At 34.3% G+C, this 71620-nt stretch overlaps 5 protein-coding genes across 13 annotated transcripts; 2 read left to right on the forward strand and 3 right to left on the reverse strand.

The window, feature by feature from the left end:
* The first annotated feature begins 32671 nt into the window (after window positions 1-32671).
* On the forward strand, window positions 32672-34554 carry LOC120075712 (glycolipid transfer protein 3-like). The gene is made up of 6 exons (XM_039029336.2): window positions 32672-32828; window positions 32927-32982; window positions 33074-33204; window positions 33706-33841; window positions 34000-34143; window positions 34230-34554. Exons 1-6 carry the CDS (start codon window positions 32672-32674, stop codon window positions 34263-34265), a joined length of 660 nt encoding a protein of 219 aa, XP_038885264.1. The 3' UTR covers window positions 34266-34554.
* On the reverse strand, window positions 32729-39660 carry LOC120075713 (pathogen-related protein-like). 5 transcript variants are annotated; one of them, XR_016529191.1, is made up of 7 exons: window positions 39281-39613; window positions 39014-39146; window positions 38817-38901; window positions 38352-38565; window positions 37899-38123; window positions 37006-37155; window positions 32729-32868 (listed from the first exon to the last, which is right to left on the reverse strand). XR_016529191.1 is itself a non-coding variant. In XM_039029337.2 (5 exons), exons 1-5 carry the CDS (start codon window positions 39407-39409, stop codon window positions 37980-37982), a joined length of 705 nt encoding a protein of 234 aa, XP_038885265.1. In that variant the 5' UTR covers window positions 39410-39660; the 3' UTR covers window positions 37846-37979. The 5 variants fall into 5 exon arrangements, 2 of the variants coding, with proteins under 2 accessions (XP_038885265.1, XP_038885266.1); XR_016529193.1 differs by lacking the exon at window positions 32729-32868 and adding an exon at window positions 34280-34526 and having other exon boundaries at window positions 37984-38123; window positions 39281-39461; XR_016529192.1 differs by lacking the exon at window positions 32729-32868 and adding an exon at window positions 34978-35433 and having other exon boundaries at window positions 37984-38123; window positions 39281-39461.
* A 2962-nt stretch (window positions 39661-42622) lies between these two features.
* LOC120075948 (organic solute transporter ostalpha protein (DUF300)) lies at window positions 42623-49219 on the reverse strand. Of its 4 annotated transcripts, none has more exons than XM_039029705.2 (10): window positions 48904-49094; window positions 47950-48026; window positions 47579-47803; window positions 47073-47129; window positions 45662-45770; window positions 44785-44969; window positions 44602-44690; window positions 44152-44407; window positions 43408-43653; window positions 42623-43319 (listed from the first exon to the last, which is right to left on the reverse strand). In XM_039029705.2, the coding sequence occupies exons 3-10, from the start codon at window positions 47792-47794 to the stop codon at window positions 43020-43022; spliced, it is 1458 nt and encodes a 485-aa protein (XP_038885633.1). In that variant the 5' UTR covers window positions 47795-47803; window positions 47950-48026; window positions 48904-49094; the 3' UTR covers window positions 42623-43019. The 4 variants fall into 4 exon arrangements, with proteins under 4 accessions (XP_038885633.1, XP_090169037.1, XP_038885631.1 ...); XM_090312911.1 differs by lacking the exon at window positions 47950-48026 and adding an exon at window positions 47210-47263 and having other exon boundaries at window positions 48904-49068; XM_039029703.2 differs by lacking the exon at window positions 47950-48026 and having other exon boundaries at window positions 48904-49219.
* Window positions 49220-51403: 2184 nt separating this feature from the next.
* VPS45 (vacuolar protein sorting 45) lies at window positions 51404-57872 on the reverse strand. Its single transcript, XM_039029454.2, has 13 exons — window positions 57485-57872; window positions 56623-56824; window positions 56455-56534; window positions 55802-56029; window positions 55446-55571; window positions 55288-55368; window positions 55055-55196; window positions 54784-54962; window positions 54147-54302; window positions 53741-53848; window positions 53533-53654; window positions 52423-52554; window positions 51404-51925 (listed from the first exon to the last, which is right to left on the reverse strand). Exons 1-13 carry the CDS (start codon window positions 57572-57574, stop codon window positions 51865-51867), a joined length of 1707 nt encoding a protein of 568 aa, XP_038885382.1. The 5' UTR covers window positions 57575-57872; the 3' UTR covers window positions 51404-51864.
* Window positions 57873-61678: 3806 nt separating this feature from the next.
* Window positions 61679-65735, forward strand: PGSIP2 (plant glycogenin-like starch initiation protein 2). Of its 2 annotated transcripts, none has more exons than XM_039030226.2 (4): window positions 61679-62041; window positions 62780-62983; window positions 63490-64097; window positions 64428-65735. In XM_039030226.2, the coding sequence occupies exons 1-4, from the start codon at window positions 61983-61985 to the stop codon at window positions 65459-65461; spliced, it is 1905 nt and encodes a 634-aa protein (XP_038886154.1). In that variant the 5' UTR covers window positions 61679-61982; the 3' UTR covers window positions 65462-65735. The 2 variants fall into 2 exon arrangements, with proteins under 2 accessions (XP_038886154.1, XP_038886153.1); XM_039030225.2 differs by having other exon boundaries at window positions 61698-62041; window positions 62777-62983.
* Window positions 65736-71620: the final 5885 nt, after the last annotated feature.

A 71620-nucleotide genomic window follows, 5' to 3' on the forward strand; every position in this document is an offset into this window, starting at 1 on the left:
CTTCATCGCTTAGTAACTGACTAAACGATCGTGGAATAACGCACCGTAAATCGTTTACCTTTCGCCGCATTAAACGATAGCCTAAACGATCAGGCTTTGTAGCCTCGTTATCGCCTAGGCGATCGTTTAGCTTTTGCGCTATCGTCTAGTGTGCGCTGAGCGATCGTTTACCTACGCTGTTTACTAAACGATGGAGGTTCTCTTGGCGGTTCAAGACCCGGTTCATCTGTGAACCGGTTTGCTCGATGGAAAATGTAATAGATAGAGTTATTTCATTCTGGTTTTTTATATGTCATATGGTATGCACATATAGTAAATCCCACCTTAGGTTATGCATTGGTCATGCATCATCTATTTATTGTAAATGTTATAATTTAGAGAAGCATGATTTAATTATGTAAGAGTATGCTCATGCATCATATAATATAAGAGTTATATTTATGCATGCATAAAAAGCATTGACATGCATCATCTTTATATTATAATTGTTATAGTATAAAGGTGTATGGAAAGCATGTTTGCTTGGTTATTACGCTTATATATAAAAGTTATGTATAGTAATGATCAGACATTGCATAAAGCATGACACATAGGTTTCTTTATAAGCATTATAAACACCTTGTTATGTGCAATGTGTTTTAATTGTTTCTTTTTAATGGTTAAAGAGAAATTAAAACTAAAAGCAATAAGAAAGACATGCATGCTCACTTAGGTTTAATTCTTTGTTTTAAAATGTTTAAAACTTGGATAATATAGACCTAAGATCATGGTTCTAATATGATTAGCAACCATTAGGCTTTAATCATTTAATCAGTTTAATAGGATTAAATTGACTAATAAAAAAGTTAAAGTGTAGCAAATCTATCTATAAGGGACCTTTTATCTAAGGAGGGTTCTGTCTAGGCTGGGGTATTTAAGTTGACGGAAACATAACACCTCTATCTGGGAACTTACTTGGAAAGGTAAATTAGATAGATTTGATGTATGCATGCAAGTTAAGGACAATCCATTAAAGTGTTTAAATGTGACTACTTGAACTTGTTCATAATTCATAGACAAAGGTTGTTTATGAGCGAACTTAAAAAGATGACTTAGACTAAAATCAGTAGCCGGATTGTCAAGGTTAATGAACCCCTAGGTAGAACATTCCGTGGGAGGTATTTGAGGTATATGATACTTCACTTAAACCTTTCACGTTTCTCCTATATAGTCCACACCGTGAGATCCACCCTCGGCCTCGTGGCACCTTGGGAGTGTCCCCCTAAAGGATGGTGTTTGGGTAGGTCAATATCAAAATGGATGGAGAGAGTGTTTATAGTAAGTGGGAGCGGGAGGCGAAAGCATATCCCTCAATCTCCCTCGTTGGATTGAATAAAGTTTTTGCACATCGCTTCGAGGCACCCTAAGAATGTCCCCCCTATAAGATGGCAGTTTTGCGCGTTTCTTTATTTGATCTCCTGTAAGAGGATAAGGTTACTTAGTCTCTTGTCCTAATCTACTTTTTTCCTACGGTGGGCTCATTAGGGCAAGACTCTGACACCGAAAGCGAGGGGTCACACTTACGCAAAATTGTTAAAGGTTAACAGTTCTGGACCAAATAAATGGTGGCTGTTAGGTTTAGTTCCAAGAGTTGGTTCTGCCTAATGGTTGAGAATGTCTCATCCCAGTGAAGGGGCATTTGATCACCTCACCGGTGACGTTTGTCCTGCCTCACTGGGGCATCATTGCAAAATAGAAGTCTTTCACTTAAGGTACTTGAAACTTTTTTGCAAAACTAATTGGTTAAAATGTGGTTTAGCAAAATCTAATAAAAGTTTTGTTCATTTTTCAGCAACAATCTTTTGAAAAATGGCCATAACCACTTTAGCTTTGTCAACCAGGTCCTAATAGGGATGTTTGCTCTGCCACCTCTGCCTGCCCATCTGATGAACCCTTTGCACTTCATGGATGAAGACCCTGCAGATGAACGCAGGGATGACGCACCAGCACAGTGAATTTGAGGGGTGTTGGTTATTTTATTCTGTCAATTGATCTTTTGTAATAGTATGTTTTGTTTTTGTTATTCCATGGTTGGCCTATCAAAGAAATGAATGAAATTTCTATCATTTTTCATCTTGCGTTTGTCTTAAGCATACCTCTTTTTATTCTTTGGCTATTTTCTTGTCTTGTGCTCTGATTTACCTTAATGATATTACTAATATGCAAAAATTTGTAAGTATAGGGTAGGCGTTAAGAAAATCAACCAAGTCTAAACTTCTTTAAAAATCAAGTACATGCTTTCTTTCTGACGCATGCAAGCCCTAAATCAAACCTCCTTTTGAAATTCTCAAAGCCTTTTCGGAATTTGTTTCTCTTTTAGCAATGAAGATTTTGTTGATCTCCAAAATTTGGGGGTGAGAGAAGTCTGAGTTAAGATGCATTAGTCGAATAACTTCAACAAACGAAAATATTAAAAAGAAGAAGAAACAAAATAGAAGGATGTAATACGCAAACTCCTCTGCCAATACTTTATAAAAGAAAACCTCAAACTGGCAAGAGTTAGAGTGGAACAGGTACTTAGCAGTAGTTGGATGCTTGCATGACACCCGTGGAGGCAAGTCAAAACGAAGTTAAGTCTCCTAGACCAACGCATCCAAAATTCCACTATCTAGCTTAAAAAAAACTGTATCCTGAAATGCATATATGCTTAGATATAAGTTTAGCTGTGAAGAGCTCTCACCCGTAATTGGATGCTCGCATGACACCCATGGGGGCAAGCCAAAACGAAAGTGGGACATCTGGAACAACGCATGGGTGGTCCAGAATTTATATTTTCTTACCTACATCTTGTTTAAAAAGAAAGCATCTAACGCATTTTTGGTTTAGAAAAACGAGAATGTTTTGAGAAGCGAAAGGAGTTGTTGACAAAAGGCTTGTTGCACTAGAAATAAAACAATCTTCCTTTTAGAAAAGAATCAAACCTGCTTTAAATTTTCAAGACGCCAATCTCAAAAACTTATAAGTTAAATATAATGAGAGGTGAAACCTGCACACTTAAGACAATGGAGATAACAAGGAATTATTTTTGGAATGCTCGAGGACGAGCATTGTTCAAAATTTGGGGGTGTGATAACTTGTAGAAACACAAGTTATTGTCTCTCAAAAGTTGTAACAATTAGGGTTTTTAATGATAAAATCTCATCATTCTTAGAGAAAATGCATGGAATTACTCGAACACTACTAAATTTGTACAAAAGAATGTTTTTCGCTAAAAGTTGCATCACTAACATATATTATTGCAGGATTTCAACAAAGATTCTAAGTGTTACAGGTGAAGCTAACGCATGGACATGCGTCGAAGAGATTTCAACGCAACAAAGGTTCATTAATTTAGGCTGTTTGTGTCAAATCACCACTTGTAAGCATGGGCAACTGACTGGCGACATCTGAAAAGTGTCTGAATGTTAGGCGGCTGACCAGGGTATGGAAATTAATGTTGCCTCATCATTAAGCTGGTGAAGTGCAATGCCTATAAATAGATAAAATCCCACCAGCAGAAGGGCAATCAGCTCATTATGTATAATTCCAAAAACTAGAAAGACTTAGAGCTTTGCTGCTACTACAAGAAGAACATAAAGGGAAAAGATCCATCTCCACCGTTGATCAAGGAATGAAGGAGACATAGCTCAATAGAGAATTCTCCTCCATTTCTTCCACAAGTTGGTTGTACACGAATTTAAATTAAGCCAAAGAGGACAAGAGATTGTACTCTTCGGCTTGGTTCTTTTCTTTTCATCTCAATTCCATTCAACTCATCTCATTCCATTAAGTATTGATATTGTAAAGACAATCTAGTTCTTTATGAATTCACATATTTGATCGATTACACTTTGCCACTGTTATTTCTTGTTATATGTTAGATGCATCTATGACTTCGTGCAAGTTCAATTTCTAAATGCTTAAGCCAATATAATTACTTGGTTAAAGTTATTTTAGCTTGAATTATTCGAGAGAATAAGCAAGTAAGCATTAAGTCAAAACGCTTGGTACATCTAGAAATAGAGACACTAGTGTTTCATTGCTTTTTGTGATTAACGCATGCATCCTAGAGATAGGAATTTGTGTGGCATTCGCATTGAGAAGTGCTGAATAAAACTTACGCAGAAACCTAACGCATCTACACATTTTTTAATTATAAGCAAGCAAAGTTTATTTCCATCCATACCACATTCTCGTACGTGTACATTTCACTTAGATCAACGCATACCATCTTCACTGAGCACCATTTTTACATGAACCCCTGTCTTCCACTTGACCTTTTGCATCTTCTTGTACGCACGCAGTAAACTTAGTGTAAATATAACTCATTCAGCATTTACTTAGGATCCTTCTACATTAGCTTCAATACAAACCCTGCGTTAGCTTTGATCTAAATCTCTGAGTTCGAACTTGGACTTACCAGGAACCTGAATTAGATTTATACTTGGATCTGATTCAGGAAAACTTAAACGCATAAGGAGAAGTGTCACGCATCCTTGCACGCGTCACTAATGCAACATCAACGCATCACTCATACTTTCACTTGCACCCTATTTTTCCACTTTCCTTACACAATACACTCCTAAGTTCGCGTCACGAGGAACACGAACAATCAGAAGTAGGAGCAAAGTTGTCAAACAAGGGATTTTCTCTTATGATAATCCTGCCTTTAAGAGATTCTATCAGTTGTTCCCATATTTTCTCCACAATGACAGAGCCTTATTCTTGATCATGAATGATCCTCTTTGAGTGACTCCGGGTGACAGGTCCTATGTAAGCATGGTTTGCAATGATAGCTTTGGATACAGTTTCCTTGGTGCTATTTGTTGATTTAGATGACGCGAGAGAGATGAGAGGTAGAGAAGTCCCATTGAACGTACCAATTTGTTCATACGAGGTTTCTAGAGAAACATGTTTCATGGAGTTAAACTTGTGTTGATGTAGATTTAATGCGGATGTGGTTCGGTCTCAAATATTTGATTCTCTTATTCTCTCTCAGTTGAATGTATACGCTTGATTTAGAGAAGCAGAGTGTGTGATATTTTTTAATTTGAAGTCTTGGAAGAATCTTTGTATCTTTAAAAGGCTTGTGTCTTTAAGAAGTGTGTAGCTTTAAGAGTCTTAAAGTCTTCTGATTGTTGGGAGAATTCTCTCTGGGCTCTCTAGAGTGCAGAATTTTCTGTGTCCCCTATAAATGAAGAGAACTTCACTATTTATAAAGTTCTCAGGTGGGCTTTATAGGCTTGGGCTTGGTTGGTCCATGAACTCAACTAATTGGACTTAGACCTTAATCAATATTTGGGTCAAGCATATTCTTGGACCCAATTTGACTTTAGCCTAAATAAAGTGTCAAATTGGGCTGAATTAATTTTATTCAATCTAATGGTCATGATGAAAACACGTGGCATCATCAAATTTGTCAATTTATGTCTTCAATTTGATTTGGGACACACGTCAACTTTTAATGCATCCCAAATCCAGTTATTTGTAATTTCATCATTAATTTAGTAAATGACGTGACAATTTGTGATTGGTCCAAAATTTCTCCATCAACAATAATTTTTTAGATTTTTGGATAAACTTTCTTACTTGGGTAGGTTTTGAAAGGAATATTGTATTGAAATTTCATAACCGCGAGAAACTTCCCTTACATGCATCTTTTGATATGTGTGTGTATATATATAGTAATAAGGATTGAAAAAATAAATTGGATCACACTTCTTTATAAAATAATAGTTCATTAGGCTATTCATGTACAAAATAAAAAAGTTTAGACAATGATGGAATTAGACCTATTGGGTTCTGATTCTTGTATTCTGATGTTGCGTTCAATGGGTTTCTAGAAATGCTCTCGTAGATTTAGATAAAATATTCCTTATTTTTCTCTCTTTAATCAAATTTGAATTTTCATCTTAGAATATCTCTTCCTCATTGTTTTCAAATTTTTTAGTCGGTCATGAGATATTCTAGATATGAAGCCCAATAGCTCTTACGGCCCAAACCCAATTGTTAAGACACAAGTCACTTTAAAGCCCAACCTAAAAAGAATGCTCTAGAGAGAGAACCAAAAAAAAAAAAAAACAAAAAAGGTCATATAAATAAATAAATAAGTGGACAACTAACAAAATAGATTACTAAATATGAATAAAACGACTTATTATCATTTAAAGGAGTATTCAGATATTATAAATGGCTTACTACCAATTTTTTTAATATTCAAACAAGAGTTAAAAGCCGATTTAGATGTTAAAAAGAAAATATATGAATATTTCATTCTTGAAACATGGCTAGCTTGTGGCCTTTCTCTAAATTGACAGTATTTTATCATGTTTAAACAATGCTTATAAAGCATAGGAGATATCACTTTCATTTCATAAATCTAACATCAATTTCAAGTGAGTATTAATTGTGTTCACGCTTCCAAAACATTTTTATACATGTTTAAATTAGTTGAGAACAGCCCAATTAATTAGATTTAGTAAAAGTTATTTGCTGCTGCCTAATTTGGTAGGGCTTGTGAAAGCAACATTAGTATCATCATTAAAATTAAAATAAAATAAATATAAAAAGATAACAACACGTAACTCCATAATAAAGACCTTATATTTCAATTATGTCGACTTTTTCTATTATTTTCACAAATGTCTAAGTGGGTTGGTTAATTACACAAAAATTAGGATCCAATTATCTTTTAGTCTCTAACCTACAATTATACTCTTTGTGATAATATTATTAAATGATATACTTTTATGATCCAACATTATACTCTTCGTAAATATGGAAAAGTATATCATAAATGTATTTATTATACTCTATTAATTATTTGAGATTTCTTCTCATTTTCAGTTAGAGAGAGAAAATGTATTTAATATGATGACAGATTCGTAGTTATTTTAAATATACTTTAGAACATTTAGTAATCATCCACAAAAAACTTGTTTATTCTTTGAATTTCTTCTTGTTGATACCAACTCAATTGAAATCACTCATAACAAAAACAAAGGCGACCCCAACAAAATTGCCTTTTCAAAAGTTGGGATTCTTCGTGTCCTAACTCCTATTAAATGAAAATATTTATAACAAAAAAAGATTTTCTCATCAATTTCTTCCACAAACTTTTTCATACATCAATTATCAAAATGCTTGGTAATATATGTTTTGGTTAAACAATTTTAATCATTCTTGGTTCATCATATTTGACAAAACATGTATTAAAAATTTTTCATTATGCTTTAATGATTGGTGGGATATATTTGTCCTTAATGAGGCTATTCTATCATACTAAATTCTTGAAAGTTTTAAATACTTTTCAAAAAAAAAAAATTCAAATTCTTTTTCCTTAACTCTACGTTTTTTAAATTATTTTCATTTGGCATGGATCTTTTGTTGAAATTACTCAATCACATAATCGAATGAAATCTCCCATCTTTTCTGAACATACAGAAATAAGTGGTGGGACAAATTCAATACAACTGTTGCTTCAAAAAATGTGGTGAAAAAATGGATTTCCATCTATCCCCACAACATGAAGCCAAACCTACAAAAAAGTCAACAATTCCTTACTCAAAAATCAAGACTGATGGCTGCAATGGCACAAGTATCAAATGAAGAAAAACTCAATGTTATCCTTCAACAAATTTCATCTTAGTCCACTAATAGTCAAGACAAAAATACATCCAACATTTAAGAAGAAGGGGATGAAAACGAATTTGCAGATTTTGTGCATCACATTTACACCAAAACCCAATCCACCAATCCAAATCAGTAGAAGACCAAATTCTCAAATTGTAAATGAAGACAAAGTGTTCTCAAATTGCAAATGAAGACAAAGCTCCATGGTTATTGTATGTAAACTTAAGCATGTATATGAGATATACAAGTGGATCATGCCTTAAGTGATAACCTAAAAAGGTCTGTAGTATAAGAATTAAGGAGGGATACCTGATCCTAGTGACACTACGGATACGGTCCGCTTTGTAGAGGTTTACAAGTGTTGTGAACTACTACAGATGGTAAAACCTGACTATTCATATGGACATGCGAGCGAGGGTGTCCTATACAAATTGTATAAGACCAAACCACGAGATGACTAGTCTCTTTATATAACGTTGTTTATACTTGAGACTTGCATCTCACCTAAACGATCATAGGTGACATGACCTCAATCCTGAATGTTTTAGGAATTCCTGTCTTTGAGGGCGGTCCTTTGATTAGTATGGCTGAGAGTGGCCAAATTGCCAACTCAACTTGTCTACCTTTTTGAGGATTTGTCTGATTTAGGAGCTGGAAACTCAATTACACAAGATGGAATTCACTCCTTCTCCAAAGCAGGGGTAAGTAGATAGATTGCTCCTTAAGGACTGATTTCAGGTCTTGAACATAGTGGTCACAACTTCTCTTTGGAGAGAGGACTCAGTTATAGTAGGACTCTGACTTATGTTCATTAGACGAATCAGTGGTACTTAATGAGTTAGATGTAATGAATCTGGCAGAAATGTCAGTTATTATAAGTCTTTTATTTAGAATCATGAGGGCTAACAAGTACTGATAATACTTAGAATTTGCAAAAAATTGAGTTTTGCGTCGATTAATACCTAAATCCTCACTAACCCCAATATTATGCATTACTCCATGCCAAAGTGTCTATTTTTGTAGCTATCGCATAGATGAAACGCATGTGCTGAAGCTAAGCAATCGTAAACAAACGCATGCGCTGAAGCCAGGCAATCGCAAAGACAAATGCATGTGCTAAAAGTTGGATCGCATGCGTCTATCGCATGGAAGTTGCGGTGATCGAATGCGTCCATCGCATGGAAGTTGCAGTGATCGAATGCGCCCATCGCATGAAAGTTGCGGTGATCAATTGAAAATTGCAGCCATGGAGTAACAACCATAATAGAAGGACGATTGCAAGATGGGTAGAACGCGTTGATACTTCAGCTGAATCAAGCTCGGACGCATACCTTGGGAGTAGCAACAAGATAAAAATATGTGACATTGCCCATATCGCAACAAAAGCAGCAATGAGCCATAACGCAATCATGATAGTTGTCGGCGTTTAAACTCTATAAATAGCCTTTTAACCTTCATTTCAAGACATCTGAACTTCTGCCTCAAGGCAGAGGTTTGCGATCACAAATGAGAGCTTGAGCAAGATTTTCAGTGAGAATTCTTCACCTCCACAAACAAGACCGAGTGATAACCGGAGCTTTCGCCGGAGATAGAGCTCGAGAGAGACATCTCCACCATTCATCCATGGCACCACCGACAGCCTTGATGCAGAGTCCTTCATTTCTCTTCTAACCTCTGTATTGTATTACATTTTAGCTTAAGATATTAAGATAATTTGAAATCAATGCATCTCTTGATTCCTTCAATGTCTTCTTCTTCATTATCTTTATCTCTATTATTGTTTATCTTCAGTGTTTATTTATCAAAGGCGATCGCATACTTAATCGTGTAGCCTAGAGATAGGGCGCATGTAGCAATCCACCGAGAAGTGTGCGTTGTGCGAGTATAGTGAGTTAATCCTCTTTGCTTGGTGAAAGGCTGTAGCAATGCTTGTCTATGGGATGTTGCAATGCTTTTCTATAAGTTAAATAGCCGCGTAAAACTTCCTGGGAAGGTAAGAGATGGAACGCACTAAAGCAAAGTATGCATTGTTCCTAGAGATAGGCACAATCTTATGTTCAACGCAACCATGCACTATAGACATATAGTCATGTGGCTGACCACCGAGAGGTGTGCGATGCGTTAGTGTGACGAGTTGGGATTACTCAAGCGATTTAAGATAATAAACATTATTATGCGTTAATTGTTATTATGTATCTACCTATTCTCATCGCAAGTCTTCTATTGCTCAATCTGTTTAGATAGGAGTAGGAGTAGTGTTTAAATCCATTAAACTTCTTCTTTTTATTTTTCTTTTCATCGCCTCAAACGCATTGCTTCACAAGCATTAATGAGTGACAAGTCCCTATGTTCGACCTCGAATTACCCGAGAAACGTGTAGTTGTGTTATACTTGGCGCGACCATAAGAAAACTTGTGATAGGAACGCGTGGTCATTGCATACTAGATTAACGCATTTTCATTCTAACGCATAGACGCATGCGCGTAAACACATAGCTTAAGCCATGTCTAATGCATGATTGCGTGCAACCCCATCCTTAATTCTCCTTTCAACATGTAACTACAGAGGCATAACGGTTATTGGCTCAACTGTACTTACGAGTGATCTGTGAAGGGTTATCACACTATTGATTGGTTGATATGGACACAAAATATATTTATAGTAAGGAGGGTGCAGTTGTCGGTCTTTAGTGGAGTGTCTGGCAGTTAATGGATGGTGGATCCCGTGACTAAAGAGTTTAGTCAGTTATTCATGTACCGTTGGAGCTTCAAACTATAGGTTCATAAGGTCCCCTTGGTAGCTCAATGGATTCAAGTTGAGAATCAGTTCTTGGTGTTGATTTGAAATGTTCAAATTGACTAGAGGAAATTCGATTATATATGATATGATCGGTGTGATGTATGAGATACATCAAGTGGAGGATTAATGTAAATAAGATTTACATTAAGTACCATGAAATAGAAAAAAGAACTATGGTTTATATATTTCATGAGATGAAATATTAAAACTATAGGTTATAAATATAATATGGTATTTTGATTATCAGATATATTTATAATAATATTAATTATTGGATAATTATATCTTTTTCTCTAATAACCAATTGAGTGGGAGGTTATTGGTGGTTTTCATGGTAACCGTGAGATAAAAGGAAAAATATTTTCCTAAATTTAGTTGATTTGAGATTTTCCAATCTCAGAAAAAAAATCACGAAGTTGCTATTAAGTGAATTGGATTCACTAACAATAGCTGAAGAGAGACTAAATGATCGTGGAGTGATACTACACGATAGTTCACTCAGTTGCTCATCTTCTAAACGATCGTGGGGCTTCTCCTATACGATAGCTTGCCATCTTCTATACGATTGAGCATTCATCTACACGATAGACTCATCTCATCTCCCACTTGCTCAATCGTATACATGATTGTTATTCCTCAGGTCTCTTCCTCTAACCAAGTCCACACAGAGCCCACACTTCTGGATTCTCACACTGAAAATACCAAATTATTCATTGTGGTTGTGTCTTACTCAACTCGACAGACGTCGAAGCTTTTGGAGGCCATTCACTGGGTTCATGAACTTGGAGATTGTTGAGTTCGAGTTTGTTGTTGATCGTGTTGTGTTGTGATCGCTGTGTTTGAGCATTCGTGTGTTGCAGTCTTGGAGATTGAATGAGTGCTCGTAATCAAGGGAGTTTGAAGCATGAGACTTTAAAGGCATGTATAATCTTTCCCTTAATCATATTGTAAAACATGCTGTAATTTCGTATTGTGCATAACCTGTTAGTTTCCGTTTCTTAACTTAATTGTGTATGTTCAATTTCGAATGGAATTTGGAATGATCATTCCACTGCTCATGGAAATTCTCAATCGTATCAGAGCCAGGTTGCTCTAATATTCCAAAATTCATTTTTGTTTTGAACTTCTTTTACAGTATGGTGGGTTTTCTACATTTGCATTTAAGTGCTAAATGCGTTTATGGATGGCATTGATGAATGTTTACGGGTTAATTGCCTCTATTTAAAGCTTTCTTTTGATTACAAAGTGTTAATTTGTAAGGGCCCCTGTGTTTTTTGGCATAATTAACATGCAATTGAGTCTGTAATTCAAAGTATTTGAGTTTATCGAGTCGTTCGTGATGAAGTTTCGAAGTATGGAGATGTGGTTCTCAGCGAAGAAAAAGACCAATAGTTGGTTATATCGTGTAGCCTCAGGTAAACGATCGTTGGGATTTTACTAAACGATCGTGTAGATTTTTCTATGTGATTGTGTAGTATTTACTAAACGATCGTTTAGCATTATAAAGTGTTTGCTCTATTGCGTAGCGTTGGTTGCCCAATCGCGTAGACGCTGGAGGTAAACAATCGAGTGGGAACATTTCATGCTCATCGTTTAATAAAAGACACGCGCACTAAACGATCGTGTAGTTAGCATGCCTCATCGCATAGTCACTAACTATACGATCACGTGGTATACAATACTTAGGCACTCGCTCAGCGAACGTTTAGACGATTATGCTTCACCGCATCGTTATCGTTTAGACGATCATTTAAGGTTTGTGTTATGCGTTGTGCACTGCACGATCACATACCTCATGCTTCATCGTATAGTAAAAGACTTCCGACAACACAGGTTACGCCTTTAAGCACTCCAACATCAAAATCGGTGGGATCACTAGGCAACACTCGGACTCTTTTCTTTATGGGGGATCTTGCTTAAGGAGCGGACAAAGGGAAAGCTAAGCTCCGTCTCGAGTCTCGTCTAGATCGATTCATAGATCGATTTCTATCCATATGTATCGGTATCTCCGTGGTACACGATCGTTTAGCTCTGGAAGGCTAATTATCCTGGTTCATCAACTTTTGCTTATGTACATGAGATGTATGTGGTTTATATGGCATAGTGTATGACATATAGATTTGAAACCCACCTTAGGTTGTGTAATTATTCATGCATCATATATTATAAATGTTATAATATGGCATGATGAAATTACAAGAAAGCATGCGCATGTATCATGAAATATAAGAGTTATATTTATACATGCAATAAGCATATTCATGTATCATCTTTATATTATAAGCGATAGTATAAGGGTGTATGGAAGCATGTTTTGCTTGGTTCGTTGTTGTTTTGTATAAGAGTTATATAAAAAGGTAGCAATGAATGAACAATGCATGGTGCATGACACTTAGGTTGTTTGTAAAAAATTATGAATGCCTTGTATGTGTTTGCTTTGCATTGTGGATGGTTTTGGTTGTTTCTGTTATAAGCGTTAAAATAGAAACTAGAACTAAAGTCGTTAAGAAATAGTTGCATACGGACTTAGGCAAACACATGTTTTAAAATGGTTTTAAAATTGGATTGAGATAGACCTAAGTTCAAGGTTCTAATGGGATTAGCAACCTAATTTAATCTTTTTAAATCGGTTTAATAGGATTAAATTGATTGGCATAAAAGATTAAAATTGTATTAAATCTATCTATAAGGACCTTTTGTCTAAGGCGGGTTCTATCTAGGTTTGGGTACTTAAGCTGACGGAAACAAAACACTCATACCTGGGAACCTACCTGAAAAGGTGAATTAGATAGATATTTTGCAAGCATTCCCTAGTTGGTCAAAGGCTCTGTTAAAGAGTTTAGTGGATGATGAGCAAAAGTTGTTAAACTATCCAAGGTAAATGTTACTCTTGGGAAAACCTAAAAAGTCACTTAGTTAAAATTCTTAACTGTGTTTTTTCTAAGGAAACTAAACCCTAGGTTATAAAATACTCAATGGGAGGAAGAGATGTATCTGATATATCAATGATTCCACTCATGTTTCTCCCTGAATGTTCAAACCGTGAGATTCATGCTTGGCCTCATCGTGCCCTGGGAGCATCCCCCTTTGGATGGTATTTGCATGAGACAATATCAAGGTGGATGGAGAGAGTGTTTATAGTAAGCGGGTGAAGGGTGTATGTCAACACGTCCTATGGTCTCTATCATTGGTTCGCACCGTGAGATCATTCTGTACTCCCTCGTGGCACCTTGGGAGCATCCCCCTTCGGATGGATTTTGTGCAGTTGATCAATATAAGGGTGAACTCTAGAAATGGATAGGGTCACTTTAGTTTTTGCCCCAATCAAATTTTTTCCCTTCGGATTGGCTGCTTGGGGCGGAACTCTAAGGCCTAAAATGGTGGGTCAAACTTATGAAAAATTGTTAAGTAAGTTAATGATTTCTTGACCAAATCAATTATGGCTAGTCGTTATAAGAGCAAAAGTTGTTCTAGTATAATGACTAGTTGAGAATGTCTCAATTCAGAGGAGGGATAAATTGACCACCCTTCGGCGGCTTTTGTCCTAAACCTTTGGAGCGTCATTGCGAAACTAGATGTCGCACGGGGTTCATGTTAGTTTTGTTAAACTATATTGGATGTTGTATGTTTTTCAACGGGTGTTTGCTTAAAACCTAATGTAGGTTCATGTGTTTTTGTTTTCAGCAACATGATTGTTTTTCCGTTAAATGCCTCTAATTTGACTAATTACATACAATGGAAAGGGTCTTGTAAAATGTATTTCATGGCAAATGACCTCGAGTTCATCATGGTTGAGAAGTGTCTTCAAGTCCCGACCCTTGATGATCACGAAGTGTTTGTAATGCATATAAGGTGTAGATGAAGGCTAATTTATTTGCCCGACTTCACATATTGGCTAGCATACCTGATGCTTTGGCCAAAAGGGTTGAGAACATGGTCATTACACGTGAGATCATGGACTCGTTGCAAGATTTGTTTGAACTTCGGTTCTTACTTTTCGAGCAAAGGGGGGTAGATGACAATACCAGTAATGTCAGTTCCCAAGTTAAACTCCAAGAAGAGAAAGCAAGTTTTGTTGACTCTGTTGAAGTTCATCGACGAGAAGTGTTCTCTAAATTGGAACTTGGAGCTTATTTAGGTTCTGATGCTGATCTCACTACTCTCCAAAAGAGAAGAAAGTCTAAAGACAGTAAATATGATTTATTGGTCTTGGAGACGTGTTTGATAGAGAATGATGATTCTACCTGGATCCTTGATTTAGGTGCTACTAATCACGTCAATTCCTCTTACCAAGGATTTAGTTCCTGTCAAACGTTGCCATGGGGAGAGATTACTCTTCGAGTCGGTACTGGTGAGGTTGTTTTAGTTGTTGTTGTGGGCAAGCTGAAGTTATTTTTAGACAAGAAACGCTATCTGTTACTGGATAATGTTTTTGTAGTTCCTCATATCAAGAGGAACTTAATCTCGGGAGGAACTTAATCTCGGTTTCTTGTCTCATTGAACAAGGTTATACCATCTTCTTTTCTGAAAGTAAAGTGTTTATTTTCAAGAATGGAATGGAGATTGGTTTCGGTTCAATAGAAAGTAACTTATATGTATTAAGGTCATTAGTCATAAAAGCCTTATTTAACACTAAAATTTTCAGTACATCGACAACGGCTAAAAGACCAAAGGTTTCTCCTAAGGAAAATGCCCATCTTTGGCATCTAAGGTTAGGTCACATCAACCTCAATAAGATTGAGTAGTTGGTGAAATGTGGACTTCTAAAGAGTTTAGAAGAAAACTCCTTGTCGGTGTGTGAATCATGCCTCGAAGGCAATATGACCAAACGACCTTTTACTGGAAAAGGTTACAGAGCCAAGGAAGCCTTGGAGCTTATACATTCAGACCTCTATGGTTCGATGAGTGTTAGAGCTCGAGGTGGGTATGAATATTTAATCTATTTCATAGATGATTATTCAAGGTATGGGTATCTCTACCTAATGCAACGTAAGTCTGAAGCCCTTGAAAAGTTCAAGGAGTATAAGGCTGAAGTTGAAAACTTGTTAGGTAAGAAGATAAAAACACTATGATGTGATTGTAGTGGAGAGTATATGGACCTTCAATTCCAGAACTATATGATAGAACATGGAATTACGTCCCAACTCTCGGCCCTAAGTACACCTCAGCAGAATGGTGTATCAGAAAGGAGACACAGAACCTTGTTGGACATGATTCGGTCTATGATAAGTTATGCTCATCTTCCAAACTCGTTTTGGGGTTTTGCAGTGGAGATTGCATGTTATATTTTGAATAACATTCTCTCGAAAAGTGTTTCTAAAACACCCTTTGAGTTGTTGAGAGGCAGTAAAGGTAGTTTATGTCACTTCAGGATTTGGGGATGTCCGGCCCACGTGCTTGTGACTAACCTAAAGAAGCTAGAATCGGGTTCAAAAGTTTGTCTCTTTGTAGGCTAACCTAGGGAAACGAAGGGTGGATACTTCTATGATCCAAGTGAGAACAAAGTGTTTGTTTCTACAAAATGCTATCTTCTTGAAAGAAGACCACATCTGAGATCATAAACCAAGAAATAAGCTTGTTTTACATGAGATTTCTAGTGAGACTGATATTACTGAGGGTTCAACAAGGGTTATTGAACAGACTGATAGATTAACAAGAGTTGTTGAGGTCGGTACATCTAGTCAATCAACTCAAGAGTTGAGATTGCCTCGACGTAGTGGGAGGGTTATGAACCCACCGGATCGCTACATGCATTTGACTGAAGCCCAAAACGTCACTTCTAATGATGAGGTCGAGGATTCATTGTCTTTTAAGCAAGCAATGGAGAATATTGACAAAGATGAGTGGATTAAGGCCATGAACTAGGAGATGGAGTCTATGTACTTCAATCAAGTCTGGGAGCTTGTGGATTAGCCTGATGGGGTAAAACCTATAAGATGTAAGTGGATCTACAAGCGAAAACAAGGTGTAGATGGAAAGGTGCAAACCTTTAAGTTTAGACTCGTGGCAAAGGGTTATACCCATTCTTACCTGTTGCCATGCTTAAGCCTATCAGGATACTCCTGTCTATAGCCACATTATATGATTATGAGATATGGCAAATGGACGTCAAGACTGCCTTTCTTGATGGTAATCTTGAGGATACCATCTACATGGCTCAACTAGAGGGGTTTGTAGTTACAGATCAAGAGCAAAGAGTTTCCAAGCTTAATAGGTCAATTTATAGGCTGAAACAAGCGTCTAGATCTTAGAACATAAGATTTGACAGTGCGGTCAAATCGTTTGGCTTTGATCAGAACGTTGATGAGCCTTGTGTTTACAAGAATATCATTAACAACTCAATAGCTTTCCTGGTACTGTATGTGGATGATATCCTACTCATTGGGAAAGATGTAGGGTTTCTAACTGACATTAAAAAGTGTCTAGCTGCTCAATTCCAAATGAAAGATTTGGGTGAGGCGCAGTATGTTCTAGGGATCCAGATCATTTAGGATCGTAAGAACAAGAGGTTAGCCTTGTCTCAAGCATTATACATCGATCAAATGTTGATCAGGTACAGGATGCAGGATTCCAAGAGAGGTTTGTTACACTTCAGGCATGGAACCGTTTTGTCTAAGGATCAATATCCTAAGACACTTCAGAAAGTTGAGGAGATGAGACGAATTCCCTATTCTTCAACTGTTGGAAGCTTAATGTATGCAATGTTATGTACCAGACCCGAAATTTGCTATGCAGTGGGGATTGTCAATCATTATCAGTCCAATCTAGGATTTGATCACTGGACGGCGGTCAAGATGATCCTCAAGTATCTTCGGAGAACGAGGAACTACATGTTTATGTATGGAGATAAGGATGTGATCCTTACAGGATACACAGACTCTGACTTTCAGACTGATAGAGATTCTCGTAAATCGACATTGAGGTTAGTGTTCACTCTGAATGGAGAGGCTATAGTATGGTGAAGCATCAAGCAAGGATGCATCGCAGACTCCACTATGGAAGCCAAATACATAGCCGCTTGTGAAGCAGCTAAGAAGGTTTTTTAGCTGAGGAAATTCCTTACAGATTTGGAAGTTGTTCCAAATATGGATTAGCCGATCACTCTTTATTGTGATAATAGCAGGGCTGTGGCAAATTTGAAGGAGCCTCAGAGTCTTCATAGAGGCAAGCATATAGAACGAAAATACCACTTGATCAGGGAGATTGTGCATCGCGGTGATGTGATAGTCATGAAGATCGCTCGGAGCACAACGTTGCTGATCCGTTTACAAAGGCTCTCACGGCTAAAGTGTTCGAGGGTCACCTAGAGAGTCTGGGTCTACGGGACATGTGGCATTTTGTCTAGGGCAAGTGGGAGATGATACTGGAGTATAGTGTATGCCCTAGTTTATTGTATATTATACTTGTAATTTATCTTGTATTGTACATTAGTCTCCCGAGGCAATAGAACAAGTGAGAGATTGTTGGAATTGATGTCCTAATTCTCCCAAAGTCTCGTAGTTTGTAAACTGTACACATTGTTATAAATAAAATAAGATTTATTTTATTTGGCATTTACTCATATCCAATAAACAAAGCTCCATGGTTATTGTTTGAAAATTTAAGCATGTATATGAGATATATAAGTGGATCATGTCTTAAGTGATAACCTAGAAAGGTCTGTAGTATAAGGATTAAGGAGGTATACCTGATCCTAGTGACACTACAATTATGGCTCGCTTTGTAAAGGTTTACAATTGTTGTGAACTATTACAGATGATAGATCCTTACCATTCATGTGAAGACATGCGAATGGGGTGTCCTATACAAAGAGTATGTATAAGACCAAACCACGAGATGACTAGTCTCTTTATATAATGCCATTGATACTTGAGACTTACATCTCACCTAAACGACCATAGGTGACTTGACCTCAATCCTGAGTATTTTAAGAACTCCTGCCTTTGAGGGCTGTCCTTTGAATAGTATAGGTGAGAGTGGTCAGATTGCCAACTCAACATGCCTAACTTTTTAGGGATTTTTTTGATTTGGGAGCTGGGAACTCAGTTACACAAGATGGAATTCACTCCTTCCCAAAGTAAGGGTAAGTAGATAGATTGCTCCCTTAAGGGCTTATTCCGGGTCTTGAACATAATGGCCACAGCTTCTCTTTGGAGAGAGGACTAAGTCATAGTAGGACTATGACTTATGTTCATTAGAGAATCAGTGGTACTTAAAGAGTTAGATGTAACTACAGATGCATAACGATTATTGGCCTAGCTGTACTTACGAGCGATCTATGAAGGGTTATCGCACTCTTGATTGGTTGATATGGACAAAAAATATATCTGTAGTAAAAAGAGTGTAATTGGCGGTCTTTAATGGAGTGCCTGGAAGTTAATGGATGATGGATCTCGTGACTAAAGAGTTTAGTCAGTTATTCATGTACCGTTGGAGCTTCAAGCTACAGGTCCATAAGGTCCCCTTGGTAGCTCAATGGATTCAAGTTGAGAATCATTTCCTGGTGTTAATTTGAAATGTTCAAAATGACTAGAGAAAATTTGATTATATATGATATGATCGATGTGATGTATGAGATACATCAAGTGGAGGATTAATGTAAATGAAATTTACATTAAGTACCATGAAATAGAAAAAGAACTATGGTTTATATGCTTCATGAGATGAAATATTAAAACTATAGGTTATAAATATAATATGGTAAGTTGGTTATCATATACATTTATAATAATATTAATTATTGGATAATTATATCTTTTTCTCTAATAACTAATTGAGTGGGAGGTTATTGGTGGTTTTCATGGTAACGGTGAGATAAAAGGAAAAATGTTTTCCTAAATTTAGTAGATTTGAGATTTTCCAATCTCGGGAAAAAACTCATGGAGTTGCTGTCAAGTGAATTGGATTCACTAAACGATAACTGAAGAGAGACTAAACGATCGTGGAGTGACACTACACGAAAGTTCACTCAGTCAGTCGTCTTCTATTCGATTGTGGGGCTTTTGCTATACAAGAGCTTGTCGTCTTCTAAATGATTGAGCATTCGTCTACACGATAGACTCATCTCATCTCCCACTTGCTCAATCGTATACACGATTTTTATTCCTCTGGTCTCTTCCTCTAACCAAGTCCACCCAAAGCTCACACTTCTGGATTCTCACACCGAGAATACCAAGGTAGCCATTGTGGTGGTGTCTTACTCAACTTAACTAACGTCGAGGTTTTTGGAGGTCGTTCGTTGGGTTCGTGATCTTGGAGATCGTTAAGTTCGAGTTTACTGTTGTTCGTGATATGTTGCGATCGCTGTGTTCGAGCATTCATGTATTGTAGTCTTGGAGATTGAACGAGCATTCGTGATCAAGGGAGTTTGAAGCATGAGACTTCAAAGGTATGTATAATCTTTCCCTTAATCGTATTGTATAGCATGCTGTAATTTTGTATTGTGCATAACCTGTTAGTTTCCGTTTCTTGACTATAATTGTGTATGTTCAGTTTCGAATGGAATTTGGAATGATCATTTCGCAACCTAAGGTATAGCATGTTTTAAAACTTGGTGGTGATAGACCTAAGATCACGATTCTAATGAGATTAGCAACCTAAGGTTTAATCTTTTAATCAGTTTAATAGGATTAAATTGACTAATAAAATATTAAAAGTGTAGCAAATCTATCTGAGAGACCTTTTGTCTAAGGTGGGTTTTGTCTAGGCTAGGAAGTTGACGGAAACGGAACACTTCTACCTGGGAACTTACCTGGAAAGGTGAATTAGATAGATTTGATGCATGCATGCAAATTTGAGGACAGTCTGTTAAATAGTTTAATATGACTACTTGAACTTGTTTAATTTCAAAGATAAGAGTTGTTTTTTAGCAAATTAAACTGACTTGGATAAAATCAGTAGTCGGATGATCTAAGTTAATGAACCTCTAGGTAGAACATTCAATGGGAGGTACTTGGGGTATATGATACTTCACCTTTATGTTCACACCGTGATATTTATCCTCGGTCTCGTGGAACCCTGGGAGTGTCTCCCTAAAGGATGGTGTTTGGGTAGGTCAATATCAAGGTGGAAAGAGAGAATGTTCATAGTAAGAGGGAGCGGGACGTGCGACAGCAATCCCACGGTTTCTCTCGTTAGGTTGGATAACGTTTCTGTGCATTGCCTCAAGGCACCTTGGAAGTGTCCCCCTATAGGATGGCAGTTTTGCACAATTCTTTATCTGATCTCCTGTATAGGATAAGGTCGTTTTAATCTCTTTTCCTAATCTGCTTTTTCTCTACGGTTGGCGCATTAAGGCAGGACTCTAGGGCTGAAAACGAGGGGTTACACTTACGCAGAATTTTTAAGGGTTAACAATGGACCGAACGAATGGTGACTGTTAGGTGTAGTTAAAAAAAGTTGTTTCTACCACCGGTGACGTTTGTCTTGCTTTATTGAGGCATCATTGCAAAATAGAAGTCTTTTCACTTAGGGTACATGGAAACTATTTTTCTAAAAATAAATTGGTGTTAAAATGTGGTATTGCATAAACTTATTAAGTTTGTTCGTTTTTCAGCAACATAAATATGGGTACAGCGACATTAGCTCTACTAAGCTCTGACAAACTGACTAGCGAAAATTACGCTAGTTAGAAACACATGATCACAACCATTTTGATCATCAATGATCTCATGTTCATCCTTATGGAGGAGTGTCCTCCTATTCCACCTCAAAATATCACTCAAAATGTTCGGAGGCCTATGAACGCTAGACACGGGCGAACAAGAAGGCCCGAGCCTATATCTTGGCTAGTCTTAATGACGTTTTGGTCAAGAAGCATGAGTCTATGGTCTCAGCGCGTGAGATCATGGAGTCCCTACGGGGAATGTTCGGACAACCTTCTGGACAACTAAAGCACGAGGCTCTCAAATGCATCTTCAACTCTAAAATGGAGGAAGACACCTCTGTTCGAGAACATATGCTTAATATGATGGTTCACTTCAACGTGGTGGAAATTAATGGATATCGAATCGATGAGGGCAGCCAGGTTAGCACTATCCTACATTCATTTTCGGATAGTTTCCTGCACTTTGTTAGTAATGCCATACTGAACAAACTGGATTATGCCCTTATAACTCTCCCCAACGAGTTGCAGACATTCCAATCCTTACTGAAAAGCAAGGAGGAGAAGATTGGTGAGGCAAGTGTTGCCACTTCATCAAAGAAGTTCCATCGAGGTTCGACCTCAGGGACTAAGTCTGCACCTTCTACTTCTAACACTACCAAGTGGAAGAAGAAGAAAGGTAGTAAGGGGAAGGTGCCTGCTAACCCACCGCCTGTCGCCCAATGGGGAAGGCGACCAACGCCCAGAGACGAAGGAAAGTGTTTCCATTGTAACCAGGATGGGCATTAGAAGAGGAATTTTCCTCACTGGATCAAGGAGAAGAAAAAGGCTAAGGCCAAGGCCAAGGCAAAACAAGGTAAATATGATTTACTAGTGTTGGAAACTTGTTTAGTAGAGAATGATGATTCTACCTGGATTATTGACTCTGGGGCCACTAATTATGTTTGTTCTTTTTTTTTAGGGGATTAGATCCTAGCGACAGCTGGAGGCTGGTGAGATGACGATGCGAGTAGGCACCAAGCACGTCGTCTCAACTGTGGCAGTGGAAGGGATCCAGTTGACTTTACAAAAGAAGTTTATCATTTTAGATGATGTTTATGTGGTGCCTGAGTTGAAAAGGAACTTAATTTCTGTAAAGTGTCTGATACAGTGTAATTATACTCTTAATTTTCAATTAAATAAAGTGTTTATTCATAAAGATGGAGTTGAAATTTGTTCAACATATCTAGAAAGTAACTTGTATGTGCTAAAACCGTTAGCAACGAGTTCCCTCCATAACATAGAGATGTTTAAAACTGTCGTAACTCAAAATAAACGACAAAAGATTTCTCCAAAAGAAAATACCCAACTTTGGCACCTTCAATTAGGGCACATCAATCTAAATAGGATTGAGAGATTGGTGAAGAATGGACTTCTAAGCGAGTTGGAGGAAAATTCTTTACCGGTGTGTGAATCTTGCCTTGAGGGCAAGATGACTAAAAGACCTTTTACTGGAAAAGGTTATCGAGCCAAAGAGCCTCTAGAGTTAGTGCATTTTAACATTTGTGGTCCAATGAATGTGCGAGCTAGGGGAGACTATGAGTATTTCATCACCTTTATTGATGATTACTCTAGGTATGGGTATGTTTATTTGATGCAACGAAAGTCTGAATCTTTTGAAAAGTTGAAAATGCATTGGATAGACGAATTAAGACACTTCAATCGGATCGAGGTGGAGAGTTTTTGGATTCAGGGTTCCAGAACTATTTGGTAGAACATGGAATCGTTTCCCAACTCTCAACATCAAGTACACCTCAGCAGAATGGAGTAGCAGAGAGGAGAAAAAGAACCTTGTTGGACATGGTTCGGTCGATGATGAGTTACGCTTCCTTACCGGACTCATTTTGGGATTTTGCAGTAGAGACTGTAGTGTATATACCCAACTGTGTTCCTTCCAAGAGTGTTGCGAGGACACCTCTGGAGTTATGGAACGGGCGTAAAGCTAGTTTGTGTCACTTTCGCATGTGGGGTTGCCCAGCACATGTGCTTGAGGCTAATCCAAAGAAACTGGAACAACGGTTGAGGTTATGCCTCTTTGTAGGCTACCCTAAAGGTACACGAGGATGTTATTTTTATGATCCGACGGAAAATAAGGTGTTTGTGTCTATGAATGCTACCTTCCTGGAGAAGGATCATATTAGGGAGCACAGTCCACATAGTAAGATCGTGTTACGTGAGCTTTCCAATGAAACTACTGAAACTTCAACAAGAGTTGTTGAAGGGCCTGCTTCATCAGCAAGAGTTTTTTATGATAGTTCATATGGTAGGTCGGTTCCACCTCAAGAGTTGAGGGAACCTCGACGCAGTGGGAGAGTTTCGACCCACCTGTTCGTTATCTAGGTTTCATAGAAATTCTAGCTATGGTAGTCGATGACGACGTTGAGGATCCATTTTCTTATCAGAAGGTAATGGAGGATGTTGACCAGGATGAATGGATCAAAGCCATGGATCTCGAGATGGAGTCGATGTACTTCAATTCAGTGTGGGATCTTGTAGATCAACCTGATGGGGTAAAACCTATAGGTTACAAATGGATCTACAAGAGGAAACAGGGTGCCGATGGGAAGGTACAAACCTTCAAGACTGGACTTGTGGCAAAGGGTTATATCGAGGTGGAGGGAGTCGACTATGAAGAGACTTTCTCGCTTGTTGCCATGTTGAAGTCTATCTGCATCCTCATGTCCATTGTCGCATTTTATGACTATGAGATATGGCAAATGGACGTCAAGACTACCTTTCTGAATGGTAATCTTGAGGAGACCATTTATATAGTGCAGCTCGAGGGATTCATAACCCTAAGGTCAAGAGCAAAAGGTTTGCAAATTGAATCGGTCCATTTATGGGCTGAAACAGGCGTCTCGATCTTGGAACATTTAGTTTGATACTGCGATCAAATCGTACGCTTTTGACCAAAACGTTGATGAGCCTTTTGTCTACAAGAAAATCATCAACTGTTCAGTAGTTTTCCTAGTGTTATATGTAGACGATATCCTACTCATTGGGAATGATGTAGGACTACTGACTGCAGTTAAGAATTGGCTAGTGACTCAATTCTAAAAAGATTTGGGAGAGGCTTAGTTTGTTCTTGGTATTCAAATCTTTCAGGATTGGAAGAACAAAGTGCTAGCGCTGTCTCAGGCATCGTACATTGACAAGATGTTGCTCAAGTACTCGATGCAAAACTCCAAAAGGGGTCTACTGCCTTTCAAGCATGGAGTTACATTGTCTAAGGAAATGTGCCCTAAGACGCCTCAAGAAGTTGAGGAGATGAGACGGGTCTCATATGCATCTGTCGTTGGCAGTTTGATGTATGTGATGCTCTGTACTAGACCAGACATCTGCTATGTTATGAGAATAGTCAGTAGGTATCAGTCTCATCCAGGATAAGGTTACTGGACCACAGTCAAGAACATCCTTAAGTATCTTCGAAGAACGAGGAACTACATGCTCGTGTATGGAACTAGGGATTTGATCCTTACTGGATACACAGATTCTGACTTTCAGACTAATAAGGATTCTCGGAAACCCACTTTGGGGTCAGTTTTCATTCTTAACGGATGAGCAGTAGTGTGGCGAAGTACTAAGCAAGGGTGCATCACCGACTCCACGAGGGAGGCCGAGTATGTAGCGGCTTGTGAAGCAGCTAAGGAGGCCGTGTGGTTTAGGAAGTTCCTGACAGATCTGGAAGTTATTCCAGATAGTCTAGGCCCATCACTCTTTATCATGACAATAGTGGTGCTGTGATGAACTCCAGAAATCCTAAAAGTCACAAGCATGGCAAACATATAGAGCGGAAGTATCATCTCATCCGTGAGATAGTGCATCGAGGGGACGTGATAGTCACGAAGATCGCTTCTGAGCACAATATTGCTGACCCGTTTACGAAGGCTCTCACACCTGCAATTTTTTAGGTCACCTTCAGAGCATGGGTCTACAGGACCGCCCGCGGCTGGACTAGGGCAAGTGGGAGATTTTTGTATTGGGCCTTAGTGCCCTAGTTTATTGTTTTGTACTAGTTGTTTTGTACACCCCACTCGCTTTAGGACAAGTGGAAGATAAGTAATAACATTATTGATCAACCTTCAACAACAGCCAGATCAATATTGAATACTCATGCAATGTAAACACGAGCAAAGTCTAGCATTTTTAAACCAAAGGCCTTCTTATCTACACACTCATCATCCGTTCCAACATCTATCATAACTTACACTGAGGCTTCTAAATATCCTGAATGGTGATTTTCCATGTGTGAGGAATTCAATATTCTTCAAGAACAAGGTACATGGTCTTTAGTACCTCACCTTTCATCAATGAATGTTGTTGGTTGTAAATGGGTCTTTCGAACCAAATATAATCTGGATGGTTTAGTGATCGTTATAAATCTCGATTAGTTGCTAAATGTTACTATCAGGTTGAAGACTTCGATTTTTAAGAAACATTTAGTCCCGTAGTCAAGAAACCAACTATACAGGTAATACTTGTTTTAGTTGCTCAATACAATTGGCCTTTAACTCAATTGGATGTCAAAAATGCATTTCCGTGGTCTCCTTCACGAAACAGTTTATATGTCGTTTCTAGATAGATCATCTCCTGATCATGTATGTCTTCTTCGCAAAATCCTCTATGGTCTCAAACAGGCCCCGAGCATGGTTTGATCACTTCATCTCTTATTTATTTACATTAAGATTTGTTGCTTCTGTTGTTAACTCATCATTATTTATTCGCTCTGATGGATCTTCTTTAACCTATTTGTTGTTGTATGTAGATGATATTATTGTTACTGGTCATGACTCTTATTGTTCTTTAGCAACAATTGGCAGTTGAATTTCAGATTTCTGATCTGGGGCCATTGAAATATTTCTTTGGTCGGGAAATTCACTCTTCGTCTACTGGAATTTTTGTCAATCAAGCCAAAAATCTCATTGATCTTGCCACCTCATGAATGTCTTCTACTAAAACATGTTCCACTTCACTTCTATGTATACAACAATTGATCTTTATGCATTAGCATCTTTATTTACTAACACAACAATTTATCACTAGCTTGTTGGTTCTTTACAATATCTCACCTTCACTCGTCTGACATTGCCTTTGTTGTGAATCGTGTAAGTCAGTTTATGCATCGCCCCACTGTTGTTCATTTTTCAGCTATCAAACGCATTCTTTAGTATCTTTGTGGCACTATGCATCTTGGTATTATTTTTTGTCGAGGTGATTTATCTGTCAATGCCTTTTATGACTCTGATTTGGCTGGCAACACATCTAATCGTCGTTTCACTTCTGGTTTCATTGCCTTCATTGGATCCGGTCCAATCTCCTGGTCTACTAAAAAGCAACCCACTATTTCTCGCTCATCAACTGAAGCAAAATATTGATCCCTTGCAACAACAACTACAGATCTTTATTGGATACAATAACTTCTCTATGATCTTCATGTTCGTTTACATACTCCTCCAACCTTATGGTGGGACAACGTTTCTGCAATTTCTTTGGCAAACAACCATCTTCCATGCTCGAACCAAATACATTGAAATTGATTATCATTTTGTTTGAGAAAAGGTTGTTCGCAAGGATATCTCTATTTGCTTCATTTCATCCAAAGATCAACTTGCAAATCTGCTTACCAAACCCTTATCATCTCACAGTTTCTTATCTCTGCAGGACAAACTTCCAACTTCTCTTAGTCTGAGGGATGGTATTAGAGAATATTCCAAAATCTTCCATCTTTGATCATCTCCTCAATTTATGCCTTTATTTGTAAATACAATTATCTCCTTAATTTGTGTTTGTATTTTTTCCATATAACACTTCCTATATTATGTATAAAAGCATGAGTAAATCAAATGAAAATACACAAGAACTACATTTATTAAATACTTTCTCTATTGTTATTTTAGTTTTCAGAATTTGTATTGTTTAGATCCCGAAATCTGAAAATAATAAGTTTTAGAAACAGAATTTGGGTTATCTACTAAATACATATTTGTTGAACTTAGTGAAATTGAAAACATAAACTAGAATCTGGATTCTCTGTCAAACAACTCTTGAAAATCTATTTAAACTTAGTTTGAGTTGTCTTCGATGCAATCAAATATTTTATTATTTATTAACGATAACTTTATTCTATTAACCGAGCCTAATTTGCTGCCCAATAAACCATAGTATCTAGGTTTTGCGCTCTAATATAATTATATGCATGAGGGTAGTTTACCATTAAAATTTTATACAAGGTTTTATATCCTCCACAATACCAAAAAAGTTAACAGAATCCAATTTTTATAGAAGAATATTCTAAAGAGCATGCAAGTTTGTAATAATAGGAGAATTAATCAAATTTGCTTGCTCTAATCCCATTTAATCATTTTAATCAAAATAGGAATTTGAAAACTATGCAATCATATAAACAAAATGAAACTAATTTATCAAAAAAAAATAATAATAATAGCAATAGTAAAGATGGTTCCAGTCATGAATGGTTTAGCTAAAACTAAAAATAATAATAATAATAATAAGCTACTGACATTATCAATTGACATTACGTCACGTAATTAAAAAAATAAAACTTGATTAACCAATATATAAAAAACCCTAAATTCAATAAAAATACAAAATTATAGCGATTCACTTCGTCATTAGCTGCGTATATGCATACGTAATTGCTTTATTTTATAATTCAAAATTGTTAGTTCAACCTCTGTTAATTATAATACTCACATAATTTATTTATATATACTCTCACATAATTATATTATATTCCAATTGTTTTAGTTTGTCGGCAATGCTAAAATATTTCCATAATTATCTTTATTTTAGTTGTTCGTAAATTTCAATCTCTTACCTCCTTTATAATATTAATATTTTCAAAACATTATTCTTAAATTTTTATTTTTTTTTAAAACCATATTTGGTAATTAGTTGGATAGTTCATAGATTACATTAATTTCTTCTACTTTGATTAAATAAAAAAGAGTTGATTTTGGTGGGTCACAAGCTTGAGTGGCATGGGTCAAGCTGTAGCACAACAATTAACCTATGGAATTTTTACATAAAATAACTTAAAAATAGATCCATATTACGTTAATGTTTGAACATTTTATTTTTTACAAAAAAAAAAAAAAATTATTGTTTTCTCTATTTTCACTAATATCAGTGGTTTTTTACAATTTAACTCACATACGTTATATATATATATATTATTATTATTCTCTCCCCTGCATTTTCTCTCTCTCTATGCATATATTCTCTCCCCCATACTTCAAGGTAATTTCTTCCTCTTCCCTCTCTTTTTTGATTTTCCCTCCCTCTTTTTTCTCCTTCTGACGGTGTGAGTTACAAGCGGAAGACAGATGGCATGGGATGATTCGACAACGAGGCGAGCACGGGACGGCAAGAACATCGATGGCGGACTCAGAGCAAATAAACGACGACGGTGGACTCGGAGTAAATGAACGATGATGGCGGACTCGAAGCAGACAAGGGGCGGACCCGACTCAACTTTTAGTTTTATTTTTTCCTATTTTTATATATACTATGATATATATGTACTTTTTTTAGCTTCTGTAGGAAATTTGATATATATTGTGGTATATGTATTCGTTTATTTGATATAAACGAGAGTGTTTTCTTTTTATTTAGACTTCATGTATTATAATATATATGTGTAAATGAAATTTATGAAGATTTATATACTGTGGTATAGTTCATATATTGGTTTATACTATAATTTATGTCAAACATTGAGTCAATTTCTAATTTATAGACTAAAGTATATTTCATATATTAGTTAGAATATTTCCAAATACCTAATAAATTGTTCTAAGGTATATTTAAAATAACTCAAAAAATATTCTAAGATATATTTAAAATAACCATTAATCTGCCAAAAAAACCAATAAGTTGATACGTAAAAACCAACATAAATAGAAAATAAAATTTCACTAAATGCATTTTTTTCCAAATTGGAAAATGGAAAGAAATTACAATAAATGTATTTTTTTTTTCCAATTGATAAATGAGAAAAATTATATTAAATACATTTTTTCTCTCTATAATAAATGTATTTTCTCTCCTCACCATTAAACCATTAAAGTAGTTTCGAAAATAGGAAAAAATATACAAAAATTGGATATAAATAAATGAAAAAGGGAATAATTGTACAAAATTAAGCCTATTTTTTTGCCACATTTCTTATCACAATTTACATCTCTCCTAAGTACAATGATTGAATTTTCAGTCAAATTTTAAAAACAAAAACAAATTTTCAAAAGCTACTTTTTTTTTTTCAAATTTTGGCTTGGTTTCTTAAACCATTGGTAAAAGGTAGATAGCAAATAAAGAAATTTGGAGGTGAAAGTTGTGTCTATAGGCTTAATTTTCAAAAACAAAAACAAAAAATAAAATGGTTACCAAATATGGTCTTAGTTCTTCCATTTTTCATTTTTTTTTACCTTTTTTTTGTTAAATTAAAATTTTGATCCGATGAATTTAGTTTCTATAATCTTAAAAACTAAAATTTAGTCTTTATAATTTATTAGAATTTCAAAATAGTTTCAAAATCTAAATTCTAAATATAAATTATAAGAACTAAATTTTAATTTTCTACAGCTATTATAAGGATCTAACTTATAATCTAATCTTTTTTTTTACGACGATATCATTTTACTCTATAAACATATTAATCAGTTTTATTCTCTTTTTAAGATATATATTGATGAAATGATTTGAAATTTATACTAGTCAGCAAGCATAGGCATGTATTGAAGTCGTATTAATATCGGTAAATATTCCTAATAAATTATAGAAACTAGGAAACGCTCGAAAATAATGGAAAATTTACTTTTTTCAGTCTTCAAATTTTTTAAGAATACGTGTGTTTAGTCTCTAAATTTTAAAATGTATGTTTTTAATCTCATTTGGTCTCTAAATTTTCAAAATGTATCTTTTTAGTTCCTTGATTTTTAAAAATAGGTTTAAAAATCCCCAATATAACTTTATACTGTTATTATGAATAATTATATTACATTTTAAATTAGAAGAATAACTTTTAAAAATCACATCCTCTCTAAAACTATTTTTTCTAATTTTAAATATCATATAATTATTTTTAAAAAATCAAATAAAAATACTTCAATGACTTTTTAAACCTATTTGTATAAATTTAGGGATTAGAAAGGTACATTTTGAAAATTCACAAACCAAATAGACCTATTTTCATAAACTTTGTGACTAAAAATTTACGTTTTTAAAACTTGGAAACCAAATGCACGTATTCTTCAAAACTTTGAGACTTAAAAAGGTAATTTTCCCAAAAATAATTAATTTAGTAAAACCCTTTGCATAAATAATAAATAATATTTTTTTAGCTTTAATTATATTTATTTTAGGTTCGAAAACTATCATTTTTGGGTCAAAAAGATATTTTTCTCTCTAATAACGGATCGAAAAGACTTTTGAATTTTAAAAATATTTAGTAAGTCCTTAAACTTTTGATTTGGGTCTTATAAGTCTCTAAATTTTTTATTTTGTATCTAATAAAACTTCAACTCATTTAATATGTTTTTTAAATTCATGAACATATAAATAAGTTTTGATAAAACTTATTTGACATTAAGGTTTCAAAAAATTTATTGGAAAAAAAAACTCTCATAGAGTAAACTTGTAATTTAACATTATCTCGATATTATATATATTTGTTTGTTTGTTTTTATTTAACGGTTATAATTATCTTGATATTCTAGAATATTTTACTAATACTTTGGTATAATATTATTGGATTTATGAGAACATTGATAGATATATATCCATGAAAGTTGTATTCTTTTTGGAGACATGATATACTTTGGCTACTTTTTTTAGGACTTGCTTTATTTCTATTTCTTTCCACCTTTACCATTTCTAAAGTTATCATAATTCACAAACAATAATCTTTTTTTCATATCATTTTATTTACCTTTTTCAACGAGTACTAATTATTTTCACTTTTATTTTACCTATGAATTCAATAGTAAAAAGTAAATCTTACCTAAGTAATACATAACTTGAAAGAAATGTATTCTTTTAACAAAGTTATGAAAATGAGTGAAAAAATGAAAACGGTATGAAATGGTGTTGCAATTAGGGGTGCATTTTGGATTGTCTTTGAAAAAAAAAAAAAAAAAGAAATTCTTTTGTTTGTGACTTTTTTTCTAACAAAAATTAATAAATTCAAATTTATATTTAAAGCACCATAACTAGTAGGTGGCAATAGTTGTCGAAGGTATCGACGTCGGCGGTGATGGTCAGGAGTTAGTTGGTGGCAACAAAAGACAACCGTTTGCAGTGGTAATTTCTGGCGACAAATCATGAAATAAAGTAGTGTGAGAGTATTTTAGTCATTTTAGATTGAAAAGGAATTTTGAATTAAAACAATCAAAAACATTTTTTTCTAAAAATTTAAATTCAAGTGTTTTTCTTAAAATAACTTATTTCTCAAACTTGTTTTCTAGAAAGTAATTTTGAAAATTTGTTATCAAACACTACAAATTTGATGAAAATAGATTTTTTGTTTTTCAAAAGTAAACAACTAACCTCACGTTTACCCAACCGTAACAAAAATTAGTATAATAATAATGAAATTCCATGGATGGATCAATTGTAATGAGTCTAAATCGCAAGCGTAATTGGATTGATTTAGATCGCATTTACTTAAAATTATGAGTATGTCACATTTACTATTATTGTGACCGTTACTGTTTGACCCTAATTAATGGTAACGGTAAAGGTAAAGATAACAATAAATATGACAAATTCATATAATTCTCATACTGTTACAATAGTAATATATGTAACAGTAACGATAAAGATAGTGGATCTCACATAATTTTCAAGCACAATCAGATTGAACACCATTTTTTCTTCAATTAGATTGTGTGATTTGATTATAGATTTCGAGGTGGTCTCCACAGTTCATTACAATTATGGAATACAAGTGAACAACAACAAAAGCAATCAACTGAACCCCACTTTTTATATTACCATTGATGCATTACGTTTCACGAATAAACCGAACATATTCTAAAAAGTTAATTCAAAGGAACCCAACCAATTAAACTCTATTGTTATAAGCTTTGGAATTTGTATTTAAGAGACAAGCATAGTGCATTCTCATTGGAATATAAAAACTTTCTCAAACCTTATTCTTATCTACTTGCTGAACTGTATGAGATTTATTAATATTAAAAAATCCTGTTTAAGATTCAATCAATAATTTAAGCAGGGAGGTTACTGATATAATTGAGGTCAAATCTGCAGTCTCCATCAACATTTCTTAAATTTGTGAACTTTCTTCTTTAACAAAAGAAAATTGAAAATATAAATAAAGGGGAGCTCAACTTTACTGAGAGCTCAGCTCAGAGATAAGCTTGTTGGGGATATTTTTTAAGCAACACAGAGAGGCAAGAGAAGGAGAAGAAGAAAGAAAGAAGGAAAGAAAGAAAGAGAAAGAAAGAAAGAAAGAAAAGTCCTTCCTTTATGAGAAGATTTGAAAATCAAAGGGTTATATTGAAAACCAAGAAGTGAAGGGGAAGGGGTTTTAGTTTATATATGAAGAGGAAGAGAGAAGTGGAAAAGGAATCTGAAATGAGGGCTGCAACAGCAGAGCTTTCAGTGTTGGCTAAGTTTAAACCTGTTGATTATGCTGCTTCTGACATACCCACCAACCAATTTCTTTCTATTTGCAATTTGATCCTTCAATTTCTTGGTATTTCTCTCTTTCTATCTCTCTCTGCTTGTCTTGAGAACTGTAGAAAGGAAATGTTCATGATAGATGAGATTGGTTTCGGTCTTTTTTTGTTGCAGATAAGGTAGGACCAACAATGACTGTTCTAAGACAAGACATATATCAGAACATTCAGGTTTAAACAGCGTCAAAATGGCATAAATCTCTCTCATTTTTGTTTCTATTTCTATTACTTACATAAAATGAAATGGTGGAATAAAATGCAGAGGTTGGAGACCATGTATGAGTCTGATCCTTCCATGTATTCCAATATGGTAGAAATTCTGAAGAAAGAGACAAATGAAGGTAATGCAAGAAAGCTTACCAGCTGTAGCAGAGCCTTTCTTTGGTTGACAAGGTAATTATTTTCATTCATTAAATTGTTGGTTCAAAATTCTACAGTGGAAGTGTTTCTCCTTCCTTCACTACTGCTAACTGGTTCCTTCCTTGGCTTTTGTTGTGTTTTTCACTGTTGTAACTGTTTCATCACTCTCTGATAAAAACCAGAAGACATCTGTTTAATTCTACCTCCCTCTCTCTCTTCCTCTTTTATGGAGTTGTTGATAAGGTATTATAAATGAACATAAAATAACATCGATGGGATTCTTTTAATGAGTTTGTTTAAGGTTAGGACTTAGGACACAAATAAAGTGACTCAAAGCTGTGAGAATGATGACAAGCAAGATGGGTATTATAATATGAATAGGAACAAGGAAAACAAACCAAAAGTTAATAAAGAGACTAACTTTAGTAAACTGCTTCTGAATTTAATGACCATACTAACTTTTCATTCACCTGTGAACAAAAGAGAAAAGAGATGAGGTATGACACTAATTATGCTGTCTTACTGATGGTATAGGTCCCTGGATTTTACAGTGTCCTTATTACAAAAGTCAAAAGAAGAACCTAGGCTGAGCATGGAGCAAGCAGTAGAGGATGCTTACAACCTTACTCTAAAGCCATGGCATGGATGGATTTCATCTGCTGCTTTCAAAGTAATTCTACTTGTTCATCCCTGTATCTGTTTCAAACAACGATTAAGTCTTCTGTGCATTTGCAACGGGTCATATTCATCCCTTTCTGTGACTTCGCCTCTAGTCTGATGATCATGATAGTTTTCTATAAACAAAAAAGAATATTATGGTTTTTGCAGATAGCTCTGAAACTTGTGCCAGATAGTGAAACCTTTGCTAATCTCCTAATGGCCAAAGACGAAAAAAGTGACACCCTTGTGGAGGAAATAGACTCCTTCGTTTCCCAGCTCTCGCCTTTCCTAGAAGATATCCATAATATTCTGGTAAACACAAGTATTACTTTCAGCATTAGAACCACTTCAATGACAGTTTACCTGCTGAGCTGTTCATGTTTTTTTTTTTTTCCCAGACACTGTACAGGTTAGATCGCTTAAAGTCTGCATAAAGAAAGGCCAATAGACAAAAGAAGAATAGCTTCCCAAGTTTTGAGTTCTCTTTGTTACATTTACATTTTCTTATGTACAGAAAACATATAAATACAACTGCCATAGGTACCACAGGAAAGTTTCCTTCTTTTCCATCTAAACTTCCTGCAGGTATTTTAGGCATACACTTCTGGATCTTTCTGTTTCATACCGATGTAACAGTTAGGCTTGTAATGTAACTAGTAGAATTACTAGGCCACACCTCGAGTTGTAATCTTTAACTGCATAATATATGGTGTTTTCTGTTTAGCCAATGTCAACAAAACAATTATCTTGATCTGAATGATACAGAAAGTGGTTACTGAATTCTTTCCAAAAAATGCAGTTTGTAATCTTTGTTTCTAAGCAAAATTGTATGACAAAATTAACTGCATTAGTTCAGATCTCTCCTTAGTTATCAAAGAAGCCTCATTCTAAATCACTCCATCTATAAGCAGTGTCATTTGACCTAAAAAAAAATTGCATAATGCATATGAGACCTACCAAATACATTTTAGGATTAACACAATCAGATTTGCTCAGAACTACATTCTATAATCTTTGTTTCTAAGCAAAATTGTATATCACAAAATTAGCATACTATGTCAACACAGAATTCAAAAGCAGAACTGCCACCAGAGAGTGGAGTAAATAAAGTAGGCAGAATGTGTAAATATACAAAGTTCCAAATTCTTTTTTCATTTTCCATTGTCACATAAGAATGCAAATTCAAACTTGATCTTCATCAGTCGTGTATCGACAGACCAGTTTTGATCGGAAACACAGTCTACATGCTTCATTAAATAAAATGGAGCTGTATCAGAGAATAAGCTCCTCGTTTGCCATCTAAGCTCAATCAAAGGACCTCACAATCTTAATAACATAGATGAGTTGTTTCTCTCGTTGTTAAATCGTTTTGAGATTGAACCCCATGTTATCTGATAAAATTAGTCAGATGATTCTTTAACATCAGTAAGTTCGGACGTCTTATCAGTTTTTACCCATGTTTCATCTTGATCATCAATAAATCACAGGTGTGGGTCTATAAGCAATAACAATCATCTCCTAAAGACTTGCTTTTGCTATGCTACCAAATTCTGCTTGTTGTTCCAATTCCTTAAGTAGTTGACAAATGCTGCAGCAAATGCCCTGTCCAGAGAAAATGTTGGAAGTTTCAACAATTCAATATCAATTTTAAGTTTTTAGTCAACCAGGGTTATGGATTTTATGGAGTGCATCTCTTTAGCCAGAGTAGCAGGATGATTATTTTATATCACCGAATGCAATTAAATATTGAGTGATAACTTCAAAATCTACCATTCTTTCTTAAGATGGGGCAACTTGAAGCTTCCTCTTTAATTATGCAGTCAACTTGAAGGCCATCTCCACGATTCTAATGTTCTCATTATAAATGACAGGTTCATGATGTAATGACTTCATTAATTAATTAATGGGAAATTTTCAAAAATAGAAAAATAAGGCAAATTATTTACACAAAATAACAAAATTTAGTCGTTTTAGACTTCTATCGATTTCTATCACTAATAGACACGGATAGACTTCTATCAGCCTCTATCATTGATAGACTTCTATCAGTTTCTATCACTGATAGACGTTGATATAAGTCTATCAATGTCTATCAGTGTTTTTTTGTTATTTCTGTAAATAGCATGACTTCTCTTTTGCCTCAGGTCGAATGAATACGAAAGGGAGATCCGAAGTTTACGACTTTATCGAAGTTCTACACGCTTTCATTTTCAAAAGCTTCTGTTAGATTCTTTCCTACAAGTCCTTGATAGATTTCGAGTCGGGAATAGAGCTGTGGCTTACTGCTTTGATTAGACCAATCACACTAAAAGAGAATGGAACTAGCCTTGAAAGAACAGAAAGTCGATTTACGATCTACGAAAGATAAGACATTTTTTCTATCTGTTAAAATTTCTCTTGATTAATTATGTATATTATGGGATGAAGTTCGTTAAGAACCTTAAAAAGTAAAAACAGCTAAACCATGGAAGAATCAATTTTCTTCCAGATGGGTTTGTCATGTGGATTGTTGTCAAATAAATCATATCTTGTCTCGTTAGAAGTCAAAGACACAACAGTACAACCTATAGAACAGATCTTGTTGATGTAAGGTCATCAAATTGCTCATACCATGAGTTTCAAAAGATTTTAGATAAATTCCATACAACGTTAACGCTAAATCATATTTGTTCGCCCAAATATTACAAAGTAATAAATAGATATCATAAGTACATCTCCATGCCTTGGATTTCCATTAGGTACAACACCTTTTCTCCCACGTGGCATAGCTAGCTATACCTTTCAATTGCAAGGTTGTGGGTTAAAAACTCATGGGAAAGACTCATCTTTACATCCTAAAGGCGACTTTTCAGGGTATCAAAGTAGGAGAATTTGTATTCATATTATTTCAACCTCATACCTTCCTAATTAATATTGATAATCGCTAATTGGGTTTCGTGGTAAATCTCCAACCAGGCAAGTATGGACGAGTTTCAAGAATATATATAAGAGATTAAGTATACACTAATCAATATCCAATATGCTTCTTATCAAAAGAAAATGCTATGTTATATTGATTACTCTATTACTTATTTTGAGTACTAGTGATTTTATTACTATGCTGAAAAGGAAAAAGGTTGCACCACAAAACAATCTTTGATAGTGAGGGAAAAAAAAAAAAAAAAAAAACCCTACCTTAGTCCTCTCTTCTTCAAAGAGCGTGTTGACCACAGCATTAATCAGAAGGAATACCAGACCTCCATTGGTGTTTTTCTCTTCATCTCCATGCAGAAGAGAACAGTGTTTATCATCCTCAAACCCTGTAGCTGCCAACTTGGATGCTATCTGCATTGAGAGAAAATTTGTAGTGATGGTTTGAATTAGACTAGCATAGAGTGTAACAGAAAAGGAAAAACTGATATGACAAAAAGAGGTTGCCACTCTGTTCCTCAATGATCAATAGACATTATTTTCATCGCTCATAGATATGATTTATTAATTGTGCTAGGAAGTTCACATATAAAAAATAATAAAGAGCTTGTATTTAATGTTTGTGGATCATCATGGTCTAGATTTTCTACCATTTGCCCTCATGCAGAAATCCCATAACAAATGGATCCTTGAAATTAGGTTTGAAGTTTATCCAGTTTTACTTTTATAGTTGAATGCAAGTTCAGTGAAATAAACTGACCATACAATATGTTTCTAAGCAGATTTTGACCTATTTATTCAACATTCCATCTCTTCATAGATTTGAACTCAGGATTGATATCAGAACAAGTATTAGACTTTGAAGTGCGAATTGGATTCTATACTTGTTGCATTACATGGTTTGGGAACATACTAAATAAATAACCAATGTTACAGAAAGATCCCGTCATGGATAAGTTGTTAAGCCAGGAATTCTAGACAGTGCATATATGATCAATATACATTTCCATGATTTGCTGCAAAATACTGAATAGAATTTCAGTAATTAAGTTGGGGAGAAAAAAAAAAGACTGAAAGTGACTAGAGAATGTGAAAAAGAAAAAGGAACACGAAAGAGATAGAGCTTTATTTCAACTAGTAGATAATGATGTGGTTACATTTGTTTGCTTCTTGATATACTTGTAATCCCAGGCAATAAATTGGTAGAAGATTGAAATATTGAATCACAAATTAATATTCTACCCCGTGCTTCTCAAGACAGGGCAGCTCGAAACCGCCTTTTCAACCAAGCCATCCAAGCTAGGACCTTTCAGGAGTTTTCCAAGCAATTCCGCTGGGTCAAAAAAGAACTCTACCCCCTCAATTTTATCTTTCTCATTCACCTGGTTCGTCAAAATGTTCAATAAAGAACAAGTCAAAAAGAGTAACATACTGATAGGAATGGTATTAGAGGGATATTAAAGATATATTATTAATTAATCAAGTAGTTTGTTAGGAAAGTTTGGTCATAAGTACCTCGAACTATGTGGTTTATCTTGTAGTTCCATTACCAATTATTCAATATATTTAGTTTCTATCACATACAAGCAAGAATTGAAGTTGGATGCTACCTTAAAAATGGCAACTCCATAGAATTCAATTCTCTCCCCAGTGGGGGCATGGCTTTTAAAAGGCCCCTCCATGTAGCCCCAATGCCTGAACTTGAACACAATATTTGGGGGCCCTGAATAAACTTGGATAATTTCAAGAGCAAAACCTCTAAGGAACGTCGCACTGAAAGTTCGGTGAGACGATTCGGCAGTCTCCTTTGCAGCATTATAGTACCTATTATGAAATCAATAAAGAAAGCAAGAAAACATAAACAGTAAGAAAAATCGACATAAAACTTTACATGGTTCACTAACACTGACAACGTGTTACCTACGCCTATGGGGAGAGGGAGAGATCAGTTTATTATTAGAAGAGAGAAATATCAATAGGTTAGAGGGAGAGAGGTCTGAAAATAAGTTTGATATGAGAATCCATGCTTGGTCATTCAGAAGACCAAATAACAGATTCAAGCACTGTAAGAGTACCTATACTCCTCAGGGAGAGAGGTCTGAAGAAAGGGATTGTAACCTCCGAGTTTACTTACTTCTTCAACAGCTAAAGGCTTTCTTCCTGAGAATTGAGAAATGTTTGTTTTGTTTAGTTTATCATCAACTTGATGAAACAACATAAGCTTATCATAAGAGTCGAACATTTAGGATGCAAGTTCCTATGTTCTTCATACCATTGAGACTGAAAGTATACTTGTCTAAATCTAATGTTCTGAAGTCATTGCGTGATATCTTATGGAACATTTCCATCTCAAAATTTTTCACTAGGCTTTGCACCCTCTCTTCAAGTGACCCAACAGGCCATACCTTCCACAATGAAATTTATAAGTTAAAAGCTTAAAAGGGATTACACCCATTTACATTTACAACCCAAATGTAAACAAAAACAAAACAGAACAAAAATTTAGAACATCAAAGAGGGCTAAAGAGCAATAAATTACATTAGTCCTCTCTTCTTCAAAGAGTTTGTTGACAACATCATAGTTAGGAGGAACCCCATATCTCCATTTGGTGTTTTTCTCTTCATCTCCACGCAAAAGCGAACGATACTTCTCTTCCCCAGAGGCCATTGTGAAATCAAGGGTTTAGGTTTGGATTTGCTTTGTGGGTCAGTGGGCAATGGCAGCTTATATAATGCAGAGAACGACAAAAGGGAAGATGGTTACATCCAATGGCGGTGTTCTTGAAGTCATCACTGACGTAATCCATTGCCGCACTGCAACCCTTTGAAGTTTGTAGCTCCATTGTGAATTTCAAGTTTTTTTTCCCCCCCCTTTTTTCTGCTCCAACCAAATAAATATGATTTTAAGCGACGACCAACAGAAGTTTAATAACTATATGACATTAAATATATGACTTCAGTGGATTTAAAAATGAAATTCTAATTTAAATAATTATTTAAAATATATTTGATACATATACTTTTAATTTTAAAATTAGGTGTAACTACCTACTAATATTCCATTCACAATAAATTATTATTGATTTATTTATGAATATGATTTACGTTAAAAAATTTATGAATTATTATTTTATAATATTATATAATTTATAATACATTACATAATACATATTATATTTTTAAAAAATAAGTTGAATTTATAATATGGCATATTGTATTTCTAAATATTGTTATCTTTATTTAATATAATTATGCATTTTAAGATTTAAAATTCAAAATCTTGATACATTTAAAAACATCAAAATTTCGTATTCAGAATTTTCATTGTGTGGGTCACATGCCAACTAGATATTTGCCGAATTTTGTGAATCTGGAAACATAAAACAGAATTTGAATTCTTTTCCAAACCAGCCTCAATATATTTTAGGTAACCCAATTATAATTCACATTTCGTTCCATAACAATTTTATTTTTAGTTTTTGTAAAATTTGTGCTTGTTTAAGTATAATTTTCACCTTTGTTTAAATCTGTCGGGCTAAATCTTAGACATGACTACTCAAATTATATTGTAATTATCAATTCTAGATATTTTTTTTCAAAAACAAAAAGTAGAAGGTTGTTTAAGTGATACATGGTTCACAATTTAAAGTAATCGAATTAGAAAAGTTTGAAATGAATGGTGTGTTTGGTTGGTAGAAAATAGTAAATTATATCGTAGAAATGAGAACTTTCAAAAAAGACAAATAAGGAAAACTATTTATACAAAATAACAAAATTTTAATATTCTTTAATAGAGGCATAAAGCCTATCCGTATAAAAATCTAAGATGATAAAAATTTATTAATATCTCTTTTTTTTTGTTATTTATGTAAATAGTTGGACATTTTTTCTATATTTGAAAATTTTCTCGTAGAAATTTAAAATTAAGATAGAGTAAATATTTTTTTGTTCTGTGATAACATATGGTTAATTTATCATTCATAATTTGCAAATGTTACTTTACAATTACAAAGTGTGATATACAAATTCACATATGGTTAATTTATCATTCATAATTTGCAAATGTTACTTTACAATTACAAAGTGTGATATACAAATCAAAATTAATTTAACTTTATATACCCCTTGAAATTGACATATATACATATATATTCTCAATTTCAACATGTTCCAAATGCTGTTTAAATTTAATTTCTATTGGAATTGTCCCAAAGGGTTTGTTAGGTACTAGGCACTTTCAAAGACCAATTCCGCTTTGAATGTGGATTTATTTATTGGGAAAATTATAACTAACATAATAATTAAATAATTAAAAATCTTTCAACCTTTTGAAAAGTCATGAACTCATTCGTTGATTATTTTACTTGGATAAGTAAAGGATCATTCTTTAGCCATCTTGAATATGAAATCAACTATTAATCTCTCGAGTGTTTTAACATCTGATCTCAAACTTTTGATTGGAAAATTTATTTCATGTGGTACTATGAAACACAAATACTTCATGTGAGACAAAGAATCCGTATAAAACACATATCAGATACCGATATTTCCTTGATACGTATCTGACACGCGATTTGACGTATCTATTTCTACGCGTACCATTTTTAAAAAGAAAAAAAAAAGACAAACAACTCATATAATAAACTCACTACTCGAGTCCCAAACTAAAAGGAAAAAATAAATAAATAACTAAACCCTAAAATCATCTAATCTTCATTTTTACATTTGAGTCTCACAAAATCCACTAAAATATAAATCATTTGGATATCTTCAACAATTCAATGAAGAAGTTATTCGTTTATCTTCATACTTCTCCCTTTAATCTTCATCTTCTTATTTGTAGTATGAATCACTTTTCTATTGCATTTTATTAACTATTGTACTTCAACATCTTAGATGTTTTTTTTACATTATATTTCAATGTTTGTATTCTATTTTGTACTATTGTTATTAACTTGTATGTTAAATTTATCTATATCCTAGATTTTTTTAAGAAAAAGAAAATATATCTTTTAACATATCAGTATCGTCGTTTTTAAAAATATATATATTAAAAAAATATATAAAAAAATAACATATCCTTAGACGTCTGCACTCCATAGATATGGTATCAAACCTCGTTGGCCCCTATGATAACTTGACTTTCGATTTTTTTATTTTTTAAAAAATAAGCCATCGTCTTCCATATGTAAAAATGTTAAATTTTGAAGCCAAATTCCAAAAACAAAAATATTTCCCTTAGTTTTAAAAATGATTCAAATTTCATCAAACCTTCTGTGATGCAACAGACCAAACAGCGATTACATCCGATTTTAACACAGATACCCTACACTCCTTTAGTAGTTGGTATGCAGCTCTCTTTCCTGAAAGTTTTTCTTTTCCGTAATTTTAATCCTTATCCAAATTTTTTTAAGAGATTCTGGAACTATAACCTAACTAAAATAGGGAAGAGTAAACGTAAGAAAATTGGGAGAAAAAAAATATCACAATACCAGCCTAGAGAGACAGCAAAAGATTAGACCTCTTCTCAATTTAGCCAAAGCTACCAAAAGGATATGTTTGAAGAGCTGAAATATAACCAAAATTACTAAATATCGTAAAGGTAAAAACCGATATTAGAATGAAATCATAAGGCACATAAAAACAGCAGAAAAAAGATTAGGCTGAAAACAATGAAAAGAGAATGTAATAGAAATTACAAACCGGACTCAAAATCCTCCATCCAAATGTGACCTAAAATCATTACAAACTCATTAGTTGGCCCTGATTTTCTAGTCGATACTTAGCATCAATTATATATTTATACAATCCATTTATACAACCCAAAAATGCCAGAAATAAACCAGTACATGAACCTGAGAACGAGGGAGAGAGAGCAACATTTGTGGTAAGTTCACTGTTCATGATTAGTTCATAATCAATATAGTTAATGAAGACTGGCATGAAGGGAAATTTGGCGGCATTTACATCCCCTTCAAACAATTGTTCAGTTCAAAGGGTAGAGAGTTTACTTAAATTGATGGTTCAAAAGTCAACATGTCTACAGAAGACCAAAAAAAAAAATCTGAAGGCACCGTCGATTCTTTTGTCAAATCATCCTGTGTCTGAAGCTAATTTTGGTTAAGGGTTAGCTCTACCAGGGACCAGGACCAGTACTTTTTTGTCAGTTAAAGTCCCCGCCATTCACATATTTCTATTCTCTAAACTAACATCAGCATGGTTAAAAATCATCATGCTGCACGATTTACATTCCTTTATGCACAAAATGAAATGTTATCTTATCTGCCAATTCTAATTCGAGAAGTGGTAGCTTTTGATTGAGACAAATGTTGTCTCTTACCTTTCGTTATTCCACTGTCACTTACGCTGCCTTGAGTAAGATTTTCTTCGAGTTCAGAAAATTCTTTTGACCAGGAATTCAAAGGAATCAGATAGCTATCATCCTTGGCACTCTTCCGCTGCTCTTCATGCCGTTTAACGTTTTCAGAGAATCGATGGATTGTTTTGTTAAGTTTTGCAATCCCCCTTTCAACTGGTTCTACTACGTGTGTCACTGTATACTTCATGTCATCAACAATCTGATGGGAACAAAGTTATGGATTTATCAATGCCTATAGATAAATGATAAGCGAAGATAGGATTAGAAAGAACAACGTTAAGACTTACAATTTCACCACTTCCAATGACAACATCTCGAACACTCTGAGGAAAATTCAAACGCTTCTCTCTCTCATCATGGCGAGCCAAACGTATTTTAGTTGTTCGTTCAGAGTCTCTAACCTCCTCCGGATCAGGTGGCGTTCCTAGGGACGCATAGTCAGACAGCACTGCAACATTACGAACACATCTTTCTCCACGTTTATAAGGTACTGCTGGAAAGGTGTAAACATGTGCAACGGCAGCAATACCCATCTGAATGAGATGAAATAAATTTAGTTCATTACAATTTACACTTACTAGGTTTGCAAATGAAATTCAAACTTACAAAAGGATGGCAGAAAACAAAATAAGTTATTATAATCTGACATGATGTGAGATTTAACACATTTGACAATCAAACTCAATTCGTTTCGATCACATGGACTGTCAGCCATAAGGAATAACCAAGAAAATATTCAACCACCCTCAAGTCGGCCTTAACAAAGTTTCCTCCCCTTGAAAGTAGAGAGAGTTTTCACTTTTGAAAATGATACCCAAGCGTCCCAATCAAATGTTAGCCAATACCCATACTCTTCATAAGTTTAACTCCAATGACATCACAAGCTTCCAAGTACGATTGCATGTAATAACTAATAAGTTCAATTGATCAATCATCTCAAACAAAAAACCGAAATAAAGTGAAGGGCGTGCCTGAAAGCATAGCTGCAAGATAAATGAAGCAAACGGGCAAGAAATGTAGACATGGCTCACCTCAATACATATCAGGTAATCTTGTATGCGTGTCTTTAGCTCCCGAGCCAATGACCCTTTGAAAGCTCCTATTGAGAAAAGAAAGGCAACAGCAACACCTTGCCACCAAGTGAGGAAAACGATTGACTTGACCACAAGAAACTTCGCCAATGGTTTAATTGATTCCAATTTGTCCTTCGTGACAGAATAGAATTGGAGAAGGCAATATAGGGCCCACGATTGACTAAAATTAAGTACAACCGCCAAATAGGGATAACTGTAAGAATACAACAGAGACAGGTCAAAATTCAACATAGACTAGGAAAAGTATGTTAGAACTAGAAGTTCTCAAACACCTAAATCCTAGAGAGGTTTGAGTACATTTGTCTACATTATAGACAATTGAGATCATAGGGCATCTGTGATGTTAAAAATTGTAAAACATTCACAAAAATGAATTAGGACACATACCCATATCTCCACTCGAACTTTCCTTCTCCATAGACCCCAAAACTTTCAAGAATCATAGCTAGGAGCGCACATATCATCTTCAATATCATCTGAGATGTCAATCAAGAACTAAAATCATTATCTGAATTTGACAAGAACACACTTATTTCAAAAGAAAGAAAAAACAAAAAGATGATCACATACATATTGCACAATACCAATTTTCACCGCATGATAGAAGTCAGAACCAAGATACCAATCCCTTATGAAGCAATTTAAGGGAAAAGGATGTTCTACAACCCCATATGCATATTTTTCCGCCAAAAGAGGTGTGCTAGAGTCAACAACAGTCTGACTTTCCATGAATTCAACTGTACGTTTCTCACCACCTTTCAACCATATAAAAATTGTAAAATTTTTTGCTTTACTTAAGGGCATTAAACTAGCCTCGTAAAATGAATTAATCACCCATCAAAACATTTTAGCATCCCACACTAAATGCATACTGCTAACACCCAAGAGCAATAATGTTTGATGCAATAAAGAACATTCGTGATGTGGGGGAGAATAGCAAATTCCAATTAGGAATATTGCGGAGTACTTTTTCAGCTGATTTCCAAACTTGAACATATAACAAGCAGAAAATGAGAGAAGGAAATATTAACATTTGTATGCTCGTTCGATTCTATAGTCATCCTTCTTATTTTGTGAGGAAGATGAGACTTCTCAAAAATATTACAGATTGTTAGCTGAGACATACAGACATTAATTCAAATTAGGAAAACTCGTTGCTTTATTGAAAAGAAACAACTTCATTTAAAATATAAAATATAGAAAAGGATGGGGAGGAAAGCCACAACCCATGCTAAGGAACCTTATAATTAGCACAAAGAAAAGAAAGTCATAGGTAGAAAAATGTTTGAACCAGCAGTAACAACAAAAAACAAACAAAAAAACAAACAAACAAACAAACAAAAAAACAAAAAAAAAAAAACAAAAAAACAAAAAAAAAAAAAAAAGAAGAAGAAGAAGAAGAAGAAGAAGAAACCAACTAACATAACTGCAAATACCATAAACGTACCCAAGCAAGCAATAAGGTATCTTTCAAAGCAATATAATGCAAATGCCTCATAGCAGTCCCGTATCACTTCACAGTTGAATGCACCATCTGAATTTAACAATGACAGGAACTGCAGCCAAAACGAAATATTAATGGCACAAAAAGTAGAAAAACGTCAAATACAAGTTAAATGCATTCACAAACTTCTCGTACCAACAAAATAGCTCCTCTTCTTTAAAATATATATATATATATTAAATAAATAAATAAATCAAGAAAAAACTTCATTGGATAAATGAAGTTACAAAAGAAAACACATCAAATTGGCACAAAGGGAGCTTAGACTGTAATTACAAAATGGCACCAAAAGTTCCGTCAAATAAAAGCAATAAAATTGAGATTGTACAAACAATGCCTAAAGGATTCGTAATCATTGATGAAGTGCCTTCCTTTTCCTTTTCCAGCAAAAGATCCCAATAGGAAGCCCGCATAAAATGAAACCACAAAATCATATTCTCTTCTGAAAGAATGACCAGAAAATATTCATGGGGAGACTATTGAGATGGAAGGAAAGACAGTATGCAAATTCAAAGAGAGAAAACTATAATCCCAAAATTTAGCACTCTAGCAAGAAAAAAGATGACTTTGAGATTCAAAACTCTTTGTATACTAACGCACCAGCTGTGGGAGAGAGACCAACTAGAATACCTTGGATTTTCTTGTGTATACCTTCAAGGGCTAATTCCCACCCACCTAAATAAAGGAGGAAAGGGGGCTAGGATGCTGAGAATACCATATGTGAGAAAACAGAATAATCCAACAAAAATTTCTTTTTGAGAGATCCATAAAGAAAGATTTACTGGAGAAAAAAAGGGGAGACAAAATTGTTTAAAGTATAATCCAAAATAAAATGAGATCATTTTCAAATTTGAACCTGAAATTTATTTCTTGAGAGCCCCAAGCTTGCATCACTTGACCATGCAACCATAGGGCGACCATGTTACTTAAAACAAATGCACCTGCAGAATTATTTTATCCGTCTATTTCTTTTTTCCTTTTTTTTTTTCCAAGGGGAAACGTGGTTTTCGTTGAATAAATAAAATTACATAAGGGCACAGTGCTATAGGATTACAAAAAACATTTTCAATAGGCAGTGAGTAATGTGAGACTCTATAGCTAAAAAAAGGGGAGAATTTACACCAAGCAATAGCAATAAAAGTTAAATGATCAAAGAAGGATACAAAATTAAAATCCGTTTTCAAAAACTAATGAACAGTGCCAAAAGAAACTTCCTTATTTAAGTTTTAACTTGGAATCAGCAATAAATGTTGGAATCATTTAAGATTCCCAACAATACTAGGAGCCGTTAAAATAAAATAAAAATTACACAGATAAACGATGTAAATAATAAGGGAAGTAGTATTTCTCTCACCGATTCTAGAGAGTAAACAGGAACCATCAAAATAAGCCCAATCAAAAACTTCTGTTCCTGAAAGAAGGAAAGGTACTCAGTCAATCAACAGAACAGTGCCAAAAGATATATACTATGTGATACAGTGATAGTATCACCTCTCGAAATTAGCAAAGGATGAAAACACACAGAAGTCATATACAGCCCCTACACTAAGAAAGTCAAAGGAGTAAAACTCCAATTAGCTTCACTCTCCACACTTCATATTCTGTTTGACATCTATGTAACCAGAGTTATCATGTTTAGTGAGAGAGTACTGATAGACAATCATCCAAACTAATTAAAGATATATGATTAGACATAAAAATGAAATCCACCAAGGCTAAAACGTTGGTTGTACAATGAGTATGATTGGACATAGGCATCTATTTCCACCCAAGCAGCAAAGTAGAAGAGTTCAGGAGTTTCACAGAAGATAATATATCCAGTCCTTTGGAATTCCAATCAAATGAAGAAACACAACAAACCTCTGGTTGATTATAAGCTGCTAAATGTTCAATGATGAGAAACGTGGAAAGAACAAGTGCAACAAAGACGAATACACCAGCACTGATAATTGTCCAGCTGAAGTTAGGTGCTGCTTCGCTGCTTAAATTCAGTAACCACATCTTCCCTGATCTACTGGAGGATTCAACCATTTTGAAGAGAATAAACAGAGTGTAGAAGAACACCCTCCATCCCATCAAGCAAAACTGTTAAAAGAATCTGGTTAAATAGGAATGTGCTCGATCAAAATCAACTTATAAACCAATCTTGCAATATCTTTTTCTACAATTAACTTTTCTCCCAGATCACTCTTCACTCTTAGTTTGAGATCTCAGAGAAAAATGAGTCAAACCCTTGCAAAGTGAAAAAGTAAAGATCATCCGGGAATAAATTATCTTGAGGCTTCAGTGCACTTCAGAAAGGGCTAGCCTATGAAAGTAAATAAGCAGAACTTCTAAGAATGAAGACATGAGAGTATAAGGGTTGAAGAACCCCACCAAACAATATGCATACGACCTATAAAGTCAAAATATTCTGAATAAACATCAGAATGAGCAACCACCGAGACTCTCACACCCAGAAAATCAACAAATCGACTAGGGCAAAAAACCATGGGAGAAGACACAAATATAAGAACATTAGACAAACCGTCTACATTATCACAAGCTTTGAAGTAATATCAACTCCCATTATGCTAATATTTAACCAATAATACTATAAAATTCTTCTGATCACAATTTCCCTCCACGTCTAAACCAGTATAATCCCCTACATAAGGAATTGACTGTTCCGCAGACTTGGAAGATTCTCTAGGAAAATAAATCAATATAACAAAGTAATTCGTATCATCGTATGTGGTGCAGCAAAAGCAATCATCCCTCACAGATTGGCATGCATACGATATTTCAAGAAATGATCACAAGTGAACACGAAACTCTATAAGAGCATGCGCGATTCAACAAGTACCCATCAAGTCTATCAAAATAAGATCTCCTCGATAGCCAACAGTCTTAAACAGCGTGGACTTCCAATTACTGAAAAATCCACCACAATGACAAAAAGATACTTCGAGTTTCAGTATTAAAAACTGAAACTTAGTAAAAACTCCGTTGCTAATGTCCCGCCCAGGCGCAAAGGAAAATCATATCAAGTTTCAAAAATCAACACAGGAGTTAAACCCTAAAACACCAATCAATCGGCAAATTAACGACCTTAAGAGCTAAAACTAACGCAAATGGACGAGAGAAATCACAAGGAAACAAAATACAAAACTGAAAAGAAAACGAGAGAGATTATTCATTCAAACCTGCGGAGGAGATAGTTCGAGTGATAAACCGATTAGTATTTTGGGAGAATATCAATCAATTCGCCGGAGGAAAAGTCAGGCGTCGGTATGGTGAACAGAGATGAGGAAATCAATCGGAAGTTGCTTCGGAAATTGGAAACGTAGTTCACGAAGTAGACCGAAATTGAAACGACTAAAGTGACGGAGTCGGTGAGAAAGCAAAGAGAACGGCAGAATTTCAGCCGTCGATTGAAGGCAACCCCCGGGACCCACTGGGTGAGGCGGAGGGCGCCGATGGGCTGTTACGGGAAGAAGTTTGCCGTCTTTAGCTAACCTCGGAGATGTAGACGGCTTGTTTGCTTTAAAGGCAACGGCGTTACGAGGCAAGCCGCGAACGTGTGACGTGGCTGCATGGAACTTTTGTAAAATCCACGTCATCGATGAGTAAGACAAAATGGTATCATAATTTTCACCTACCTATAGAGGTAGGGTCCAAAACGAAATAATTTTGGGAAATTGTTTAAATATATTTGGTTATTGTTTAAAGGTTGGATCGTATTTTTATCCTAAAAATGTTTATTTGTCTCTAAACTTTTTTAAAAAAATGTTTACTTTGGTTGATGTTATTAATTTCTATTAACTTGTAAGGATGAAATTGTATCTAATATAGATTGAGTAAGATAAAGATAGAGTAAAATGTCAACGACCAATACGCAAAGAACTTCTGAGATCTCATCTATAAATTTACTTTACCACCTAATTCAAAATTAAAACTTCATATTTTTTTTTAGCGTGATTAACTTATTTGGTAGCTTATTCATTCAAAAATACAAGTCATCTCACCATTCTATTTAAGTGTTAACAAAATTTTAACAGCAAGGACCAAAGTAGATATTTTTAAAAGTTTAAGGACTAAAATGGATATTTTAAAAGTTTAGAGACCATAATAGAATAAGATTCAAAGTTTAAGCACCAAAATAAGATTTAAACCTTGTATAAAATTTGACCTCTAAAGTCTAAGTTATATATTTTGTGTGTTCATCTAGTTGTTATAATTTTTCAAAGGTTGGGCCTCATTCTTTTTTTCTTTTTTTAAAAAAATTTAACCTCGATTTTGTCTAATAAATTTTGGTTGTCAACTTTAATCGCCTAAATTATGCCTTACCAATTTTCTAAATTCTTGTCAACAAGAGCGTAGCTTAACTGGTATAGTGTTTATATTAGAACTTGTCATGTTGGTACAAAAATAAAGTCAATATCCTAAGTTACATTTAAATTATAAGTAATAAAATTAGAGAAAATAACTATTAGACAAAAAGTAAACATTTAGGAACCGATCGTCTAAAAAAGAAAAGAAAATGTTAAAGGATCTATTAGTAAAATTGAACAAGAGACTAGATAAATATAACAGTAAAGTTTACTAATTTATTGAAACTTTAACCACACAAGTTCTTAATAAATACAACATAAGTTCAATGACCAAACCAAACTCAGATTTTTTTTTTTTTTTCCTTTTCTTTTCTTTCTTTCCTTTATTCTTTTAGTTAAACCATTTTGAAGTGTGAGATCAAACCATCGTAGTAATCTGTGCATTTATTTACCACTCGAATCAGTTAGTTAATTCTTATTATTATGATTAGAATAAATGTATTCTATCAATAATAATAACTTTCTGCTAAAAAATAACAGTAACCATTTATTTCTAATATACCTGGTTAGTCTTTTACCAAATAGTTCAACCAACGTACTAATGCATTTGTGACCAAAAAAGAAAAGATATGTAATTCTAATCTCCTATGTCCTATCTTTATTGTACTAAAAAAAAAAAACTAGCTTTTTATTTGAAATATAATTTTTTTTAAAATAAAATCCATGTTTTTTGTTTTTTTTTAACAGAAATTATTTTATTTTCGGTTTATTTGATAATGAATTTTCAATAGATAAATAATTAAAAGAAAGTACCATTATAAAAATACATCTAGTTTATGTGAATATTAAATAACCAATTGACCAAAACCTTAACCTAGTAGGTAATTAAAAAATATATATATTATGTACTAAATCAACACCTAACAGTTGATTGTTTTCTTAATGTTTTTAAGATATTAAATTAGAAGAGAAAGATAAAATTAAAAAAAATTATTTTAAATGATAAAATTATTAAAAATATTTATAAATAATAATAAAATATCACAGTCTATCTATAATAGACCGTAATAGGTTATTATCTATATCGATTATAATACAAATAGTAGTGATGGACAATAAAAATTTACTATATTTGTAAATATTTTGGTTCGTTTTTTTATATTTAAAAACAACCCTGAAAAACAACACCGAAATTAAATAAAATAAAACAGAGTCTATTTCTTTTCTTCGGACAGAAAAACCTAAGATGACGATTCTTTCATTATAACAACAGTTCTTCCAACAAAGGAAAGAAGGAAGAGAAGTGGCAAAAGGAGAAAACAGGAAAAATAATACACCTGCGGTTATGAATTAAGAAAAAATGAATGAGACATTTTTAGTCAACATTTCATAATTTACATCTAAATGCTAACATTTCAATTATTTTTACCAACTGGCCAGCCTATGGTGTGGAACAGTACATTGGTTTTATATATCCAACAACTCTAAGTAGTGTACTACATCTCCAAGACTTTCATGTTTCTAAATATACAAAAGGAATGACTGAATGAGAGCTGCTTTCTTTTTTCTATATGTGACAAATGGGACATTTAGATTTGTTCTAATATGATGACCAGAAAATTGACTCGATTGCTGAACGCCTGATAAAAAACGGGTAATAAACAATGACATCTGAGATTGAGGCCAGCCCCTCGAGATTCTATTAGTTAAAGTACAATGGACGACGCTCCCCCTCTTCCTTCTTCTATCCTCTGCAATCATGTAGTGGCTGGCCAGTAACCAAATGAAAATCTCCCATTAATTGGAAATTGTTATTTAGCAGGCTGTTGAACTTCAAATCACCGTGGCGCTCGAACGAGATATCCGCTGAGCTTCTTCCAAGTCCTTCAAAAACCTGCAATACCAGCCAAATGATGATATCATACAACTATTACTTGTTCAATGTGTTTGTTAAGAGATTACGGTTTTTTTTCCTTTTATACTTGTGGGTTTGTAACTCATGATCATCATGTGCTAAGTGATTAGCATTATATAGTTGGTTCAAATATAGTAACCAATAAACTTGTGTGGTAGGAGATTCCCCCGTTTCTTGTTTTCTCTCTCTCCGCCCCCACCCCCTTTTGATTTTTCAATATTTTTTTTTATTTTCGAGTGGTTGGTGGCCTTGCAAGAGGGCTTGTAGACCCTCCACCACTTAATTACTCTTGCAACCGCCTCATCTAACTCATCAGATAGGAACTAATAATAACAACAGAATTCATACCCTAAACAGACATAAATCTACCCATATAGACACACAAAGTATGGCAACATCCTTTCATTAAATAGGAAATTGGCAGTGATAGTAACTCAATAACTAGACCATGAAATCAAATAACCAACATTGCTTACCTCCTAGAATTTAGAACCACAGAACCACCCAGGATAAAGCGTATTCCAGAAGTAGTTGCGTTCTGTAAAGCTACAGCACGTGACTCCTCATATGTCGTACCACCTACAATAAAAATGATGACTTCTTGCGGCCTGCTTCGTACCAAAGTAGCCAAGTTAAATTCATATATTTTAACAGAAGATTTTTTCTGAAAATAGAGCTTACAATTATTTTTAGTAAAAAAATAAATAAATAAAAATACTAGACCACTTTGGTCCAGTGAACTGACGGCCATTTAATGGAGATTGTGGCGCGAGAGTAACAATTAACAAAAGAATATTTCAAGGGGAAGACATGAAAACGGACATTTTTTCTGATCCCAAAAAACAGCATATCAAAGTCTGGGAAAAATAAGCCTAAAAGAAAGCTTGGAAAAATACTTTAAGCACGTAAACGTTGGAATTAAAGAGCAGACATCTGAACGCCTTGGGAAATCTTTATCTAATTAAAAATCATTGTTCGTAACAAGTTGCTAGAAGCATCAAAATCATCAACCTTCGAACACAATACACAGATTATCTAAGGAGAGCTAAACAACATTTTCGATGTAAAAATGGCTTTGTATAAGAAACACAATCACAAACAATATAACTTAAAATTAAGACTAAATTACTGAAGTTTCAGTATGTGTCAATTTGATACTTGAATTTTAAAAAGTGTCTAATTGGTATATAAACTTTCAACTTTGTATTGGTCTCTAAACTTTAAAAAATGTCTAATATATCCTTAAACTATGAACTTTGTGTCCAACAAGTTCTTGAATTTTCAATTTTGGGTATAATAAAGGCCTATTTACAGACGTATTAGACACAAAATTGTAAGTTTAGAGTCCTATTGACTATTTTACCTAACATATCAGTTAATTTTTAAAAACTTCAAATATGTTGGGGATCTATTAGACAAAAAAAAAATTGAAAGTTTAAGCACTTATGAGACATTTTTTAATTTATGGGACTAAATTTGTAATTAAACCTAAACTTGCAACTAACCTAGTATTTAATATGCAAAGAAAAGAAAGTTTTAGCATAAAAGAGGATAGAGACTGAGACACACGCTAACTAGCAACAAACCTTCCTTGCTGAAAGTGATTCCCAACAAACGGGTAGTCCACATCTCTCAATCGCCCCTTGATTATACTTTCCATGGTCTGGACCAGAAGGGGTTGATGCTGGGTGTATACGTTCTCAACTCCCTAAAGCAGAAGTGAAGAGAACAACATATAAGCACCCTACACTGCAAACTAAAAGAAATTATGTGTTATTTCTTTTTCCAGCATACCTTTAATCCACGAGCCATGTTACGAGCAATATTCAAAAGATCTCGATTTCCATAAAGATCACCCGTTCGCTTATCAACACCAGCTTGTTTTAAAAGAAACTGGACAAGCTGTCACATCATGTTGTTTTGAGCACATCAAGATAATTGAAGACTGACCCTCTAGTTATGATAGAGGTATTTAAACCATATTGTGATAATAGTATGCCAAAGAATGAGCAGTTTCTTACGAACACACAGGATGAAGAAACAGAAATCTTTTCAAATCCTAAGACTTAAGAGAAAGATATCATGCTTCGGCATAGAAAAATAATACCCATAAAATAATTGAACATGTTAAAAATCTTTAAATAGAGAAGTAGAAGTTTTAAAAAAAATGATGAAAATGACGCTTAAATGTGTACAGTACCCCTGTTTTATATTTGGCAGAACGAGAAGCCAATTTGTTGAAAAGCTGCATCAGTTGGACAGGGCTCTCCTTCTCATACCGTAAAGCATACAACATAACTAGCCGCAGACGGTCTATATCAGAAATACTCTCATTGTTCAAAAGATTCGTTACAGCCTGAAAAGCATAAGAGCAGAGGTGGTCATGCTGAAAGTAATGACAATATCTCAATTCTCATCAATTAATGATCTCATAGCAAATCAATAGTTCCATGCTAAGTTGAAAGGTCCAAACATTTTACAGATAATTCATAGGCACATACAAAAAAAATGCTGTAGAGATGTTACAAACAAAAATCATTCAATCATGATAACTTCCCCAAAACTCAATGTAACATATTCATGTAATATCAACACACACACCCAAAAAGACAAGTCACATGATCTTTAACTCTCCAATCGCTCCTTCCCATTTCCCAACAAAATAGCAGAACCAGATTTTGGTCCTTGAGTTTTGTGCTAACAAAACATCTAAGATGGATGTCAAAGAAAACATGAAGATGGGAAAATGTCATGATTTTACATGCTGGTGTTGTACAGATATGAAAAAGTGCAATGCATATTCACATAAACATAAACGATGAAGAAAATATTATAACCTCAAAAGCAGCCACTTGCCCACCATTGCAAGCCAATTCCTGTTCTGTCTGTGAAACTAACATAAGCTTTCGCTCCTCAACTATTTTACTCATCTCTGTCACCAACGTCACATGTTTTGAAACATTACCGTGCATTTTTCTGTACTCTGGATAATTGTCAACAAACTTGGCCATGTCCTCTGTAGAAAACAAAGCAAAAAACAATTTAATGACACAATTCCTCCCAATAGTTGATCCCTACGAAGAATTTCAAATTTTATTTCATACAAACCTATTGTCTGTATGTTCTGGTTACTTTTGGCAATTTGCTGAAAATCATCCACCAATTTCTTTATATTCATTCCAATATCTCCAAAATTCTCGTACATGTTAGCTTTATAAAACGAATCTTGCTCTGATGATAGCACAACCTCCTGCATGATCCCAAAAGATCAAACACAATTAAATAGATTGTGAATGAGTTTAATTGTCTAATTGAGCAGAGAACAGCAATGCAATTTATACCTGTTGATCCTTTGAAGATTTCGCAATGCTTTTCAAGTCCACTTTATTATCTTGAATACCTAGCAATTCATGAACCATTGCCTAGAAAACATAACTCTGAATAACCAACACAAACCTACAGTAACAACAAAGCAAAATTACTTTTGTGATTCCAATACCTGATAAGTCCATTGATTCAGCAGGGGAGTCAGCGGGTCATCCCTCCTATCAATTACCAGTAACAAAGGGGAAACTTCCATTCTTCGAAAATCAAACAGACCACTTTCTTGCTGATACATAAGTTTCTGGTGCATCAGAAACAATATAAATTAGAGATTGTGGCCCTTGAACTTGTGATAATAAAGCTTAAAGTAGTAGTAGTAGTAATATAAAAAATAAAATATTTATAATATTTATAAAAAAAATAAAAATTTGAAGTTAAGACACCGCTTCTAGAGTAGAGTACAATTTTGGAAGGGTTGACTGACAAATTAAAGTAACAAAATGCAACTTGTAATTGTAAGAATTTATGTACTGATGCTTCCTGTGCTATCCTCTTGGCCACATCAGAAGTCCTTTGGTACCGAATAACAGGTCTTTGTTTTAAGGCCAAGAAAAGTGCTGCAATGCCGTCTACAACTCGGTCACAGAAATGTTGCAAACTTGGAGGATCAACAACTGCTGGGATCATGTATATATGGTTTGATGGCATGTTTAAAGTGAAATGATAAGGATCAATGGCCACAAAATCCGCATAAAACTCCTGCATGATCCATTCAATAATTATTTGTGATTGTCAAAATTAAAGCTAACACGTGAATACAATACAATATACAACTCATGCAAACCACTATATCAGATGACGAACAGGATGAGCAGAGAATGGAGTTCAACTCTCAGGCTAATGAACAGGATCAATAGTACGCAAAATAAGGTTCATACCATTGATGAATTAGCCATCTATTTTAACATAGCACGACAAAAGGGAAGGACCAGGATTCCAGGATACTATACTTAGCAACTTAATGTGGATTATTCTTCCGTGATCTCATCCAGATATAAGATTTCTTAGTAGCATGAATTTGAGAGAATCATCGATAAGTTTATTATTTAAGAAAAAAACAGATAAAATTGACGTTCTCTGGCCATGACTTATGTCTTATATAATTCATGTAGAAGAAAAATTACCACAACTTGCTGGACAACATCCTGCTCGTCTGAATCAGCTAGTATATGAATCTGAGTTTCCTTCAAAATGTTGGAGAAAACTGCAATTCAAATATACAGAAGAATGATTAACGTATATCAAAGTTACTTACACATGTTAGAAATCCATAAACGATATGAAGAACTCACAAAGGTGATACTCCCCAAATCTAGGATTAACCAGCTGGCGACGCAAAAGCTGTATATTTTCTGATGTAGGCCTGAGAAAGCAAACTGCTTTAAGATGGTACATGGATTCCCTCGACTTCGATACGCTATCTACCAATTCAACCAAAAAGACTTCTTTTTGAAGAAGCTCCGACTGTGAGTACACCACACTGACAACACTAACCTGAAACCAAAAATAACAATAACATTATGATGTAAATGTCACATCATTAAACACAAAAACCCATTACTCCTTTCCCCAAGCTATTTTACAAAGAAGGTCCAATTCTAGCATGATTGCAGTATAAGACACCATGTCACCAATTTGAACGCATTTATTCAGCAACCACACAAAACGTTACACATGGAGATTCAGGAAATGCAAACTTTGGCATAGAGGAACTCACGCATTGCCTATCTCAAAGCTTAAGTTTCGCGGATTATGGCACTATGCATCATCCAGCAGAACTGGCAAGCAATGTTCTTTAAAAAAAAATAACTAATTCCAGTCTAGATTATCAAAATCGTTATTCAGCACTGTGAATGATATAAGAATTAAACATCTCTTCCCTTTGGAATACATAAACGATCCATCTCCAAGTTCATAGAGATCGAAGAAATCTTATACAAAAACTACCCGGGCAAATTATCAGTCTGAAATACAGCTAGAGGATTCCATTATACACGTTTTTTTCCATTTTCTCAGACTAATTCAGTATGCAGAAAATTGAAACCAAATTCCCCCGACCAAAACAAAATTTTCCTTACTTCTACTTTTGATTTCTCCTCGATACCAATCAGAAAGAAAATTGAAGGAGTGAAATGGATAAATGATGGCGCATACCGTCTGAGAATCGAGGATGAGAACCTTCATCCCGGAGATGTCCTGCAACATCTTGTTGATATAATCCCGAACGACCGATATCAACACCATTTTAGCTTGTAATTCTCAAAATTGACAGTTCTGATCCCGACACCAAAATTGGTGAATCCGGTGACAAGAGAGTAAAATCGAAAACGCAGAGAGTGGGCTGGACGGAGGATCTCAGATCTGCGACGACCGACGACGGAAGTTGCCGATTAGTCCCGACGATGGCCACAACGCACCGTCTCCTTCACTCTCCCCTGTCTTCCAAAGTACAAATAACCTTCTTCTTCCGTTTTCTTTCTTTTCTTATTTCTTTTTTTTTTTCTTTTTTTTTTTCTTTTTTTGGATATGGCTTGAAATATTTGAAAAGTTCTTGTTTCTTAACCATTAAATTTTGAAATTATTCTAAAATTTGTTTTTTTAATTACCTTAAAAAATATGATATTATTTACAATGTTATTCATAAAATCAATTGGTACACATTAGTAAATTCGTCGATGTATATAAATAACATTGTAAATAATGTTATAAAAAGTATTTCGATTTATATTTATCCGTTACTACATCAACAATTTTCTTACATATATATAGTTATAGTTAAAATATATCTTAAAATTTGAGGAATCTTTATATATAATGTTATATTCCAAATTTCATATTGAATTTTGAAGTTGTATTAATATTAAAATGGTATTTTTAATTAGTGTGATTTATATATGTCAATCGCAGTCGTTACAATGCTCGTATGTAGTCTTATCAATTCTCGATAATTTGACTTGCAAAGCATGCACTATGGATGGTATCTCCCATTCTTCCTAATTATCATTGTTTGTTTCTCTCTTATTACCATTTACTCAACAAAAATGGTTAAAATGCAATTGTTTAATTCCTTAAAATGATTACATTGCCAAATGTTTATAGTTTTCTTACTTTTTTTACTAAAAAAATGTCGATCATATTACCAAATATTTTATATGCTTGTTCTTTCTTAGAAAATAATGAACATATCCTTTAATCGTTGAGATATGCTGGCAAAATATATTCGTCTTTAGCATCATTACTTAAACAATCAATATGATAACTAATTGAATTAAGAACACTCTTTCGATGAGATATGACACGAGATAGAAAACAATATCAGAAAAGGGTAGGTGGACCAACAAACTTAATAGGATAGATTAATAGAATATAGTTTTAATCCAATTTGTTGAACTCAATATTTTATTCATCATTATTTTATCTACTTATGCATCGTGTCAATTTTTCATTTGTTTGGACAATTGACTATCAAAGATATAGGCTAATTGGAATAAAAACCAAAAGTTTATACCGATAGGATAATTATTTAATGTCTAAAAATCAAACTTAAAAATACATTATACACCCATATTTATTTATTTATCTACTTTTTATGAAATTTGTCTATAAATTCAAATATTGTCTTAGAAAATAATTAAATTGTTTTTAAAGAGAATTGTGAGAAAAAAAAAAACAAACAAACACAATTTTGAAAAATCTAACGATTATCAAACAAAACTTACAAATGCATGTGAAGATTTTGAGAGACAACATAGCACAATGACGGTTAAATTAACCTTATTTTTTTAGTATTTTGTACTCTCAACCTTTTAAATTTGTTATTACTCTTGCACTCCAACACTTTTTTTAATTTATTTAAAAAAAATACATATACCATTTAGTAATTTACAAATTATAATATAACAGGATTAAAATTGTTACAATTTCTTGTATGAGTTGGGATAATTGATAAACCTTCCCACTATATTGTTTCTCCAATTTCCGTCCATCACTATTAGGGATGGCAATGGGGCCAGGAGGCGGGGATGCACTCCCCATTCCCGTCCTCATGGGGATTTTTAATCCCCGTCCCTGCCCCATTTCCCATCTTGGGGAGTCGAGGTCGGGGTCGGAGAATCTCCGTTCAGGGATTCAAGTCCCTACAAGGAAAAAACTCCATTTTTTATTTTTTTTATTTTTTTTATTATTTAAAAATAACTAAATTTAATATTTATATTGCAATTGTAAATTTTATATAGGAAATTACTATTATTGTTTGTTACCTATAGTTGTTTAAATTACACATTACATGTTTTTTTTAATTATAAATTTTAAAAAAATTAAATTTATTATATTATATTTTTATTTTTTAAAAAAAACTGAAACAGTAACATACTGTTTCGATTGTTGTTGTTGTTATTATTATTATTATTAGATATATATATATTAACAATTAAAAAAAAAATCGGGGCGGAAACGGGGATTGGGTTCGGGGTTGGGGATGGGGCGAGGATCCCCTCTCCGTTCCCGCTCCGTCCTCGATCGGGGATCCGATTTAAATCCCCAGTTTGACCCCCGTCCCCGGTCAAACCGGAGATTCCCCGTCCCAATTGGGTCGGGGACCCAACCCCGCGGGAAATTTTGTCATCCCTAATCACTATAATGCCACCAACCAAATAAGGTTATATGTAATTGGATGTATACTTTCTAAGAAGTATAGAAATTAAATATTGTTTACTTAATTCAATAATTATTTTTTTTTTTAAATTATTGGATGCATTATAGACTATATCTATATTTGTACCTCTTATCAAACTATCTAATCATAATTTGTCACGTATCAAATTATCTAATCATAATTAAAAATAATTATGAAGGAAATTTTTTAAACTAATTTTAGTAGTGATGAAGTAAATAGTAAAACTTAATTAATTATAATTCTTTTAAATTAATTAATAGACATTAATACTAAAGCCTAAAAGTTAATATTTAGTGAAAAATCGATACTAAAAATATAAATCTTTTAACTTAAGGACCAATTTGAAACAAAACTCAAACCTCAAGAGTAATATTGTTGCATTGTAAAACCTAAGGACTAAACTGAAAATAGGTCAACTTTATTTATAATCAATTAATCATAATCTGAAAAATGGGTCTCACTTGATTTCATTGTTGTCGTCATGTATTATGTAATCATAATGAAATGCGGGTCCCACAATCAAATACATAATCAACTAAGGCAATCTGATTGCAAAGCTAACGATGACCAATTCGATTGCGTTTGAAAACCACGTGATATCCACTAGCTTTTTTGTGTACTTTTGAGTGCTTTTCCAATTTTTGCCCTTAGACACCGTTACCATTACAAATACTATTACTATTACAGTAGGAGAAGTATGGATCTATCACAGTTGAGGTTACCATTACAAATGTCGTTATTGATTAACTTTAAAGGGTAATATAGTAATGGTAAAGGTAAGAAGACAATGGTACCATACAAATACAAAGTAAATAATCCCAATCGTAATCAAATTACGTTTCGGCAACTGGTAGCAGACTTTATCTGAGTTCAATTCCTTAAAATGTATAAGTAAACATGATCAAAAGCAATCCATTTACGTTTGCGATTAAAGACTCATTATGATTGTTCAATCAATGAAATTTTATTGAGATTACACCAATTTTGATTACAAATTGGTAAACATGATCAAACTCAAGACTTACGAACTAAAGATGTAGCACTCTAGAACCTATAGATTAAATAGAAGCTAAATTCAAGATCTACGATCAAACTTATACTTTTTTTGCTAATAATAATTATTAAGTCATGTTCATGGTAACCTTCCATCTCAAAAAAGATAAATACATACGAATTGTCTTGATTTATTAGTTATGTTCACTATAATGGTTAGTTTTTTTAATACAACAATTTAATAGAGAAGATTCGAACCTCGTCGTTCAAAGGAGTAAGTAATTGAGCTATGTTATAAGCATAATATTAAATCTTCGTCAAGATCTTGATATATATTCCCATCAATATTTTCATATTTTTACAGGTTCGACATCTATATAAAAGGTAAATCAACATTTTCGTTATATCATAGAAAAATTCATGAAACATAAAAAATGTCAATAAGATAAGTATTATATAAATAATAAACATGTTAACTCATATAAAAATTCTAAACTTTTTATTTATTAACTTAATGAACTCTGTTTAAATTTTTTGATTTTATAATTTTTTATATAGATATCTACCTACATGAATATTTTATCAATATTTTTATCGATATTTTGAGAAATTTCATTTTAAACCAGGTTTATAACATGGTATTACTTATTAGGACAAGAAAATTCTAATATAAAAAAATTGTTAACAGACAGTTGGCTCGCCATTTAACTATTTCAACATTTCTAAACTCAATTCCCTTTTGATTGCGCTTCAAACTTCCAACTTCACCGCCATAGATTTTTCTTCTTCTCTGTTTTCCTCCCTCTGCAACTCCCTCGCCGTCAACCCACGAACACTAGATCGAATGCCCATGTTTTTATTTCTTTTGTAAGCCATTAAACCCGTTTCTCCGCCTTTACTTTGCTGAGATTCTGGGTTTTTGTTCCCCAAATTCCTGGGATCAGGAGCTGAATTCCTCATGCGGCAGGGGAGAATCTGTTGAAGATGAGAGCACATCCCCCGAGTCCCATTGAACCTAGACATCGATTGTCTTCTTCTTTCAAGTAAGCATCACTCCCCCGTTCTTTTGCTTAAGCTACTTCCAATTTGTTTATGTGAATCGCTACTCAATTTGCTCGTAAGGGTGTGTATTGTATTGACTTTGAACTTCGATCTTCATCTTCTACATAAGCTTCACTTCCTTAGTTTTTCCCCTTGCATTTTGCTAACTTGGTGTCAACGGGTCCGCCAACAGTGTCGGTGTATGAAACTTACAGGTCAAGATTTGAATTGTAATTGTGGAGATTCGAGTGGTTAGAGCGTATGGAACTTGAGTTGTCACTTCACTAAACTAGGAAAATGAATCTAAGTTTTAGCGTAATGTTGAATTGCGAACTAAATTTAGAAGGCAATTTAAATACAAGTGAAGTTAGGGATCTGACATGTGAAGAAGCTTTCTACTAGATGGAATTGTTTCTTAATAACGTCTTTCCTAAATTAGTTTTCAGTTCTTGTCTTTTCATGGATTTAGCTATTAGCTCCCTCCCCCTCCAATCCTTATTAAGCAACTTAGACATCCAATCAATGATTAATTTAAGTAATCTTTCAATCTCTATACTTACCTATAACCTATTGCATTTGTTATCCTGAACAATAAGTTAATCTCTTCTCCTGGGAAACGCCAAACAATTTCACAACTACTTTTACCATAGCTTAACAGTACGTATTTCTTTGGTTTTTTACTAACTGAATGTGAATGAACTGAAATTTGCTAACATTGTCTTGAATGTCTGCTGAAGCAGTGAAGAAACAAGCAAGAGAAGGTTCCAAAGAATTAGAGATTTCAAAGTTGTTGAGAGGGCCCTCCATATTCCCATTCGTGATAGGGTTTTGAACTGCAAACCTTCACTAAAACTCGTGCTGGTTATTATAGTATTAGGAACAATAGTGACATGCTTCCATTCACCTGCAGTTCATATTTCAGATCATCCATTGAAAGGATCTCGGTACGCTATTTTTATTACTCAACTTGCTTTCAAATTGCTTTTGTATTATTCATCTTGTTATATTTCCCAAATGTTGCAGTATCTGTGTACGCAACTTCCTAGCTTTACTGACTATGAGAAATAAAAAGGAACTGGAAAGGAATATGAATGATGAGTGAGAAACTGGTAGAAGGAACATAAAATTAGGAAGCTAGGTAAGAAAACTAATGTTGATAGGGGAGTCTATCGGTTGTAAATTGTGTTGAAGATTATGATATTCTAAACAGATCTCTGTTAGGGATACGGGTTGCTATCACTTTCATTATTATCTGGTCTTATACCCTTTGTATCTTCTTCTCAAAGTAAGAGGTTATGAAGTTTCTTTCTTTAATTTCTCTTCCAGGACAAAGTATTATGGGCATAGTACTATTTCTCCGTGATAATTTAAGCCTGTAAAATTCTAAGAATCCAATTTTTCAATATTTGAGTGAGAAGTTTAGTGCTCACTTGCAAGTTTTTGTTAGCAGATGGACAGGTAGAGATGCTCGTTATATATCCTTTTCAGAAGTCAACTGGGATGAGGTTTCTGATGTTGTTGAGTCACTGACTGACCGGGACAAGTACCAGGGAATTGGCTTGCTGAACTTTAATGATAGTGAGGTTGACCACTGGAAACAACTCTTTTTGGAAGCAGAGCATGTTGTTTTTCAACTAGACCATGCAGCCAGCAATTTAACATGGGAAACTCTGTACCCTGAATGGATTGATGAGGAAGAAGAATTTGAGGTCCCCTCTTGTCCTTCTTTACCAAAGCTTCAGATTCCTCTGAAACCCCGGATAGATCTTGTAGCCGTGAAGCTGCCATGTGACAAATCAGGTAGATGGTCAAGAGATGTGCCTCGGTTGCACTTGCAACTTGAAGCAGCAAGGGTTGCTGCATCTGCTAAAGGGAATCGTTTCGTACATGTACTTTTGGTGACCCAATGCTTTCCTATCCCGAATCTCTTCCGGTGCAAAGAACTTATCACACGTGAAGGGAATGTATGGCTTTATAGACCTAACTTGAATATCTTGAGGGACAAACTACAGCTCCCCATTGGGTCATGTGAACTGTCAGTTCCCCTAAACGCTAAAGGTATTTTGCTATTACTTTATGCATAATGTCCAAAACATTTTTACTTCCTCTTTAATTGGTCTAATGTTGAAACGTCTGTTACCTTGACCTACTTGAGAAGCTTCTCTTAGCATACGATCTTCATTGGGCTTACCCAAGGAGCTCTACTTCTTTGATAGATAGGCTTCTTGTTTTTGCTCTATTAGTTGCTTTAGCGGTAATACGTCTGTTTGTCAAGTATATTCTATGCATCAAATCTGGTAGATGTATAGGCTGAAAATGTAAATAAAATAAAGGATTAGGTATCTAGCTGCTGTATCGAGAGACTGACTGACTAAACTTTTTGAGCAGAAAACTTTTACTCAGAAAGAGCGAACAGAGAAGCATATGCAACAATTTTGCACTCCGCACATATATATGTCTGTGGAGCTATTGCGGCTGCTCAGAGTATTCGCATGACTGGTTCGACACGGGATCTTGTAATACTTGTTGATGAAACAATTAGTGAGTACCACAGAGGTGGCTTGGAAGCAGCTGGTTGGAAGATCTATACAATCCAAAGAATCAGGAACCCAAAAGCTGAACGAGACGCATACAACGAGTGGAACTACAGCAAATTCCGTCTTTGGCAGTTGACAAATTATGACAAAATAATTTTTATAGATGCTGACATGCTCATTCTTAGAAATATTGATTTCCTCTTTGAGATGCCTGAGATAACTGCAACAGGAAACAACGCTACCTTATTTAATTCAGGAGTTATGGTGATCGAACCATCAAATTGCACATTTCAGTTGCTAATGGATCACATCAATGAGATAGAGTCTTATAATGGTGGCGACCAGGGGTACCTAAACGAAATCTTCACATGGTGGCATCGCATCCCAAAGCACATGAACTTCTTGAAGCACTTCTGGGAAGGTGATGAAGAAGAGAAGAAGGAGATGAAGACTCGTCTCTTTGGAGCTGACCCTCCAATCCTTTATGTCCTACATTATCTTGGCAATAAACCTTGGATTTGCTTCCGAGACTATGATTGCAATTGGAATGTAGACCTTCTACTGGAGTTTGCTAGCAATGTTGCACATAAGAGATGGTGGAAGGTGCATGACGCCATGCCCGAAAATCTACAGAAGTTCTGTTTGCTTCGGTCCAAGCAGAAGGCACAATTGGAGTGGGACCGAAGGCAAGCAGAGAAAGGAAACTTCACCAACGGTCACTGGAAGATAAAGATTAAAGACCCTCGTTTGAAAACATGCTTTGAAGATTTTTGCTTCTGGGAGAGTATGTTGTGGCATTGGGGTGAAACAAACTGGACAGACAATTCTTCTGTTACTCCATCTCCCACTACGACCACTACTACAGTGTCTCTCTCATCTCTTTAAACTTTTTGGCACTTTTTTCCCTTTGAATTTATTTTTATCATTTAGATTATACCACGAAAGTATTTAGGAGTGAAAGTTACATATAGAGCAAGTGCTTCTCGTTGCTGAAGTTCACCTTCCTATTTTGCCAAGATGGTTTGCTTGTTTCCATGGGAAACTGTAACTCAGTAATACAGGGGACTGTTCGTGGTTTTTTCATTTCAGAAACAATTTCCCATTTGCGATAGTAAATATTGAGTGAATAAAAATATATTTGAATAGTGCTTTTCTAAAATAATCTAATTTCTTTAAGTTTTACGAAGTTTCAATTCAGCTTTTATTTATGGTATATTTGAGAGTTATCCTTTTTAAAATAACTCCGAAATATGTTTTTTACATTTCAAAATCAGTTTTAATTGTATGAAAATTGTGTTTAAAATTGTAAAATCAAAAGTTAAATTGATTTTGAATGGTTAATAAAATGTTTTGTACAAAAGTGATTTTACTATTTCAAAGGTAAATTGATTATAAAAAAAATGATATAAATAAGTTACAATCAAGTTGAAATTGTAAATTTTATATTGAGAAACTTTTAATTTTACTCTTGAACTTTCGTCAACTATTTCATTAAATTGATGATAGAAAGTGATGTGATAATGTCTTATAAAATAGTAGTACAAGTAGTATAAGTGTAATCTTTAATTATGGCTCATAATTTTAGATTATTTTTCAATTATGCTCTTATTGTTTCTTTCATTTTAACTTTTGAAATTATTTGAAAACAATACTTTATTTAGCTTTTCTTTTAAAATGAAGACACAAATTGTGTGGTGTTTAGTTGAAGAATAAAAGTTTTGGTATGTGTACTTTAGCAATAAGCTATAGAAAATGAAGGGACTTTAATTTAATCTTATTTAAAATAGAATGACCTCAATTAGAGGGAGAAATAAATTTTGAAGGTAAAATTTTAGTTAAAATGGTGGCAAAAGTTGCACATTCTAAGAAAATTCACGCATAAGTAAAAATTAACGACCTGTAAGAATATGAAAAGTTAAGCATTGGAAAAATCGAAAGGAGAGAATAGTCAAGAGAACAAAATTCACGAGATGAATAAATTAATGAAAGAAAAGTTATAAATGAGCGAGGTCAATTGAAATTGTTAGTTTGTGGAAACATAAAAATAATAATAATAATAATAATTAAAAAAATTGACTAACATGAAATGAGCAATTCTCATGCTAAAATGTAAGAAATCCATCAAGGAAAAAGGATTTTCATAAATTAATCATGAAATAGAAGCTCCATATTTAGTGTGCTTTGTGATCTACCTACTCTCTAAGAATGTTGTTTGTCCATATTTATTCATGTAAGAAATCTATCAAAGACACAAATGATACTTAGTTTTATTATTATTAACTATTATTATTATTATTATTATTATTATTTTGTCTATTTCTCTTCTTCATTCATATAATAACATAACAATAATTTATGTCAATTAATGGTGAAATGGAGGCTCAAAATTTAGTCTGTGATTTGTAATCTACCTACTCCCTAAAAAATGTTTTCCCCAAGTATTTTAATGGTAGGAGGTGATAAACATTGTTTTATCTCATTCTCTAATTTATACTATTTCACCTCAAATGTGAGTAGGTCAATATATATTTTTTCTTGCAATTCACTACTATATTTCATATTTATTTTAGACGAGATGAGTTGACGATGCATGCACTAAGAATGTGTTTACTTATCCGTTTGGGATTTGAAGCACAATCGTAATTGAATTGTATTATAAAGGAAATGATTTACAACGGTAATATAAGATTACCTTTCATGTGTTTACCGATGTGGAGTTCAATTATGATAAAAAAATCTCAATCGGTGGTGTTAATTTTTTAATGGAAATGCGATTTGAATAATTGCCCAAGTGCTCTTTTATATTTTAAATTAATTTTACAATGTCCTATTTATTCACTATTATATTTAGGTAATTGTTTTAAAAGTCACTTAATTAAAATTCTTAGCCGTGTTTTTTCTAAGTAAACTAAATCCTAGGTTATAAAATACTCAGTAGGAGGAAGAGGTGCATCAGATATGTCTATGATTCCACTCACGTTTCTTCCTGTATGTTCACACCTTGAGATTCATGCTTGACCTTGAGATGCCTAGGATGCATCCCCCTTCGAATGGTGTTTGCATGAGTCAATATCAAGGTGGACGGAGAGAGTATTTATAGTAAGTGGGTGAAGGGTGTGTGTCAACACGTCCTATGGTCTCTGTCATTGGTTCACACCGTCAAATCATTTTGTACGCCCTCATGTCGCCTTCGAAGCGTCCCCCTTCGGATGGGTTTTGTGCAGTTGGTCAGTATCAAGGTGAACTCCAGAAATCAATTGTAAATAGACCCAAACTGTGGAACAAAGGATTATCCCGGACCTACACCGAGGTATTGATGGTGATTCTCAAATATCGTAGAACAAAATTTGATATGATGAGATAGAATGCAATAGAAACAAAGACATAGGGAACAGGCTACACTTTTAACGGTCAAAGCAAACCCTTTCATTTTGAATTCTTTAATTCAGAATGAATCAAATCTCCTCAAGTAGGATTCGAACCTATGACCAATCGATTAAGAGTCGGGATAGGGTCGCTTTAGGTTTTGCCCCAATCGGATTTTTTTCCTTCGGATTGGCCTTTTGGGATGGGCCTCTAGGGCTTAAAATGGCGGGTCACACTTACGGGAGATTGTTAAGTAAGTTAATGATCTCTTGGCCAAATCAATGATGACTTGTCGATATGGGAACAAGAGTTGTTTTGGTATTAATGACTGTTTGAGAACTTCTCAATTCAGATGAGGGATAACTGACCTCTTTTCGGCGACTTTTGTTCTAAACCTTTGAAGCGTCATTGCGAAACTAGATGTCACATGGGATTCATGTTAGTTTTGCTAAAACCTTATTGGATGTTGTTTTGTTTTACAACGGGTATTTGCTTAAAACCTAACGTAAGTCAATGTGTTTTTCTTTTCAGCAACTCGTTAGTATTCTTTTTGAAGCTTTTATATTTTAAATTAATTTTACAATGCCCTATTTATTCACTATTATATTTAGGATAATTGTTTTAAATGACACTTAGTTAAAATATTTTCAAATATAGCAATATGTCTCTGTCTCTATCAGCGTCAGTGATTGGTGATAGACACTAATAGATATCTATGAGTATCTATCACTATCTATTATTGATAGTGAAGGAAATCAAACATGAGGATTTCCATGAGCAGCGGAAGGATCGTTCCAAATTCCATTTGAAATTGAACATAAACAATTATAGTCACAAAACGAAAACTTAACAGGTCATGCATGACAAGAAATTACAACATGCTTATACAGAGAGTCAAGGGATAGAGTATGCGTACCTTTGAAGAACCATTCTTCAAACTCCCTCAATCAATCTCCAAGTGTCCAAGAACAGCAACACAACCCTCGAACGCAACGACCGATTGTACGAATACTAGCACGAACACAATGAACACAATGATCACAAACCCAATGAACGGCCTCCAGAATCTCGAAATCAATCGAGTTGAGTGAGGAAACCACCACAATGGTTACCTTGGTATTCTTGGTGTGAGAATCCAGAAGTTGTGGGTTCTGTATGGACTTGGCTTGAGGAAGAGATTGGAGGACAACAATCATGTAGACGATCAAGCAAGTGGGAGATAGAATGTTTTCTATCGTATAGATGATATGCTTGATCGTGTAAAAGTTGGCATCCTATCGTATAGACAAAGTCACGCGATCGTTTAGCTATGACCAGCTGAATGAACTATCATATAGTCAATGTGCACAATCTTTTAGTCTCTCTATAGTTATCGCTTAGTGAAACAATTTCACTTGATAGTTTCTTCGTGAGTTCTTTCCGAAAGTAGTAACTCTCATAATTTAAGGAAACCTTTTTCCTTTTATCTCACGGTTACCATAAAATGACCAATAACTTCCAATCAATTGGTTATTATAGAAAAAGAGATAATTATCAAATAATTAATATTATTATAAATAAATATGATAACTAACTTACCATATTATATTTATAACCTATAGTTTTAATATTTCATCTCATGAAACATACAAACCATAGTTTTTTTTTTTCTATTTTATGGTACTTAATGTAAATCATATTTACATTAATCATCCACTTGATGTATCTCATACACCATACCAATTATATCATATATAATTGAATTTTCTCTTGTTAATTTGAACACTTCAAACTAACTCCAAAAACTAATTCTCAACTTGAATCTATTGAGCTACCAAAGGGATCTTATGGACATGTAGATTGAAGCTCCAATGGTACGTGAATAACTGACTAAACTCTAGGATCCACCATCCGTTAACTGCCGAGACTCCACTAAAGACCGACAGCTGCACTCTCCTCACTATAGATATATTTGTGTCTATAGCAACTAATCAACAATGCGATAACTCTTCACAGATTGCTCGTAAGTACAGTTGGACCAATTTACCGTTATGCCCCTATAGTTACATCTAACTCTTTAAGTACCATTGATTCCTCTAATGAACATAAGCCATAGTTCTACTATGACTTGGTCCTCTCTTCCAAAGAAAGGATGTAGCCACTATGTTCAAAACCCGGAATCAGCCCTTAAGGGAGCAATCTATCTACTTACTCCTGCTTCGGGGAAGGAGTGAACTTCATCTTGTGTAACTGAGTTTCCAGCTCCCCAATCAGACAAATCCCCAAAAAAGTAGATTTATAGAGTTGGCAATCTGGCTACTCTTACCCATACTAATCGAAGGATCGCCCTCAAAGGCAGGAGTTCCCAAAACATTCAAGATTAAGGTCATGTCACCTATGGTCGTTTAGGTGAGATGTAAGTCTCAAGTATCAATGACGTTATATAAAGAGACTAGTCATCTCGTGGTCCGGTCTTATACAAACTCTTTGTATAGGACATCTCCCTTGCATGTCTCCACATGAATGGTCATATCAAACCATTTGTAGTAGTTCACAACACTTGTAAACTTCTACAAAACGGACCGTATCCGTAGTGTCACCAGGATAAGGTATCTCTCCTATATCCTTATATTACAGACTTTTTAGGTTATTACTTAAGGCATGATTCACTTGTATATCTCATATACATGCTTAAGTTTACATACAATAACCACATATCTTTGTTTATTGGATATGAGTAAATGCAAAATGAAATAACTCTCATTTCATTCATAACAATGTGTACAATGTTTACAAACTATGAGACTTCGGGAGAATTAGGACACCAATCCCAACAGATAGTCACTGATAGACAGTGGATTTGCTATATTTGTAAATAAGTTGACTTATTTTTTTTATATTTGAAAATAACCCATATATTTATTCATTTATTTATTATATTTAGTAATTAATATTTAACAAAATTTAATATATAAACAAAAAACTCTAGGATTAAAAAAAAATATAGATTGTAATTATTTTAAATTTCGTTAATCTAATCCATATTTTAATTTAGTTCTAGATTTTCTTTTTCAAAATAATGAATATTTGGAGTAGATAATTTTTAGATGATTATATATATATCTATTAAAACAAAATATTTAATTATATAAAAAATATATAATGAATAATATATATTTTTTTGTTTTTTAAAAATAACAATATTCTTGTTCTACAATCTTAAACAAGAGCGAAAAGTACCTAGCGTGTTTAGCTTTGATCCAAAGAGTTGGAGCAAGAGCGAGATCAAGCTTGAGCGAGATGGATAACGAGAGAGGAATTGATCGATGAAATCGTAAATCAATTGGAACTCAAATTCAAGATTGGAAATCTAAACTTCATCGATTTTGATGGGTTTGTTAATGGTGTTCAAAATAGACAGAAAATGAGGAATTTAATACAAGGATTGAAAATGAAGAAAGTGAGTGATTTATGGAAAGGAAAAATACATATAAAGTTTGATAAGTTTGGATTTTTTGGTTTTTAGATTGTAGAGGAGAGAGTAGGGTGTTAGATTTTTTGGAAGAGAGGATAGAGAGAGGGAATTTGTTTGAAAAAGTTGAGGGAAAACAAGAGAGGGAAAACAAGAGGGGAACAGGAATTAGAGCTAAAAAATGATAAATAATAAAATATTAAAGGAGAGAGAAATGGTAAATGGTA

The sequence above is a fragment of the Benincasa hispida genome, chromosome 4 (genome assembly GCF_027475165.1).
Source record: "Benincasa hispida cultivar pf3 chromosome 4, pf3_genome.v1.1, whole genome shotgun sequence".
Classification (NCBI taxonomy): Eukaryota; Viridiplantae; Streptophyta; class Magnoliopsida; order Cucurbitales; family Cucurbitaceae; genus Benincasa; species Benincasa hispida.

Coding starts and splice junctions, on each gene's coding strand:
- LOC120075712 (XM_039029336.2), top strand. CDS start 32,672: ATGAAGAGGAAGAGAGAAGTGGAAAAGGAATCTGAAATGAGGGCTGCA. Junction 33,205..33,705: donor GCCTTTCTTTGGTTGACAAG/GTAATTATTTTC, acceptor CTGATGGTATAG/GTCCCTGGATTTTACAGTGT. Junction 33,842..33,999: donor TTTCATCTGCTGCTTTCAAA/GTAATTCTACTT, acceptor TGGTTTTTGCAG/ATAGCTCTGAAACTTGTGCC.
- LOC120075713 (XM_039029337.2), bottom strand. CDS start 39,409: ATGGCCTCTGGGGAAGAGAAGTATCGTTCGCTTTTGCGTGGAGATGAA. Junction 39,147..39,280: donor TTGAAGAAGAGAGGACTAAT/GTAATTTATTGC, acceptor TCATTGTGGAAG/GTATGGCCTGTTGGGTCACT. Junction 38,566..38,816: donor TCTCTCCCTGAGGAGTATAG/GTACTCTTACAG, acceptor ATTTCATAATAG/GTACTATAATGCTGCAAAGG.
- LOC120075948 (XM_039029703.2), bottom strand. CDS start 47,794: ATGGGATGGAGGGTGTTCTTCTACACTCTGTTTATTCTCTTCAAAATG. Junction 44,691..44,784: donor AAATTGGTATTGTGCAATAT/GTATGTGATCAT, acceptor TTGACATCTCAG/ATGATATTGAAGATGATATG. Junction 43,654..44,151: donor ATTACCTGATATGTATTGAG/GTGAGCCATGTC, acceptor CATCTCATTCAG/ATGGGTATTGCTGCCGTTGC.
- VPS45 (XM_039029454.2), bottom strand. CDS start 57,574: ATGGTGTTGATATCGGTCGTTCGGGATTATATCAACAAGATGTTGCAG. Junction 56,030..56,454: donor ATGTTGTCCAGCAAGTTGTG/GTAATTTTTCTT, acceptor TGGATCATGCAG/GAGTTTTATGCGGATTTTGT. Junction 55,197..55,287: donor AATCTTCAAAGGATCAACAG/GTATAAATTGCA, acceptor GGGATCATGCAG/GAGGTTGTGCTATCATCAGA.
- PGSIP2 (XM_039030225.2), top strand. CDS start 61,983: ATGAGAGCACATCCCCCGAGTCCCATTGAACCTAGACATCGATTGTCT. Junction 62,984..63,489: donor CATCCATTGAAAGGATCTCG/GTACGCTATTTT, acceptor TTTTGTTAGCAG/ATGGACAGGTAGAGATGCTC. Junction 64,098..64,427: donor AGTTCCCCTAAACGCTAAAG/GTATTTTGCTAT, acceptor CTTTTTGAGCAG/AAAACTTTTACTCAGAAAGA.